A 59,677-nucleotide genomic window follows, 5' to 3' on the forward strand; every position below is an offset into this window, starting at 1 on the left:
AGAAGAATGAGGGGAGATTTGATAGAGGTATATAAAATTATGATGGGCATAGACAGAGTGAATGCAAGCAGGCTTTTTCCACTGAGGCAAGGGGAGAAAAAAACCAGAGGACATGGGTTAAGGGTGAAGGGGGAAAAGTTTAAAGGGAACATTAGGGGTGCCTTCTTCACACAGAATGTGGTGGCAGTGTGGAATGAGCTGCCAGACAAGGTGGTAAATGCTGGTTCTTTTTTAACATTTAAGAATAAATTGGACAGATACATGGATGGGAGGTGTATGGAGGGATATGGTCCGTGTGCAGGTCAGTAGGACTAGGCAGAAAATGGTTCGGCACAGCCAAGAAGGGCCAAAAGGCCTGTTTCTGTGCTGTAGTTTTTCTATGGTTTCTATATTAATGATTTAAACTTAAATGCATGCAAGATAAAGTAGTTTGCAGATTGTACAAAAATTGCTTTGTGCTCAATAGTTACGAGAAAAACTTTGGAATACAATTATGGTCCATTGGGAGAAGTGTAGAAATGGAATTTATTCCAGAGGCATATGAGGTAATTAATTTGGGGAGAATATAATAAGCAATAACTGGAGGATGTTGAGTGATGTGAAGGGATGGGGGAATTGAGTAATATGAGCAAAACTGGCAAATGGAGGGGCAAGTGTAAGGAATGTACTTTGGTAAGAGAAATCAATTAGTAGATTGTTATGTACTAATGAGATAAGAGCTGCAAATGAGTGAAGTATAGGGGAATCTAGATGTTTTAATGCATGAATCATAAAAAGGAATCAAGCAGATCCAGCAAATAACCTTCCATGCATACCAACTAAGGTGCCTACCTTAAGTCCAGTATTTGGTCTGTACCCCTTAAAATCTTTCCAACCCATGTACCTGTCCAAATTTCTTTTAAATGTTGTACCTGTGTCTACCACTTCCTGAATGAGCTGGTCCTACATACTCAAGACCTTAGGAGAGCTTGTAAGGTTAGGTGATATCACGGAACAATGCTGAAAAACTTATCCACGGCTTTATATCAAATAGACTAGATTACTGTAATTAACTTTGTACTGGTCTTCCAAAACAATATATGGACAAACTTCAACTCATTCCAAACACTGTTGTTAGACTTCTAATGAAAATCCGGATGAGGGAGCATAACACTTCCATTCTAACCACTCTGCATTGGCTTCCTGTGTCTTTTAGAATTCAGTTTAAATTCTTCTTACCTGTTTATAATGGTTGGGGACTGGTGTACGTCACAGAATTGCTTTCATTTTATAATCCTGCTTGAGTTTTCTGATCTTCTTCCGCCAGTCTTTTAAATTTAAACAATCTCCCTCAAAGGAAAATTGGCAAGTCAGCTTTTTTGAGCTACGCTCCCAAACTATGGAACTCAATACCTAAAACAATAAGGCGTGCCAGCTCAATTAATAATATTACATGCCAGTTCAAAACCTGTTAATTTAGCCTTGCTTCGAGCATTGTGTCTTTTATTTTTATGTTTGCACTCTTATCCCATTCTAAAGCACTTAAAAGTGCATTGTTTGTATGTAGTGTGCTTTATAAACAAGTTATTATTAGTAAGAGTAGTAGTAGGATTCATTCTGAGCTAGCCAATTGATGAAAAAATTGGCTTGGTAAAAGTAGTCAGAGAGTAGCAGTAGAGAATTGTCATTCACATTAAAGGCCTATGACCAGTGATGTGTTGCTGGGATGGGTTTGGGTTCTCTGTTGCTTGTCATCTACTGTATATTAATAATCTGGATGACTGGTGTTAACATGGTGGGTAAGTTTGCCAATTCCTGTTTGTGAGTGTAGAGGACAGTGAAGGATATACCCTCCTCTTACTGCTACCACCAGGGACGAGGTACAGCAGCCCGAAAATGCACACTTTAGTAAAATTTTAGGAAAAGCTTCTTCCCCTCTGCCACCAGATTTTTCTGTGGACCATGAACACCACCTCACATTTTTTGCTCTTTTTTGCACTGATTTATCTTTTATGTACAACCTATAGAAAAACTTATTATGTATTGCACTGTACTGCTGCCACAACACAAGTTTCACAACATGTTTTGCATCAGTCTTCACTATGGAAGACACGAGGAGTATGGTGAAAGTTCCCGGAGTCAGGAGTCATAAAGTGTGTGAAGCTACCATTACTAGAGAGAAGGTTCTTGGGAAACTGAAAGGTCTGAAGGTAGGTAAGTCACCTGGACCAAAGAGTTCTGAAAGAGGTGGGTGAAGAGAACGTGGAGGCATTAGTAATGATCTTTCAAGAATAGCTAGGTTCTGGAATGGTTGCGGAAGATTGGAAAATTGCAAATGTCACTCCACTGTTCAAGAAGGGAAAGAGGTAGAAGAAAGGAAACTATAGGCCTGTTAATCTGACCTCAGTAGCTGGGAAAATGTAGGAGTTGATTATTAAGGATGAGGTCTCAGGGTACTTGGAGGCACGTGATAAAATAGCCCGTAGTCAGCATGATTGCATCAAGGAAGACATTGTCTGACAAATCTCTTCGAATTCTGTGAAGAAATAACAAGCAAGATAGACATAGGATAATCGGTTGATGTTGTGATCTTGGATTTTCAGAAGGCCTTTCACAAGTGAGCACGCATGAGGCTGCTTAACAAGCTACAAGTCCATGGTATTACAGGAAAGATTCTAGCACGGATAAAGTAGTGGCTGATTGCCAGGAGGTGAAGAGTGGGAATAAAAGGATCCCTCTTCTGGTTGGCTGCCGATGACTAGTGGTGTTCCACAGGGGTCTGTGTTGGGACTGATTCTTTTTACTTTATGTCAACATGATGGAATGATGGCTTAGTTGCAAAGTTAGCAGACGATATGAAGATAGGTGGGGAGCAGGTAGTTTTGAGGAAATAGAGAGGCTACAGAAGGATTTAGACAGATTAGGAGAATGAGCAAAGAAAAGGCAGATGGAATACAGTGTCAGGAAGTATGTGGTCATGCACTTTGATGGAAAAAATGAAAGAGTTGACTATTTTCTAAATGGAAAGAAAATACAAAAAAACTGAGGTGCAAAGGGACTTAGGAGTCCTTGTGCAGGATTTCCAAAAGGTTAAATTTTCAGGTTGAATCTGTGGTGGTGAAGGCAAATGCAATGTTAGCTTTCAGTTCAAGAAGACTAGAATATAAAAGTAAGGATTTGATGTTGAGACGTTATAAAGCACTGGTGAGACCTCATTTGGAGTATTGCGAGCAGGTTTGGGCCCTTATCTTAGAAAGGATGTGCTGAAACTGGAGAGGGTGATTCCAGGATTCTAGGATTGAATGGCTTGTCAAATGAAGAGTGTTTGATGGCACTGGGCCAATATTCAGTAGAATGAAGAATGATGGGTGACCTCATTGAAACCTATCAAACGATGTAAGGCCTTGATAGAGTGGATGTGCAGAGGATGCTTCCTGTGTTGGAAGAGTATAGGACACAAGGACGCAGCCTCAGAACAGAGGGGCGTCCTTTTAGAATGGAGATGAGGGGTAATTTCTTTTGCCAGTGAGTGGCGTATCTGTGGAATTCTTTGCCACAGGCAGCTGTGGAGGCCAAGCCGTTATGTACATTTAAGACAGAGTTTGATAGATTCTTAACTGGTCAGGGCATGAAGGGATACAGAGAGAAGGTAGGAGATTGAGGCTGAAAGGAAAATTGGATTAGCAACGATGAAATGGCAGAGCAGACTCAATAGGCAAAATGGCCTGATTCTGCTCCTATATCTTATGGTCTATATCTCAGGGGCTCTGGTTTCCTCCCACATTCCAAAGATATGCACACTGATGGGTTATTTGGTCAATGTAAATTGCTACCAGATAAAGGTACATATACAATTGTTTATACCAGAACTATGGCACCATTTGCTGGTTGGCCCCAGCACATCCTCGAACTATGTTGGTCGTTGCCATAAACGATGCATTTCAATGAGTGCTTGCGACTGTATACATGTGATAACTGAAGCTGATCTTTAATCTTAGCCTTAAATCCAGAGCTTAAGCTCCTCCAGCTGGTGACTTTTTCAGCACCTGCTATCCAGGACACAGGAAGTATCCCTGGGTTCGAACACAGCACCACTCAGATAGTCAGAGATGAGTTAGGCTGGCATGCCTGTTTCTGTGTTGTATAACTCTATTAAATTACTTACTGATCAAACCTTTAAAATTTCCTGACTTATTTAAGTCAATTGTTTAAATTTCCTGAGCCTATTGGCCACATTTTTTAAAAACTCATAATGCCTTAGTTTTGTGCACTCTCTTCAAGCTGATGGAGCCTTTCTCACACCCCCCCCCCCCGCATCCTATTTTAATCTCAACAGCTCTGTTCCCTTGCTCTTTTTAAACTCTGAAGCAATGTGAATAAAGGAAAGGATCATGGAAGAGTGAAACAGTACTAGGCAGCTGAGTTTGTTGGAGGCAGATGGGAAGGGGAAAAAAAATAGTATTTGTGCAACAAACAGAATCTTGAACAAGTATTCAGCCCACACATTTCACTCTCATGTTCTAAATTGATAATATATTGAAGTAGGATTTTTTAAGTTAATCTACAAAGCATGGTGCATCACATCACATTGAAAGAAAAATTCCAAAACCTGTCAACAATTTATTAAAAATTAAAAACCAAAATTGAGGTTGAAAAAATATTTATCCCCTTTGTAATTACTACGCTAACTTTCCTCAGCTGTAATATGTATTACCTTACCAACTCACTCAATCTGTTTATGTAGAAAATTGAAGGATTACCTGATAACAATGAATTCATAATAATAGAAACATAGAAAACCTACAGCACAATACAGATCCTTCGGCCCACAAAGTTGTGCCAAACATGTCCCTACCTTAGAAATTACTCGACTTCCCTATAGCCCTCTATTTTTCTAAGTTCCATGTATCTATCCAAAAGTCTCTTGAAAGACCCTATCGTATCCACCTCCACCACAGTTGCCGGCAGCCCATTCCACGCACTCACCCCACTCTCTGAGTAAATAATTTACCCCTGACATCTCCTCTGTACCTACTCCCCAGCACCTTAAACCTGTGTCCTCTTGTAGCAACCATTTCAGCCCTGGGAAAAAGCCTCTGACTATCCACACGATCAATTCCTCTCATCATCTTATTCAGTACACCTCTATCTCATCCTCCGTTGCTCCAAGGAGAAAAGGCCGAGATCACTCAACCTATTCTCATAAGGCATGCTCCCCAATCCAGGCAACATCCTTGTAAATCTCCTCTGCACCCTTTCTATGGCTTCCACATCCTTCCTGTAGTGAGGCAACCAGAACTGAGCACAGTACTCCAAGTGGGGTCTGACCAGGATCCTATATAGCTGCAACATTACCTCTCGGCTCCTAAATTCAATTCCACGATTGATGAAGGCCAATACACTGTACGCCTTCTTAACCACAGAGTCAACCTGCACAGTATCTTTGAGCATCCTATGGACTCCGACCCCAAGATCCCTCTGATCCTCCACACTGCCAAGAGTCTTAGCATTAATACTACATTCTGCCATCATATTTGACCTACCAAAATGAACCACCTCACACTTATCTGGGTTGAACTCCATCTGCCACTTCTCAGCCCAGTTTTGCATCCAATCAATGTCCCGCTGTAACCTCTAACAGTCCTCCACACTATCCACAACACCCCCAACCTTTGTGTCATCAGCATACTTACTAACCCATCCCTCCACTTCCTCATCCAGGTCATTTATAAAAATCACGAAGAGTAGGGGACCCTGAACAGATCCCTGAGGCACACCACTGGTCACTGACCTCCATGCAGAATATGACCCGTCTACAACACTCTTTGCCTTCTGTGGGAAGCCAGTTCTGGATCCACAAAGCAATTTCCCCTTGGATCCCATGCCTCCTTACTTTCTCAATAAGCCTTGCATGGGATACCTTATCAAATGCCTTGCTGAAATCCATATACACTACATCTACTGCTCATCCTCCATCAATGTGTTTAGTTGCATCCTCAGAAAATTCAATCAGGCTTGTAAAGCACGACCTGCCCCTTGACAAAGCTATGCTGGCTATTCCTAACATTATACCTTTCCAAATGTTCATAAATCCTGCCTCTCAGGATCTTCTCCATCAACTTACCAACCACTAAGGCAAGACTCACTGGTCTATAATTTCCTGGACTATCTCTATTCCCTTTCTTGAATAAAGGAACAACATCCACAACCCTCCAATCCTCCAGAACCTCTTCCATCCCCATTGATGATGCAAAGATCATCGCCAGAGGCTCAGCAATCTCCTCCCTTGCCTCCCACAGTAGCCTGGGGTACATATCATCCGGTTGAGGCGACTTATCCAACTTGATGCTTTCCAAAAGCTCCAGCACATCCTCTTTCTTAATACCTACATGGGCAAGCTTTTCAGTCTGCTGCAAGTCATCACTACAATCACCAAGATCCTTTTCCATAGTGACTACAGAAGTATTCATTAAGTACCTCTGCTGTTTCCTCCAGTTCCATACATACTACCCCACTGTCACACTTGATAGGTCCTATTCTTTCATGTTGTATCCTCTTGCTCTTCACATACTTGTAGAATGCCTTGGGGTTTTCCTTAATCCTGCCCGCCAAGGCCTTTTCATGGCCCCTTCTGGCTCTCCTAATTTCCTTCTTAAGCTCCCTCCTGTTAGCCTGGTAATCTTCTAGACCTCTAACATTACCTAGCTCTCTGAACCTTTTGTAAGCTTCTCTTTTCTTCTTGACTAGACTTATTACAGCCTTTGTACACCACGGTTCCTGTACCCTACCATAACTTCCCCGTCTCATTGGAACGTACCTATGTAGAACTCCACACAAATATCCCCTGAACATATGCCACATTTCTTCTGTACTTTTCCCTGAGAACATCTGTATTCAATTTAAGCTTCCAATTTCCTGCCTGAGAGCCTCATAATTCCCCTTACTCCAATTAAACGCTTTTCTAACTTGCCTGTCCAACAGTACTGCAGATTTTCAACAGACCAAACCAAATGAAGACAAAAGAACATTCAAGGCAAGTCAAGAAAATTTCCTTTCTGATGGTGTCAAATATAGTCCATCATGAAAAAGTGGAAAAAAATATGAAACCACAGCCACACCGCCTAGGTCAGGCCACCCATCTAAACTTAGTCACCAGAAAAGAATGGCACTTGTAAGAGAGGCTACTGTGACACCAAAAATCACTCTGAGTGAGCTGCAGAAGTCAGTGGCTGCAACTGGAGATGAAGTTAACAGTTCCACTATCTCTAAGACATTGCACAATAACCATATTTATGGAAGAGTGACAAGGAAGAAGCCTAGGCTTAGAAAAAGAAAGCATACCCTTGCCCATAAAGAGTTTGCAAAGCAACACTTAGAAGATACCGTAAATTCGTGGAAGAAGGTTGTGTTGTCAGATGAGAATAAACTGGAACTTTCTTGCCTGAACACTAAGCAGTACGTGTGGCATAAATCTAATACTGAGCATCAGCCAAGTGACGCCATTCCTACTGTAAAGTTTGGTGAAGGTGGCATCATGCTATGGGACACACATCAAAGTTGCTGGTGAACGCAGCAGGCCAGGTAGCATCTCTAGGAAGAGGTACAGTCGACGTTTCAGGCCGAGACCCTTCGTCAGGACTAACTGAAGGAAGAGTTAGTAAGGGATTTGAAAGTGGGAGGGGGAGGGGGAGATCCAAAATGATAGGACAAGACAGGAGGGGGAGGGATGGAGCCAAGAGCTGGACAGGTGATTGGCAAAGGGGATACGAGAGGATCATGGGACAGGAGGCCCAGGGAGAAAGACAAAGGGGGGGGGGAACCCAGAGGATGGGCAAGGGGTATAGTCAGAGGGACAGAGGGAGAAAAAGGAGAGTGAGAGAAAGAATGTGTGTATAAAAATAAGTAACAGATGGGGTACGAGGGGGAGGTGGGGCATTAGCGGAAGTTAGAGAAGTCGATGTTCATTGGCGGAAGTTAGAGAAGTCGATGTTCATTAGCGGAAGTTCCCCCCCCCCCCCCCCCCGTCTTTCTTCCTGGACCTCCTGTCCCATGATCCTCTCATAACCCCTTTGACAATCACCTGTCCAGCTCTTGGCTCCATCCCTCCCCCTCCTGTCTTCTCCTATCATTTTGGATCTCCCCCTCCCCCTCTCAAATCTCTTACTCACTCTTCCTTCAGTTAGTCCTGACGAAGGGTCTCGGCCTGAAACGTCGACTGTACCTCTTCCTAGAGATGCTGCCTGGCCTGCTGCGTTCACCAGCAACTTTGATGTGTGTTGCTTGAATTTCCAGCATCTGCAGAATTCCTGTTGTTATCAAGCTATGGGGATGCTTTTGAGCAGCAGGGACTGGAAATCTGGTCAGGATTGACGAGATGATGAATGCTGCTACGTACAGAGATCTTGGATAAAAACCTGTTCGCTTAGACTCTGACAGAAAGCTTAAAATGGGGAGGAAGTTCGTCTTTTAGCAGGACAATGTCCCGAAGCACATGGCCAGAGCAACCATGGAGTGGTTTCAAATGAAAAAAAAAATGATGTCCTTGAATGGCCCAGAGTCCTGACCTCTAACCTTAACCCAACTGAAGATCTCTAACAAGACCTCAGGATTGCTGCCCACCACTGTTCCCCAAATATCTTAGCAGAGCTTGAGCAATTTTGCAAGGAAAAATGGGCAAATCTTGCACCAACAGATTGCAAAGCTAATGGAGACTTATCCAAAAAGACCACTGGCTGTAACAGCTGCAAGACATGGTTCAACTAAGTACTGAGCAAGGGGCAATGAATGCTTTTTAAGTGCTGACATTTCAGGTTTTGAATTTTTAGTTTTTCCTGCTTTACGATTTTCTCTGTTTTGGGGCTCTAAAAAGAGCTCATGATTCACAGATAAATATTCTCAGTTAAATTGATGAAAATCCACGATTATAAATACACAGGTTATAAATAATTGGGGGCTGAATACTTCTACAAGGCACTGTAGTCTCAGTGACCAAAGTCTATTTAATGATATAGGTGATAGAGGAGGGCATAGTTGCAAAACAGGAGAAAGGCTGCTTTGTGATGGACTGAATAGAGAGCTTAAGCACAATTCACAAGTTATTCAATTGAAGTTGTGAGAATGTACAGAAATGAATTCAAATGGTACGATGATTACATAAGCATAAACATTTCAAATACAAGAAGAGGAGAGAAAAAATGGAGCTGGTTCAATATTCATTGCTTTTGGGCAGGTGCTTTCTCTGAGTAGAAATTTTGACGGTGTGCTGTGAGGACTTTGTATAGGAGAATATAAGTTAATGAAAAGCCTCCAATTTTGTTCACTGTTGCTTGAATTTCCAGCATCTGCAGAATTCCTCGTGCTTGCGTTTTTAAAGAGGAATTTTGTATGGTGGAGATTATAATCCTCTTTCTGTAAGAGATAAATTGAGAAGGCTGGGGGAAAACCTGAAACTTGATAAATGAAAGTGTGTCTGAGTATGTTTTAAGACTGAAGGGATTAAAGGTAGCAAGATTGAATTTGGAGTATTGTGAGCAGATTTAAGCCTCAGATCTATGAAATGATGTGCTGGTTCATAAGAATAATCTGGGAATGAAAGGATTAACATAAGGAGTGTTTGATGGCTCTGGCCCTGTTCTCGCTGGGGTTTAGTAGAATGGGGGGGGTGGAATCTCATTGAAATCTGTAGAATATTAAAAGGCCTAGATACAGTAAACATGGAGAGGATGCTTCGTGGAGAATTTAGGACCAGATGGCACCAAGAGGGACTTCCCTTTTAAACAGTGATGCAGAGGAATTCACTGGGAAAGTGTGCAAAGCGATGGCAGATGCTGTTTAACTTGGATGAAGACAAAGTAATGGATTTTAGGAAATTAAATCTGGGCAAATCAAGCACAGTGAATGGCAGGGTCTGGGAGAGTTATTGACCAGAGACTCCTAGGGCTGCTTGGTTCCCTGAAAGCGGCAACACATTTGGACAGGGTGGTGAAGCATATGGCACACTTGTCTTTACTGCATTTTACAAGTTGAGACCTTTTTATAAATCAGCTGTACAAGACATCAAGAAGACTATGCTTCAAATATAGTGTGCAGCTCTGTATATGTCTAACAGGAGTTCTTTGCTGTAGTGTAGTAACCAGTTATGATGAACATGGGCAGGGTGAGAAGAGGAATAGAGGATCTGAGAATTTTGTTTTATCCAGAGGATGGGTGCAATCTGAAATGCACTGTCTGAGAAGGTGGTGGAGACAGTTACTCTAACAATGTTTTAAAAAGTACCTAGATGTATACTTGAACCTCTAAGGAATGAAAGGCCACGGACTAAATGTTGGCAATTGATACTTAATTGTTGCCACGGACATGGTGAGGTGAAGGGCATATTCTGTGCTGTATGACTCTAAAACAGTATTAATTGAAGGATGGTGCTGGGTATGAAAGCTATAGCGCATATAATTGTGTGGATTTGAGAAGGATTAGTTAGCGTCATAATGATTTGTACATGGCTCTAGTAACGGTAGCATAGCAGTTAGTGCAACGCTACTACAGCTCAGAATGTCAAGAATTTGGAGTTCCAGCGCCATCTGTAACCAAGTTTGTCCATTCCTTCCCATGTGAACATGGGTTGCCTCCCCATGCTGTGGTTTCCTCCTGCAGCCCAAAGACACACCACTTCATTGGTTAATTGGTCATTGTAAATTGTCCTGTGATTAGGCTAGGGTTAAATCAGTGGGTTGCTGGGCAGCATGGCACAAAGAGCCTGTTCCGCACTGTCTCTCTAAATAAATTAATAAAATTCTTTAGCCAGAATGTGGTAAATCCGTGGAATTCATTGCCACAGACAGCCATGGGGGCTAGGTAATTGGGTATACTTAAAATGAAGGTTGATAGGTTCTTGATTAGTAAGGGGGTCTAAGGTTACAGTGAAAAGGCAGGAAAATGGGCTGAGAGGGATAACGTATCAGCCATGATAGAATGGCGGAGCAGATTTGGTTCCAGTTGAGGAAACAGGCTCCAGAGGCCATCTTTTAGCAATTTACTCCATTTTATCAGCAATTTTTAAATCTTTAAAATTCTGCTCCTATGATTTATGGTGTACTGCTAAAGCCTGGTAGCTACTACCATTGAGCTTAATATGTTGAACAACGGAATGCCAGAAACAGTTCAGATCACATTCCTTTGATTTAGGAAAGTGTAGATTAGGATTTCATTCCCCAATCTATGAGATTGGGAGGTGAATGATAAAGATCACAGGGTGAGTCTTTTTCCTAGAAAGGGATCCCTAAAAACATAAGGGCAAAGGTTTAAGATCAGAGGCCAGGGATTTAAAAGTGACACCAGGGGCAGTTTCTTGATGCAAAGGGTACTGCATATTTGGAATGAGCTGCCAGAAATAGTGGTTGAAGCAGACACATTAACAACACTTTGATAAATGCACGGATATGAGAGATTTAAAAGCTGTACGGTAATTGTGAACAGATGGAACTCGCTAGCAGGGTAACACAGTTGGCATGGACGGGTTAGATCACAAATATTAGACTCTGGGCCTTCAGTGGGACTAAAATGAAAGACCACAACATATACTAGCAACACACACAAAAGTTGCTGGTGAATGCAGCAGGCCAGGCAGCATCTCTAGGAAGAGGTGCAGTCGACGTTTCAGGCCGAGACCCTTCGTCAGGACCTTCTGTCCTGCATCTCTTCCTAGAGATGCTGCCTGGCCTGCTGCGTTCACCAGCAACTTCTGTGTGTGTTGCTTGAATTTCCAAATTCCTGTTGTTAACATATACCAGGGCAACTTTGAATATGAGATTCTATGTAGGGCAGTTTAAATGATGAGTAGAGACATTGGAGAGAATTGGGAAGTTTAGGTGTGCTCTGAGAGAAAGACAAAGTCATCACTGGATTTATGGTGATGATGCCAAGTAACAATAATTCAACAAAAACAATACAAAACTCGGACAAAGCAATACATGATGCTTACAGGACCAGCGAGACAAGAGGTGGTTCCAGTTGAGAGAACAGACTTCAGAGGTCATCGTTTAGCAATTTACTCCACTTTATCAGCAATCTTTATACCTTTAAAAAAAATGGGTAGCTATAGCTTATTAGGTGAGCAATCATTGCAAGAGGACTAGAATATAAAAAAAAGCAAGAATGCTTTGCTCAGACTGCACTCAGTTTTGGGCCCCTTAATGAGAAAAGGATGTGCTGGTCTGCAAGCTCAGGTTGTGGGACTTCCAGAGGGAAACAGTCTGAAGGATCATCCACTGAAGATTTTTCTAAGAAAACGTCTTCTGTCCCAGCAGGAGGGATAATTTCAGGTGCCAAGTCTCGTGAAAGTGTGTGAATCCATAACTCTGTATCCTGGAAGCTCTCATAAGCCAACTCAAGTTCAAGTTTATTATAGAATGAATGAAAGCATAGACTGTTTTCTAAATGGAGAGAAAATTCAAAAATCTGAGGTGCAACAGGACTTCTGAGAGCTTGTGCAGGATTCCCTGGAGGTTAATTTTGGGTTGAGGAAGGTAAATCTGATTTTAGCATTCATTTTGAGAGACTAGAATAGGTTATAATGTTGAGACTTTATAAAGCACTTGTGAGTATTTGGAGTATTGTGAGCAGTTTCGGGTCCCTAATCAAAGAAAGGATGTGCTGACGTTGGAGATGATACAAAGAAGGTTTGCGATTCTGGTATTGAATGGCTTATTTGAGGAGTATTTGATGGCTCTGGGCCTGTATTCACTAGAAATGAGAAGAATGATGTGTGACCATATCGAAAGAGTAGATCTGGAGATGTTTCCTAGGAAGAGTGAGGAGGTCTTGAAAGGAGAGCTTAGGGAGTTAGGAGCCAAGTTTAAGGACAGGACCTCCAGGATAGCAATCTCAGGATTGCTACCAGTGCCACGTGCAGGCGGGTTTAGAAATAGTAAGATAGCACAGATCAACACATGGCTGAAGACAGGGTGCAGGAGGGAGGGCTTCAGATTTATAGATAATTGGGCAGTTTTCCAGGGAAGGTGGGACCTGTTCTGGCGGGATGGTCTACACCTGAACTGGAGGGGGACAAATATTCTTGCAGGTAGATTTGCTTGAGAGGCTCCGGTGGATTTAAACTAGATACCAGGGGGGAGGGGAACCAGAGTGTAGGAACAGATGTAGGGAAGAAGGAAGAAAAAGAAAATAATAAAGTTGTTTGCACCATTAGAGGTGGAAAATTTCTTAAATGCATTTATTTTAATGCTAGGAGCATTATAAGAAAGGTGGAGGAGCTTAAAGCATGGATTGATACCTGGAAGTATGATGTGGTAGCTATTAGTGAAACATGGTTACAGGAGGGGTGTGATTGGCAACTAAATATTCCTGGATTTAATTGCTTCAGGTGTGATAGAATGGGAGGGACAAGAGGGGAGAGCACTGCATTGCTTGTCAGAAAAAGTATTACGGCGGTGCTCTGGCAGGATAGATTAGAGGGCTCGTCTAGGGAAGCTATTTGGGTGGAATTGAGGCATGGGAAAGGTGCAGTAACTCTTATGGGGGTGTATTATGGACCACCAAATGGGGAGCGGGAATTGGAGGAGCAAATTTGTAAGGAGATAGCAGATATTTGTAGTAAGCACAAGGTTGTGATTGTGGGAGATTTTAACTTTCCACACATAGACTGGGAAGCCCATACTGTAAAAGGGCTGGATGGTGTGGAGTTTGTAAAATGTGTGCAGGATAGTTTTTTGCAGCAATACATAGAGGTACTAACTAGAGAAGGGGCAGTTTTCGATCTCCTGTGAGGGAACGAGATAGGTCAGGTGATGGAGGTTTGTGTTGGGGAGCACTTCCGGTCCAGTGATCACAATGCTATTAGTTTCAATATAATTATGGAGAAGGATAGGTCTGGACCCAGGGTTGAGATTTTTTGATTGGAGAAAGGCTAACTTTGAGGAGATGCGAAAGGATTTAGAAGGAGTGGATTGGGACAATTTGTTTTATGGGAAGAATGTAATAGAGAAATGGAGGTCTTTTAAAGGTGAAATTTTGAGAGTACAGAATCTTTATGTTCCTGTTAGGATGAAATGAAAGGTTAAAAGTTTGAGAGAGCCATGGTTTTCAAGGGATATTGGAAACTTGGTTCGGAAAAAGAGAGGGATCTATAATAAATATAGGCAGCTTGGAGAATATGAAGTGCTCGAGGAAGAAAAAGAATGTAAAAAGAATCTTGAGAAAGAAATTAGAAAAGCTAAAAGAAGATATGAGGTTGCTTTGGCAAGTAAGGTGAAAATAAATACCAAGGGTTCTACAGTTATATTAATAGCAAAAGGATAGTGAGGGATAAAATTGGTCCCTTAGAGAATCACAGTGGACAGCTATGTGTGGAGCCAAAAGAGATGGGGGAAAGATTCTGAACAATTTCTTTTCTTCGGTATTCACTAAGGAGAAGGATATTGAATTGGGTAAGATAAGAGAAACAGGTAGGGAAGTTATGGAAACTATGATGATTAAAGAAGAGGAAGTACTGGAGCTTTAAAGTACTTTAAAAAGGGTTCTAAGAGTAAACCTAGCAATTATCGGCCTGTGAATTTGACGTCAGTGGTGGGTAAATTGATGGAAAGTATTCTTAGGGATGGTATATATAATTATCTGGATAGACAGGGTCTGATTAGGAACAGTCAACATTGATTTGTGCGTGGAAGGTCATGTTTGACAAATCTTATTGAATTTTTTGAAGAGGTTACTAGGAAAGTTGACAAGGGTAAAGTGGTGGATGTTGTCTATATGGACTTCAGTAAGGCCTTTGACAAGGTCCCACACAGAAAGTTCGATCGTTAGGTATTAATATTGAAGTAGTAAAATGGGTTCAGCAGTGGCTGGATGGGAGATGCCAGAAAGTGGTGGTGGATAACCGTTTTGTCAGATTGGAGGTCGGTGACTAGTGGTGTGCCTGAGGGATCTGTACTGGGTCCAATGTTGTTTGTCACATACATAAATGATCTGGATGATGGGGTGGTAAATTGGATTAGTAAGTATGCAGATGATACTAAGATAGGTGGAGTTGTGGATAATGAAGTAGGTTTTCAAAGCTTGCAGAGAGATTTAGGCTGGTTAGAAGAGTGGGCTGAAAGATGGCAGATGGAGTTTAATGCTGATAAATGTGAGGTGTTACATTTTAGTGGGACTAATCAAAATAGGACATACATGGTAAACGGTAGGGCATTGAAGAATGCAGTAGAACAGCGGGATCTAGGAATAATGGTGAATAATCTAGTTCCCTGAAGATGGAATCTCATGTGGATAGGGTGGTGAAGAAAGCTTTTGGTATGCTGGCCTTTATAAATCAGAGCACTGAGCATAGGAGTTGGGATGTAATGTTGAAATTGTACAAGGCATTGGTGAGGCCAATATTGGAGTATTGTGTAAGGTTTTGGTCACCGAATTATAGGAAAGATGTCAACAAAATAGAGAGAGTACAGAGAAAATTTACTAGAATGTTACCTGGGTTTCATCACCTAAGTTACAGAGAAAGGTTGAACAAGTTGGGCCTTTATCCTTTGGAACATAGGTTGAGGGGGGACTTGATAGATGTATTTTAAATTATGAGGGGGATAGATAAGAGTTGATGTGGATAGGCCTTTTCCATTGAGAGTGGGGGAGATTCAAACAAGAGAACATGAGTTGAGAGTTAAAGGGCAAAGGTTTAGGGGTAACATGAGGGGGAACTTCTTCACTCAGAGAGTGGTAGCTGTGGGGAACGAGCTTCCAGCAGAAGTGGTTGAGGCAGGTTTGATGTTGTCGCTTAAAGTTAAATTGGACTGTATGGACAGGAAAGGAATGGGGGTTTATGGGCTGAGTGCAGGTCAGTGGGACTAAGTGAGAGTAAGAGTTCGGCACAGACTAGAAGGGCCGAGATGGCCTGTTTCCGTGCTGTAATTGTTATATGGTTATATATATGGTATTGGAATGGGCCAAAAGGAGGTTCATGAGAATGATCCCAGAAATGAAAGGGTTAATGTATTTGGAGCATTTGATGGCTCTGGGCATGTACACTATGGATTTTAGAAGAATGGGGGGGGGGGTGATTGAAACGTACTGAATATTGAAAGGCCAAGACAGAGTGGATGTGGAGAGGATGTCTCCTATAGTGGGGAGAGTCTAGGACCAGAAGGCACAGCCTCAGATTAGGAACACATCCATTTAGAACAGAGATGAGGTAGAATTTCTTTAGCCAGAGGGTGATGAACCTACAGAATTCATTGACACAGGCAGCTGTGGAGACCAAGTCACTGAACATATTTGAAGTGGAGATTGATAGGTTCCTGATTAAAGGCAACAAATATTACGGGTGAAAAGCAGAACGGGTTTGAGGGGGATAATATATTATCCACCATCAAATAGCAGAACACTCAATGGGCCGAATGGCCTACTTTGCTTCTAGGTCTTATGGTCCATACATTGCCATTCACTTTTCAGTTAGTTCCACTAATACAAATATAAACAATGCTCTCAATTAACAATCTCACTTCCAGTATGGCAAGTATGAGAAATTCTTTCTTCAAAGTACAAAAATCCTTCACAGGTAATTGAGGTAATCTTGTCCTTACCACTACATATGAAAGGAAGCAGCTTCAAGACAATAAAACGCAGGTGTTAGTCATTGAAAGCTCTGACCAAAACTGCTCCTTCAAGACTGACACTGAACAGTGTGTTTTGACCTGTCACCTCCCAGAGTTGAGACCAAGTTGCAATTCACTGGCTGCCATTGTGATGTGACAATCATGGTCACACACGTTACCCTGGATTCAATTGTTCGAATGAGTGTCTATAGGTGTCGCTCTATTGGTACTGCTCTTCAAATAGGGTGATTACCTTTTTGATGAAATGGGCCACATATATTTAAGCGCTCTGACATTACCTTATTTTGTAAATAGATAAAAAAAAACAAGCCCATATATTGGTTCTATGGCACAGGAGGCCCTGTCAATAAAGAGATCGAGGTTACTCCACATTGTTTTTATGAGTACTAATTCAATTTTCAAATAAAAGCCTTTTTTCTCTCCAAACACGCAGTGATTCTTAAGTTGACATGTTCCATCCAAACCTCCAACACTTCCTGTATGAAGTTTGTCCAACTATGAAAATGCAAGGTCATCCACTGATAAGAGGAATCAAACAGCAGATTATTATTTAAAATGAAAAATGACTTCACATGAGTTCAGAGGCTTTTGTTTGTGCAAAGCTGCTGAAAGCCTCATCCAGGACTTTTTTTTAAATTCATTCCATCATGCTTTGAATGATTTCCCATCTTCCAACCTTAAAAAATTTAAGGGCACCTATCTCTGCTTCTCAGACTGCAAGTTCTATAAAATGTTGATCATCTATCCCCTCAATGTTAATTGACTACTTATTGCTTAATCTCGTGATATACACCAATTTGAAAATACTATTTCTTCTGTTCAAACCCTGCTATTGCTTCTTCCCATCCCACTACAGTAACTTCATCTGGTCCCATAGCCCTGAAAGACCTCTCCCACTTCGATTTTTCCTACATTTACCACTTCCTAGGTTCCATTACTGCTGTTGCATGTTCAGTTGCCTGGGCCTCAGCTCTGCAATTTCTTCACTCCATATCTCTGTTGCTCTGTCCTTTAAAAAAAACGCAGGTTTCTGCTGCGAATCTAATTCTGGTCTGATGGGATGCCTGGTACTTCTTTTGCAAACCACTATCATTAATCTACTGTGAATTTTCATGTTTCAGTATTGAAAAAGTCAAGGCTCTTATATAAAATATATATATTTACTATGACTTCTGTACTGTTGCCAAAGATATCAAACTGATAAATCTGGCAATTTACATATAGCCCAATCACTTCTTTATTGATTATATTGGTAGCAAAAAACTTCAGAGTCAAATAGATATACTGAATTTATTTCTTCTTCTTCCTCGATCCTTTGTAAGTTGCTTTACTCGCAGCTTGCGCAAGGTCTCTACGACCTTGGAGATCGTGACTTGCTAACCATTCCTCTCGAAGCTGCTGCAGTAATTCAGCTGTAAGGTGTCCTTCCTGGACCAGCCTTGCACTCAAGGAGTCACCAGCTCGCACAGGTGCACCTGTTTCAGAAGTCACCGGTCTGTAGCCTAGTGCTTTGGACCCCCGTAGCCGCCGGGATATAGTGACGTTATCCATATTTATCCTACGTTTTTCCCGTACTCCTCCATGATTAGAACCATCGGGTCCCACAGCAGCAGTAATAGAATCTGAATCAGATGCACGGATCAGACGGGTGATGTTCTTTACTCCAATCTGTATGATAGTGTCCAGTTCAGCCTGAATATCCCGGACAAAATTCACATCTGGGAACATATCCATGAACCGATAACTGGAAAGCAAAATAATGACCAGAGAAATTAACAAATCAAGACCAGATTTGAAATGTATTCAAATTCCAAATCATGCTGAAAAAGTTATCAACTAAGATTATACCAACTGACTCTTCCTGTATAGTTTAGTGGAATTGCTAGAACAGTGTTTAAAAATCCCAAATCCAAAAAACCATAAGATATAGGAGCAGCAGGCCATTCGGCCCATCGAGTCTGCTCCACCATTCAATTCTTCCAGTCATCCCCAATCCCTGCCTTTTCCTCGTACCCTTTGATTGCCTGGCTAATCAAGAACCTATCTATCTCTGCCTTAAATGCACCTAATGATTTAGCCTCCACAGCAGCTCATGGCAACAAATTCCACAGATTTACCACCCTCTGACTAAAGTAATTTCTCCACATTCTGTTCTAAATGAACGTCCTTTAATCCTGAAGTTGTGCCCTCTTGTCCTGGACTCCCCTACCATGGCAAATAACTTTGCCATATCTAATCTGTTCAGGCCTTTTAACATTCGGAATGTTTCTATGAGATCCTCCCTCATTCTCCTGAACTCCAGGGAATACGGTCCAAGAGCTGCCAGACGTTCCTCATATGGTAACCTTTTCATTCCTGGAATCATTCTCGCGAATCTTCTCTGAACCCTCTCCAATGTCAGTATATCCTTTCTAAAATAAGGAGCCCAAAACTGCACACATGTGGTTTCACAAGTGCCTTATAGAGCCTCAACATTATATCCCTGCTCTTATATTCTATACCCCTAGAAATGAATGCCAACATTGCATTTGTCTTCTTCATCACTGACTCAACCTGGAGGGTAATCTTTAGGATATCCTGCACAAGGATTCCCAAGACTCTTTGCATCTCTGCATTTTGAATTGTCTCCCCATCTAAATAATAGTCTGCCTGTTTATTTCTTCCACAAAGTGCATGGCCATACACTTTCCAACATTGTATTTCATTTACCACTTCTTTGCCCATTCCCCTAAACTATCTAAGTCTCTCTGCAGGCTCTCTGTTTCCTCAACACTACCCACTCCTCCTCCTATTCTTGTATCATCGGCAAATTTAGCCACAAATCTATTAATCCCATAGTCCAAATCATTGACATACATTATAAAAAGCAGCAGTTCCAACAAAAAACCCTGTGGAACTCTGCTGGTAACCGGCAGCCGGCCAGAATAGGATCCTTTTATTCCCATTCTCTGTTTCTGCCGATCAGCCAATGCTCCACCCATGCTGGTAACTCCCCTGTAATTCCATGGGATCTTATCTCGCTAAGCAGCCTCATGTGCGGCACCTTGTCAAAAGTCTTCTGAAAATCTAAGTACACCACATCTACTACATCTCCTTTGTCTACCCTGCTTGTAATTTCCTCAAAAAATTGCAGTCAGGAAGGATTTTCCTTTCAGGTAACCATGCTGGCTTTGGCCTATCTTGTCATGCGCCTCTAGGTACTCCGTAATCTCATCCCTAACAATCGATTCCAACAACTTCCCAACCACTGATGTCAAGCTAACAGGTCTATAGTTTCCTTTCTACTGCCTCCCACCCTTCTTAAATAGCAGAGCAACATTTGCAATTTTCCAGTCATCTGGTATAGTGCCAGAATTTATCGATTTTTGAAAGATCATTGTTAATACCTCCACAATCTCTCCAGCTACTTCCTTCAGAACCCGAGGGTGCATTTCATCAGGCCCAGGAGATTTATCCACCCTCAGACCATTAAGCTTCCTGAGCACCTTCTCAGTCGTAATTTTCACTGCACATACTTCACTTCCCTGACACTCTTGAATATCCGGTATACTGCAGATGTCTTCCACTGTGAAGACCGATGAAAAATACACATTCAGTTCCTCTGCCATCTCTGCATCTCTCATTACAATATCTCCAGCGTCATTTTGTATTGGTTCTATATCCACCCTCGAATCTCTTTTACACTTTATATACTTAAAAAAGCTTTTAGTATCTGCTTTGATATTAGTCACCAGCTTCCTTTCATAATTCATCTTTTCCTTCCTAATGACCTTCTTAGTTTCCTTCTGCAAGTTTTTAAAAGCTTCCCAATCTTCCATCTTCCCACTAGCTTTGGCTTCCTTGTATGCCCTCTCTCTTGCTTTTACTTTGACTCTGACTTCACTTGATAGTCACGGTAGTATCCTTCTTTCAGTATGAATACAGTATGAACAGCCTCACAAAAACAAACTCATCTGTGCCAAATTAATTCAGCGTGTTAAACATGTCACATTGGAGAATCAGAGACTCCAAACTTATGTTGCAAAAGAGTTGTGGACCGGTAGCAGTCAATGTTTTCTTCCACAATCTGCAACCTGTTGTACCATTCACCTTGTCTGCATGCCAGGAGATTATAACTGGTTCAATGAGAGGGTGTGAAAAACATACTAGAAACAGCAACATGCACAACTAAAAATGAAGCAGTGTAGGAAAATAGGTAAGTAGACTACATGCATGCTAAATAGCAAAAGCAATAGACAAGCAATCACAGCTTCTGAATTGAATTGACTTCATTTCTTACATCCTTCACATAAATGAGTAAAAATCTTTACGTTATGTCTCCATTTAAATGTACAATGTGTAATTGTAGTAATTTATCATAATTTATAATAAATAGAACAGTCAATGTAATATAGAGTACACTCAAATCAGCGCGAGTTCATCAGTCTGATGGCCAGGTGGAAGAAGCTGTCCCGAAGCCTGTTGGTCCTGGCTTTTATGCTGCAGTACCACTTCCCAGATGGTAGCAGCTGGAATAGATTGTGGTTGGGATCGCTCGGGTCCCCAATGATCCTACGGGCACTTTTTACACACCTGTCCTTGTAAACGTCCTGAATCATGGGAAGTTTACAACCTCAGATGCGCTAGGCTGTCTGCACCACTCTCTGAAGAGTCCTGCGATTAAGGGAGGTACATTTCCCATACCAGGCAGTGATGCAGCCAGTCAGGATGCTCTCAATAAACAATGATGGTGGAAAAGCAAACATCCAGGAAGAGGCACCTCCTCTAAAATCATCTAACTCCAATGACTTTCATGTAAAGCAACAGTGCTAAAAACAAAGCAGTATTATTTACACACAGCATAGCCAACTCCTCATAGGATCTCACAAACACCGAAGGCAATCTTCACCAATTCAATTCACTCCAAATTAATGCACAAAACCTTCCAGCTACAATATTAAAGATTTATGCTTCATCTGCTCTGGCACAGCTAAAGCAGTGGCATCTACCAAGCATGACCACAAAGGCAGTTGTGTTCTGTTCACATACGGTACTGAATTACATCCCATATTCTACTCCCAAAGTGTTGGAAGATGTCACCACTGCTGTCAGGTAGCATTTATTTATTAAAGCTTATTTAGTGTTACTGAGTTATGAACTTAACAGAACCAATGAAACCCAGATCTAATTACAGAATTGATCCAGACAATTGAGCTGAATTCCAACGGCAAGGTCACTAGCATTGATAAGGCTGGCATCAAGGAGCCCTGGCAAAGATGACATCAACGGGAGTCAAGGAGCATTGTCCCTACCAGCTGGATAAGCACCTTGTATAAAAGAAGATGATTGCATTGTTCATCATTAGGGCATTACTGGGGTTATTCCTCAAGGGAGTGCCCTGGGTCCAGTTATCTTTAGCTGTTCGTTTCTTTTGTGTGATACGCTCTGATTTGGAATTTGATGATGATTACATCAATTTTCAATTCCATTTGCAATTCCTCAGAAAATGATGCATTCAGTGTTTGCATCAGCAAAATATGAATAACATTCAGGCATGAGGAAAGTAACATTGTAGTGTCAGGAAACAATCTCTCCCTAATATTCATCAGCATTACCGTTAATCAACCCATCAACATCCCAGGGAACTGGAGTGGAATCAAATGGGAATGAGAGGGCATTGCAAGCACTATGGGGAGGGGATTTGCAAAAGGGTAGATGGTCACCAGAAAATTGATGAGACCAGCCACTGATAAACTGTGACTGTAACAGCAGCTCAGAAACTTACATAATTCATAACTCCGTTAAACCTTTCCACCATCTTCAAGGCACTTGACACAACCTTCCTGATTCTCACACCCAAGAAGTTCATCTCCATTCATGATAATGCAGCCCACTCGATGAGCATACTGTAAAACTCCTCAAACATCTACTACATCTACTGCTGCCACACCATTGCTGCATTCTCTGCCAGGACGTCTTCAATGAGACCCAATTGTGTCCAGAAGGTCACATGCAATAGGTGCATAGGAACCTTATCATCTGTGAGCTTCTCCCTCATGGCACCTCGTCACCTCTGCCTCAGGCAGCTTCACTTCCATGAAAGACTAGAGATCTTTACCCAAGCAACAAGCATCTTGATAAGTATAGCAGAGGTTCAGGAATCTGCTCATGGGTAATAAGTACTGCCCTCAACAGCAGACCACATCCTGAAAACAAATACTTAAAAAAAAACCCACCTTAACCAAAGATAGAGATCCAACACATCGTGCACTGCCTCCAGATGTACGAGGTCTTTGATATTCTGTGGCGGCGTCAATGGCCAGTGAATGTGCCGGCACAACCAGTCAAATGTTAGCGGCTCATTCCTACTGAATTGTCGTGCAAACTATAAAATTCAAAAAGGCATATCGTTAAAAGTAACCAAGATCACATTAGAAAATATCAAAGCAATGGCATATTAACTATGCAATATTCTATGTTATTTGGATAACCAACTTTCTGTCACTCTCTAGAGTCACAAATCATTTGGGCGAATATAGCTGTGTCGAAGTAGGTGGCTTTATTTAATTATTACAAGTAGTTTGTCTATGGTGTGCAACATTGTCTTTTAGATAATGGATTTACTAAGAGCTAATCAATAAACTGTAATGACTCTTATATGCAGCCAGTTATGCATTCCTTGGTTGATTCAGTGCATACATACATATCATACACATAGCATTCACGATCTTATCACTTCAGAGCTCTACTACATTGACGGTATCAGCCATTCCTCAATAATTTATAATAAGCGAGTATTCTAAAAACATTAGGCATATTACTGTCGAATCTGGGTATTCACTGGCATTTTGATCGTCTCAGGACACCACTGATTCACAGAGAATTATCAAGCTCTAGAAAAGTACAAGATCTGAAGAGATAATCTATGTTTACAAACAAGAGAAAATCTGCAGATGCTGGAAACCCAAGCAACACACACAAAATGCTGGAGGAACTCAGCAGGCCAGGCAGCATCAATGGAAAAAAGCAGTTGACGTTTCGTGCCGAAACTCTTCCGCAGGACTAGGGTGGGGGGGGGGGGCTGAGGAGTAGATTTAAAAGGTGGGGTGAGTGGAGAGAGAAAACATCAGGTGATAGGTGAAACTTGGAGTGGGGGGAATGAAGCAGAGCTAGGAAGTTGATTAGTGAAAGAGGGAGAAGACCATGGAAGAAAGAAAAAAGGTGGGGGGGAGGGGCAGGAAAGAGCACCACAGGGAGGCGATGGGCGGGTAAGGAGGTATCTTTTGAAAGAAAGACTGTCTGCTATCTCAGTTAGACTGTAAGATCAATTGCTCTATTCTCAGAACAGGTTAAGAAGGGATCTTATATTCTACCAAATTGATTCCAGGTGTAAAGCAGTAATCAGTTGCAAAGGATTAAATGTATAGAGCCTATAATTTCTGCAGTTGATATATATAAAAAATTATCATATGTTAAGTTACAAGAAACTTGACTAGGTACATGCCAAGATGTTTTTCTTAGTGAAAAAATCTACAGTATATTCCAATGCTTGGCAAGATAGTCATTTAAGACAGCCTTTAATCATAGAGTTGTAGATTTATATTGTAGGGAAACAAGCTCTTTGGCCCAAGTCATACATTCTGCCCGAGATACCTTCCTGAGCTAGTCCCATTTGTCTGCATCTAGTCCATATCTCTAAATCTTTTCTATCCATGTACATATCCAGATGTTTTTCAAATGTTGTAATCGTACCTGACTCTACAATTCCTCAGGGCTCTACACTCCATATGCCTATCCATGAATCGGTGTGGAAAAACTTGCCACTCAGAATCCATTTAAATCATTCACCTTCTAACTTAAACCTATACCCTCAAACTCTAGACACCCCTATCCTGGGAAAAAGACAGTGACCATCCACCTTACCTATGCAATTCATGATTTTATAGAACACAGAACAGTAACTGGCCCTTCAGCCCAAGATGTTGTGCTGAATTACTTAAATGCCTAACTCATCCAATCCCTTCTACCTATAGAATGTACATATCCCTCCATATTTATTTGCTACCTAAACACCTCTATGTATTTACCTCCACTACTACCCCTCAAAGTGCATTCCAGGCACCTACCACCGTTTAAAAAAAACTTGCCCTGCACATCTTTCAACTTACCCCTCTAACTTAAATGCATGGCCTCTGGTATTAAACGTGTGGGAAAAATACTGGTTATCTATTTACACATCTCTATCTTATAAATCTCTATAGGGTCAGATTCCTGGGAAAAAGAGTCTCCCCTTACAGTTCAAGCCCTCCAGTTCCAGCAATATTCCTGTTCAAAAGTTCAAAGTACATATAGATACAACCTTGAGATTCATCTTCTTGCAAGCCGCCACAAAACAAAGAAACACAATAGGATCCACAAAAAACCCCACATTACAAAGATGGTCAAACACCCAATGTGCAAAAAAAAGAACAAATCATGCAAACAATAAAAAGGTAAACAAATAATACAGAACATGGACCACACAGTTTCAAAAGTGAGTCCATAAGGTATAGGAGCAGAAGTAGGCCATTCAGCCCACCAGGTCTGCTCCGCCATCCAATTCTTCCAGACATCCCCACTCCTCTGCCTTCTCCCCATACCCTGGCTAATCAAGAACCTATCTATCCCTACCTTAAATGCACCCAATGATTTGGACTCCACATCCGCTAATGGCGACAAATTTCACAGATTTACCACCCTCTAATTAATTTCTCCACATCTCTGTTCTAAATGGACGTCCTTCAATCCTGAAGTCATGCCCTCTTGTCCTAGACTTCCCTTCCATGAGATATAACTTTGCCATATCTAATCTATTCAGGTCCTTTAACATTCGGAATGTTTCTGAGATCCCCCCTCATTCTCATGAACTCCAGGGAATAGAGCCCAAGAGCTGCCAGACGCTCCTCATATGATAACCTTTTCATAACCGTAGAGGCAGTTCAGCACTAAGGCAAGTAAAACCTCACTGAGTAGTAAGCTGAACACTGGCTCATTCTTTGCCCTCAGCCCCAAAGCCTTGACCTTTTAATCTGGCTCAGCTAAACATCAGTTTGTTTTGCTTTTGGGCTCAGTTCCCACTGCCTCAATCAAGCCCAAAGCTTCAATCTGGAACCTCTTCTGCACTGTCTCTAGCTTAATCATGTTGCTTCTACTATACCGTCATTCCAACTGCACACAATCCTCCAACTGTGGTCTCACCAACAGCTTGTAGTTTCCAACATGACTTCCCTACACTTGTACTCAATATGCAACCAACGAAGAAAAGCATGCTCAACACTTCCTTCACCACCACTCTGTCTAAATATGTCACCATTTTGAGGGAACTATTGTTTCCCTAGGTCTCTGCACACCCCAGGACCTTGTGCTGCCCTGGTTATAATTCTCAAAATGCATTAATTCACACTTGTGCAAGATAAATTCCACCTGCCATTCCTTAACCCACTTTACCAGAAAATTCAGATCCTAATGTAATATTGGACAACATAGAATGTCTACTATGCAACCAGCTTTAATGTTATCCATAAAGTTACTCATCATGCCACCTACATTTAGAACCAAATCATTAACATACACAACAAAGTTATGAGCTCCCACAGATATGGAGGCACACTCATCAAGTATTCACTGTTGTGATAGTTTTAGACTTTAGGGGAATCAAGGTTGTAGGACCAGGCAGCAAACAGAGTTCAGACATTAAGTTGAGGCCAGCAGACTGATCAGCTATAATCTTACTGAGTCACTTAGCTCACTCCTGCTCCCAAATGTTCTTGTTTGTCCCAGCCAATGTTTACCCCTCAATCAGAGGGTTAAACAGGTTACCTGACCACTATCAAGCAATGCTGTGTATGGGAGCATGCAGTTAAGAAAATTTAGCTGCCAGCTTTTCTGCAGAAAATTACACACTGGCTTAAAGAATCTTCAGAGGGCCTGATGTTGTCCAAGATGTCAAATAAGGGCTGACAAGAGTGATTGCAACCTCAAGGGTGAAAGCATAAATAACATACCTTCAGGAAAGAGGTGCAGACAAAGGGCTGCCTCTTGTTGATTGGTGCAGTACAGAAAACATATCGCACACGGAGATTCAGTGGAATGTGTTGAATCATATCAGCCAGGAACTTGAAGTCATCAATATTGCACACAAAATAGAGTCCATCCACCTGGGAGAGGTTCACAAATATATCCTGTTTCCACAGAAAAATTTGTGAACAAGGAATAGCACATTAATTTTATATGTAGAAAATTAATCAGTAATTAAATAACAAATGAAAATTTCACATGGCAGAGATCTCACAGTATGTACCTCTGTAAAATACTTACAATCAGATTTGATAGGGTGGCCTCTGGGAGCTGATATGCAAACATCTCAATCTGATCTGCTGTGGGGTGCAACCCGGCTATCTGGAAGTTTATGAAAACTAATAAATACATAAGTGTACCCTCGTATCCTGTTCCCTTCTGCAGATCATCTGCCGATCACTAGATAATCTCCAGGCACTGTGAGCAGAGGGCACAAGCAGCCTGCAACTTTCTTTAAAAAATACTTTATTAGCATATATGCAATTGTTTCATTGTTCTCGATTCAGTATTTATAAACTGGAGGTTAAAGTAAAACATTATTATCCTGTCAAGGATGCAATCCAGTTCTTGTAAGCCTCCAGAAAGCCAGCGGACATCACATGCTCCCATGCATTTCCTGACAATCTGGGAACAGATGTGTCCTTGGAAGAGGAGCAGGCAATCAGCTCTGAAGGTACCTGACAGCTCACTCCCTTTTGGTTAATGGCTAATTTTATGTATTCATGCATATTTTTACCCTTATGGGTTGCTGCTAAGCTTCCCTGTGTATTGCATACTAAATGTAATATGAGAGGGCATTCTGGGCAGATGACTTACAAGTAAAATAAACAGCTGCACTTTTGTTCTTCATCTGTCCGTCTCTCATGTGTTACTTATAGCCACCCGGCTTCCCATTACTACAAACGTAACAGCTAATCTCACCTAATCCAATCCAACAGTCAAAACCATTTATATTCTCACCCAGTATGCCTTGTAATTGATCTGTGGGACTGGGCAACAGTACAATCAACATTTGAAATACAAACTCTCTTTAAAATATTGCATGTAAAAATACTTTAACTAAATAATATTCAAATGCACTCTATGTTTTAGAGTGACTTTGTTTTTGAAGAACATTGGTTCAAGTTGGTGTTCTTAGTACTGAGAACACAATCCAAACTCTTTCTTAGTAATTTTGATTTTGGGAACACTGGGTTACAAAAGGCATTCAGAAATTTGTACAGACTGTTCCTGCCTTACACCAAACCTCTATCTTATTTTCCTTGATGGTCTTAAGGTAATACACTATGGAAAAAAGGCATTTTGACTTTTTTAAAAAATATTGAGTAAAGCTGGCAAGGCAATATTCAGTATCCATCTTCAATTGCACTAAGTACGATAACAATCACAATCCTGTAGCATTACTGTTTCCCAGACTGCAATGAATTTGAATTAATGGCCTCCAACGTACTATACAGTTGCAAGAAAAAGTTTGTGAACACTTTGCAGTTACCTGGTTTTCTATATTAATTACTCATAAAATGTGGTCTGATCTTCATCTAAGTCACAATAATTGGCAAATACAATCCACCTAAAATGAATAACACACAAATAATTGTACTTTTCATGCTTTTATTGAACACATTTAATCATTCACAGTCCAGGCTGGAAAAAAGTATGTGAAGCCTTATATTTAATAACTGGTAGAACCTTCTTCAACAGCAATAACCTCCACTAAACATTTCCTATAGCCACTGATCAGACTTGCACAATGGTAAAGAGGGATATTAGACCATTCCTCTACAAAACTGTTTCAAGTTAATCAATATTTTTTGAATATCTTGCATCAACAGCCCTCTTCAGGTCATGCCACAGCATCTCAAATGGGTTAAGGTTTGAACTCTAACTTGGCCATTCCAAAACACGTTTTCTTTTTAAACCATTCTGTTGCTGATTTACTCCTGTGTTTCAGATCATTGTCAAGCAGTAGGTGAAAGACCACTATCCTGATATTCTCCTATAAAATGTCTTGATACAATTTTGAATTCATTGTTTCCTCAACGACTGCAAGCTGCCCAGGCCCTGAGGCAGCAAAGCAGCCCCAAACCACGATGCTCCTTCCACCTTGTTTCATGGTTGGGATGAAATTTTGGTGTTGGTGTGCAGTGCCATTTTCCTCCAAACATAGCATTGTGTATTTCTGCCAAGAAGTTCAACTTTTGTCTCATGTGTCCACAGACCATTGTCCCAGAAACACTGTAGAACATCCAGGTGGTCTTCTGCAAACTTGAAACATGCAGCACTGTTTTTTTTTTGGAGAGCAGTGGTTTCCTCTGTGGTGTCCTTCCATGAGCACTATTCTTGTTCAGTGTTTTTCTTATAGTGGACCATGTACAGAGACTCCGCAATTTCTAGAGATTTCCACAGGTCTTTTGCTGTAACCCTTGGGTTCTTTTACACCTCCTTCAGCATTGCACGTTGTGCTTTTAGTGTGATCTTTGCAGGACGCCCACTCCAAGGGAGAGTAGCAACAGTACTGAGTTTCCTCCATTTGTAGACAATTTCTCTTACTGTGGACTGATGAGCACCCAGGTCTTTAGAAGTGCTTTTGCAGCCTTTTCCAGTTTCATGCATCTCTACAATTCTTCTTCTAAGGTCCTCTGAAAATTGCTTTGATCAAGGCATGGTGCACATAAACAGATCTTTCTTGAGAAGACCATCCACAAACAAGAGAGAGACTCTGCAGATGCTGAAAATCCAAGCAACAGACACAAAATACTGGAGGAACTCAGCAGACCAGACAACAACTATGGAAGAAGTACAGTCAACGTTTCAGGCGGAGGCCCTTCATCAGGTCCTGCTGAGTTCCTCCATATTTTTTGTGTGTTGCTTTCTTGAGAAGAGCAGGCTCTATCTGTAACCTGACTTTGTGGGTCTTTTTTATAGAGCAGGGCACCTCTACAACCCACACCTCCAATCTCATCTCATTGGTTGGAATACCTGAATCCAAATAGCTTTTGTAGAAGGCATTACCCCAGAACCTAGACTGTGATTGTTTAAATGGTGTACTCAGTATTGACAAGTAGTACAATTGTTTGTGTGTAATTAGTTTAGGCAGATTCTGTTTGTCCATTATTGTGACTTAGATGAAGATCAGACCACATTTTATGAGTAATTAATGTAGAAAACCAGGTAATTACAAAGGATTCAAAAACTTTTCCTTGCAACTGTATGTTCTTCCGATATCAATCCTGTCTTTAACATCACCGCAACCTTTCTCTCATTCTTTCTGAGGGCCTTCAATGTAAAAGAACTCCGTGTCTACCTGTCTCCCCTTCCTCCTTCCACATTGCCCTTCCCTAGTTTTCAAGTTAAATAAAATGATCACCTCAATGGAATCAACAGGCCGATTCAGAATCTCTTTTAGCACAGGAAGGTCATCGCGATTCATTGTGGTAACTTCTCCCTCTTTAAACACTGTGGAAAACCTGCCAGCTCTTCCAGCAATCTGCAAAGCCTGGGAGGTGGTTATCCTGTCCATCTCCTTCTCTCCCTTTTCATTTATAATTGGCTTCATGAGGGAATTGAAAATAATCCGTTTTATACTCCTGCACAAGAGACAATGGTTGTTGTGTTGTAAAATTATCAAAAAGAAAAAACTTGCAGTTGGAAGCTTGGAAGAAAAGCAAAAAATGCTGGAAATACTCAGGAGTTTAGTCAGCATCTGTGAAGAAACAAGTTAACATTTTGATGATTTTTTTTCCAAATTAGAAGTTGGAAATAATAGAATTATGCAGCACAGAAACAGGCCTTTACAGCTCACCATTTCCACACCAAACATGATACCCATCTACACTAATCCCATCTGCTTGTATTAGGGCCAGCACACTTCCTATCCAAATGGCTTGAAAGTGTTTAATACATATTTGTCTCTATCATTTTATCATTTTCTCTGAAAGCAAATTCAAAATTCATCATCCTCTGTGCGGAAAAAACTTACCCCTTACTTCTTTAAAATTTTCCCCTTCCACCGGAAACCAGCACCCTCCAAGTTCTACACCACCATGCCTGTGAAAAATATTTTAACCATCTCATCTGCATCTCATTTTACAAATCTCCATAAAGACACCCCTCAGTCTCCAACATTCCATTGAGAATAAACCCAGCCTATCCAATTTCCCTTTATAACTACAGCCCTCCATTCCATTGTGCTGAATCTCTTCTGTAATCTTTTGCTACCACATCCCCCTCTAATATGGCGATCAGAACTATATACAAAACATGTATTTTTTAAGTTGCGGAAAAAAAATGAATCAGTGCAGAGATGAGGGAATGATAATGATATTGTAGACATCAAAAATTAGTGGTATCAGTTACTAGAAAACGCTGAAGACTTGTTAATCACTACTCAACCTGCCTGGAGGTGGTATTAATTTGTTTCGCACTATGAGGGCAGAGAAGAAGATTCCAGAACTGATACCAGAACTCAAGGGACTGAGACAGGGTGAGAATTTGAGCAAGTTAGGACTTTACACATTGGACTGTTGGAGAATGAAAGTGTGTATAGAATCATGAGGTGCATAGACAGGGTAGTGCAGACCTCAGCTTATCTATGCTCCTCTCAATTCTATTTACCTAAGGGTTAGGGAATCAAGAATTAGAGGCCATATGTTTAGAAAGGTTTAATAGGAATCAGAGGGGCAACATTTTCATCCAGCGGGTGGTCAGTATATGGAATGAACTGCCAGAGAAAGTGCTTGAGACAATATATTAATGACACTTAAAAGGCACTTTGACTGGTACATGGAAAGGAAATGTTTTGAGATATGGGCCAGGCGTGAGCAAATGGGGCTAACCTAGATGGGAGTCTTGGTTGGCACAGAGCAGTTCAGCTGAAGGGCCTGCTTCCACACTGTTGACTATGGCTCTAGTTCTAAGGTACAGATCACAATTTTTTTTCCTTTTTTGGTGACCCACAGTGAAGAGGCAATTCACTGCACAGGGTGCCTTCTGCACAGTTAAAAGTGTGCCCATCTACACAGATAGCTTCCCTGCCTTTTACTGTTGACAACGGTGTGGTCAGCTCCACAATGCAAGAGTCTACAGATGCTCACTGTTGACACTTGTAACATGACTCATGAGCCACTACAGTAAGCTTCTATAGAGGTGTGATGGAGAGTATATTGATTGGCTGCATCAAAGCCTGATATGGAAGCAACGATGTTCTTGAGCAGAAAATCCTACAAAAAGTAGTGGATACAGGGATACAGCTCAGTCTATCACGTATAAACCCCTCGTACCATTGACATCTAAACAGAATGTTGTCGCAGGAAAACATCATCCATCATCAAGCACCCCCATCACCCAGGGCTTTTCACTGCAGTCATCAAGGTGGTAAAGGAGCCTTAGGACTCACACCACCAGGTTCAAGAACAGTTATTACCCCTCAACTGTCAGGCTGTTGGACCAAAGGGGATAACTTCACTCAACTTCACTTACCTCATCATTGAAATGTTCCCAGAAGCTATGGACCCACTTTCAAGGACTCTTCACCTTATGTTTTTGATACTTATTGCTTATTTATTCATTATTTCTTTCTTTTGTATTTGTACAATTTGTTGTCCCTTGCACACTGGTCGAACACCCAAGTTGGTGCGGACTTTCATTGATTCCATTATGGTTATTATTCTATTACAGATTTATTAAGTATATCCGCAGGAAAATGAATTCAGGGTTGTATATGGTGACATATATATACTTTGTTAATATATTTACTTTGAACATTATAAGAGGAGAAAACAGTTTTTAAAAATCTGTGAGCTGTACACTCATGATACGAGAGTAAACGTTTACAAATCAATGGTATACTCACAAGTTCAAGCCCATTCCAATGGCATCAGTAGCAACCATGATCTTACAGGGATCATCTGGATCATTAAATTTCTTTGCTTGAGCCAACTTTGTTCCTATGGTAATGATAAAGACAAAAATCAGTAAATCAGATCACAACACAACAATGCATTATGTACTTCATAAATTGCAAGGGCTGTAGTTCTGATCCTCAGGGGATACCACAAATCACTGACATCCAATGGCAAAATTATGCCTCTACCAACACCTTCTGCATCACATTCAGCAGGCTTGAGATCGTGCAAGTCACTGCTAGTGGTGAGTGCGAGATTTAAAAAGTGGGGTTTATCATTGTTCCGTTGTACTATCTAATGTTTAAAAAGGCTCTAAGAATAAGCGAAGAAATTATAGGCTGGTGAGCCTGAAGTCAGTAGTGGATAAATTAGTGAAAGGTTTTCTAAAGGGCCGGATATTTAAGCATTAGGACAGACAGGACTTGATCAGGGATAAGTCAACATGACTTTGTGTATGGGAGATCGTGCTTAAACCATTTAAATAGTTTTTCAATTGGATTATCAGAAAAGTTAATGAAGGAAAGGCAGTGGACATTGTCTACATGGAATTTAGCAAGGTCTTTGACAAAGTTCCACATGGGAGGCTAGTCAAGAAAGTTCAGTCACTTGGCATTCAAGATGAGGTAGTAAACTGGATTTGACATTGGCTTCATGGGAGAAGCCAGACAGTGATAGCAGATGTTTGACTCTCTGGCTAGAAGCCTGTGACTAAGAATGTGCCACAGAGATCAGTGCTGGGTCCATTTTTGCTTGTTATTTATATCAACGATCTGGATGATGATGTGGCAAACTGGATCAGCAAATTTGCAGATAACAGCGAGTGGACAGCAAGGAAGGCAATCAAAGCTGCACTGCAGGATCTGGACTAGCTGGAAAATGTGCTGAAAAATAGCACAAGGAATTAAATGCACACAAGTACAACATGTTACACTTTGGGAGGGCAAACCAGGATAGGACTTACATAGTGAACGGTAGGGCACTGAAGAATGTGGTAGAGCAGAGAGATCTGGGAATACAGATCCATAATTCCTTGAAAGTGAAGGTAGATAGGGTCATAAAGAGTGCTTTTGGTACAATGGCCTTCATAAATCTAAGTACTGAGTACAGGAGTTGGGATGCTACATCAAAGTTGCATAAGACATTGGTAAGGCCAAATTTGTAGTATTGTGTGCAATTCTGGTCACCTACCTACGGGGAAAATGTAAGGTTGAAAGAATACAGAGAAAATTTACAAGAACGTTGCCAGGACTTGAGGGTGTGAGTTATAGGGAAAGGTTGAATAAGTTAGGTCTTTATTCCCTGAAGTGTTGGAAAATGAGGGGAGATGGGATGGAGTTATAGAAAATTGAGAGGAATAGATAGGGTAAATGCGTAAGCAAGCTTTTTCCACTGAAGTTGGGTGAGACTAGAACTGGAGGTTAAGGGTGAAAGGTGAAACATTTAAGGGAACTATGAAAGGGAACTCCTTCACTCATAGAATGGTGCAAGTATAGAACATGCTGCCACAGAAGTGGTGGGTGTGAATTCAATTTCAACATTTAAATTTGGATAGAAGGGATATGGAGACCTCTGGTCTAGGTGTGAGTGGATGAGAATAGTTCATAATGGAGTAGATGGTCAGAAGGGCCTGTTTCTGAGTGTAGTGCTCTATGATTACAATTACATACATGCTGTACAATCTCTTCATCCACAGTCATCAGTGGCCCAGCTGCTCAATGTGCCATGGTTTACAGTGACTTACTCACTTCCTCTCTGTTCATGCTTACACAGGAAAAAAAAAGTATAAAGAAAACAAGGTTTGGAAAAAGTAAAGTCATACAAAAAGTGAAATAATAATGTAATACTAGCATCTACCACTGGATTCTTCCCAGTATCGATAGCAAACTCAGTGACTGAGAAATCAGAGACCCCTCACTCTGCATTGCACCAGTGGAGGTTGGCTCTTAGCATGCTCTCTGAGACAGTCAACACAACAGATAAAGAACAACATTGCCAGAATGTTATACGGTCAAGCATAGGAGGAAGAGCCATTGCACGTTGCTGGCAAGCAGGAGTATGATCCTGCAATCCACATCTGTCCTTCCTTTTTGTTACTGCATTGAATCAATTCATTTATGCTGCATGGTATAAGACCTCAAGCTGGAAGACAAGGGAAATGCACTGTTACCAAAAATTGGTTTTCAGTTAAATCCCCAACATGAACGTCCTTCCCCACAGTAAATATACAAAACCAAATAATTCACAAGCTGGGGAACTTTTGCAGTAGGCAGGTTAACTGATCCTGCACAAATCAAGTCACATAGCTGTTTTAGTTGGAGAATTCATCACTTCGGTTACTGCTCTCACCACGTGCAAATAGACTGAATGATCTTTTATATATCAATGCAAGGCTCTCCTTCATTGATCTTTCCAGCATTACTTTTCCACGATGTGAATTATTCACTTGTGAAACCACAACCATGGAAGTTCAGGGCACAGCATAATGACCAAAGTCAGGACCTATGGGTACTTGGGGAAAGCACAGACCTACTGGAGATTTCAGGGAAATGTTACTCCAGCATGAGGCAGTCTCTATGGGAGCGTCATGAAACAGCACTATATCATGAAACAGAACTCCCTATTGTGATAGATGTAATAATGGAGAAGTTTCACTAATCCATGTGTTTTGGACTTGCCCGAGTCTTGAAAAATATTGGAAGGAAGTATTTCAAACTTTTTCAGTGCTTTTTAAAGTAAATTTTAAACCTAATCCTTTGACTGCCTTATTTGGTATTGTTGGAGGAAATGATATTATTTTGGAAATACATGATCTGCATATTTTGGCCTTTATTTCTCTTATAGCCAGGAGGGCATTGTTGCTTAAGTGGAAGGATGCTACTCCACCTATAGATACTCATTGGTTACATGATGTTATGTCTTGCTTACATTTAGAAAAGATTCGCTGTTCAATTTCTGAACCTAGACAAGAATTTTTTTAACATTGTGGGGACCTTTTTTTGAATTATTTTCAAAATCTTTGATTTGCTATTAAGCACAGATGTTGGCTAACAATATGTTTTACTATACGTTAAGGATTTTTTCCTTTTTTTTTTAACCTAACAGCTGGTTTTTTTCTGGTAGTGGGTTTAGATTTTTTTTTGTAAAATAAAATTATCTCTTTTCAATATTATGTTTAAATTTAATTTATATGGATATGGGGTAATTATACTTTATCTGTGATTTCAATATATTGTAATCGATGTATATTATATATCCTACTGTACTCTGTACTCTTATTTCTGTATTTCTTATGTAAGAAATTAATAAAAATATTGAAAAAGAAAAAAAGAAACAGAACCACTGGGGGTAGGGAAAATCAGTGTTCAAGCAAGCACCAATGCCTTTGAGTATGAGGACCAGCTGAGGGGGGTGGGGGGGGGGTTGCAGGAGTAGGGTTGGAAATCAGCAAAACCATTGTCCAGCCAGTGACAGAACTGTGAGAATCACCAAATCATAATGGTCAGAAGCAAACTCTACTGGCCCACTTTGTCCATGAAGACTGATGTCTATTTACACAAATCCGATTTGCCCACATTAGACTTGTACCCCTCTACTGCTGTCCGTACCTGTTCAAATATCTTTTAATTCCCATAATTATATCTGCCTCGATCAACTCCATTGGCTGCTTGCTCCAAAGAATCACCAGCCTCTTGTGTGGAAAAACTTATCACCTAGATTTTGTTTAAATTCCCCACTCCTCCCAGCTCCACATTCAATCTGTGTCTAAGCCTGGATCAGAGAAAGTACTTGTGGGTATAAAAGAGGCCAGCATCTCACTGACTGGTGATTGGTCAAATGACTTACTGACCCCCTCCCCACCCAACAAGAAATCCTTAGCAAATTTAGGCACATAATAAAATCCGAACAGAAAAACACAAGTGCGTTCAAGAACTGTTATAAATCCTTTGCCTCTCAAGCTCAGTGTGTCCTGAAAGTTGGTTTTAAACTAGCAGCCTATAAGTTCACTGTGAACATACACAAGTCTGAATAAACAGGAGACTAAAACTTTAAAAATTGAGCATAAATAATTCTCCAAATGCCTGTGCATTTAAGACAGGAGTAACTTCAAGGATTAATGTCATTACATGTGGCACTCAATCACATAGCACAGAAGCAGACCTTCCAGCCCAACGCATCCATGTCAACCATCAAGATAGCACAATCACTTCAGCTGCATTTCAGATTCCAACTGAGCCTTAGAAAAAAAAGGTTTTCATCACATTATTATCTCTTCTTTACCCCCTATTTTATACCCATGACCTCTAGTCCTCAACACCTCCACCTCCCACTATCCAGATCCTTCATTTTGTATACTTCTACAAGATCTCCACAAGATCATAAGATACAGTAGCAGAAATAGGCCATTTGGCCCATCTAGTTTTCTTCACCATTTTATCATGGCTGATCTATCTTCTCTCTTTTCCCCAGTCACATTTCTCTGCATTATAATTTATTTACCACATCTGTCATTCTTTTGGCCAGTTTCTATGCAAGCAATTCCTTGAAGAGGTGCTGATACAGGTGAGTTTCTCCTTTATAAAGCTGCCAGTTGTCAGGAATTCAAAATCACAAAGCAATTGACTGTTTGCAATGCTGGGAAGTCTGGCAGCCAAAGAATAATTGGGAAAAGGACACAGGATACTTAAGGAAATGTTTTACAGAGCTATAATCTGGAACCCAGCACCTGAAAGGACCATTGAACCAGATGCAATCATAACTTTTTAAACAGAATTGGAGAAATACACAAAGCAAACATTTTAATTATAAGGAAAGAACAAGTTGTGAGACTATTAGAAAAGATCTTTCAAAGAGTTTGTGAGAGATTCTTTTTGAATTTCCACTCTCCTGAAGACCATTATGATAGTGCTCATGATTTTCTACGTCTGAGTCACTGAAAATTATATCCTTTGTAACCAAATCCACATTGTCAGCTAAACTATACATTTACCTCCAGACCCAGAAACCTCAGTTCATCTTAGCTTTCTCTTTGATAGTTTTGTACCAGTGTAGCCATTGTCCCAAATACGAATTAACCACAGTTCTAACAACACTCTTCACTACATCAATTAGACTCACTTTACCATTAACAAGTTCTCATTGATCCTCATTTATAACACAGCATGAAGTACCTGGTGGAAGGCTCCCATAGATTACCGCACATTCCAGTCCTCGGGCCTCAATCTGACGACTCAGAGCGTAGATGTCAGTTTTACTGAAGCACACGATGCAGTCACCAGGGCGGAGGTTATCAAGAGACTCCAGAGCAGAGTCCAAAACAGTCAAGGGAGTCAGTCGTTCATAAGTTTCAACCTAATTAACACATCAATTTATTAAAAACAATTCTGAATGAAATATGTGACAAAGCAGGTCATTACAATCACATGATACAAACTCCAGCCCCAATCCTCAGACAGGTGACATGGTTGTGGAAATGCTCAGATTGAATTATACCACTTAAGCCTAACATACAGTTCTACTCTAATCAGGTGACAATTCAGGACACAAAATATTAGGTAGGAATGACAGCTGTGGTGACAGAGGATAGAACAGGCATGAGGGAAGCCAGAAGTGAGGAAGTAAAGAGAATGTAACAACAGCATCTTTTAAGGGGTGCAGCTTAAGGAAAGGCATAAGCAATCGCCAAGCTGCGAAAGCAAGACAGAAAGGTAGTCTTGGGCACTGCAGAAGGCACCTTGCTCTAAAAGCATTCCAAACATGAGGAAATCTGCAGATGCTGGAAACCCAAGGAATACATACAAAATGCTAGAGGAACTCAGCAGGCCAGGCAGCATCTACGGAAGAGTAAACAGTCGACAGGGAAAAAGGAAGAAGCCAAGATATTGGGACTGAGAGGTAAATGGATCAGCCATGATGAAATGACGGAGCAGACTAGCTCCTATATTTTATGGTCTTAACTCTGGATCTTAAAGGATGTTCAAGGCTGGATGAAGAAAACAAAGGAAGCATGTGGAAAACTAAAACATTGGAATACCATGCTGTACAGGTCCAAGAATCCCTGAAGGTGGCAGCACAGTATAGAAAGTGGTGAGAAAGACATACTTCATTATATAAAGAGTACAGTGGTTATGTCACAATTTCAGGCAAGACCCATGTATAGCTCTGATTGCCACACGACAGGAATAATAAATGGGCATTAAATAATTGAATCAGATTAAGGAGTCAGAAAACAGCACATCTGAATTGTGATAAGAATATCTGATTATACTACCACTTTTATTTCAGTTCTCCTATGTCAGATTTTGGAGCATATATTGTTCACAAGAACAAGCAGAGAATTTCACAATATCTATGTGTTACAGAATAGTTTTGCAAGGTCCTCTGGACAACTAACTCTTCAGAGGTTGGAATAGCTTATCCAGAGCAGGGGGAAGGTCCACAAAATAGACTTGAAGGTCCAATTGCCAAATTCTAAGCAACAGTGCTGTTGGCTATAACAGTGTCCAGATGCAGTGCTGCATCAGCAATTGTATTGCTTGTTGTAGATAATCCATTCTCTCCCTTAGGTTCAACCCAATCCTCACCCCAATTTTAAGATACTCACCTCTACCTCTTCTCCTGTATCATACATCAGCTCCATCACTAAGTTAATTGCAGCAGCTTCTCCACAGATATGGATTTCTTCTGCACAAAGTCCTGCAGTGAAAGTATCAAACATACTTAGAAAAGATGAAGACAGGATAAAAAACTATAAATAAAGTATACAATTCTCATTTTACAAATTCTCCTAGGATAAAGTTTGCTCTACGCTGCCCTATCAGAAGGCTGTGACAGAATATTGCTAAAATCTTGCAGCCATAAAATTGCTAATAAATTTATCAAAAATACTGATACAAGCTATCTGCATATTAGGAATATATAGCTGGCAACAAAATTGAGGATGGAATGTTGAAAAGGACTGTTAACAGAACCCAAAAGGACTAACAAGGCTGAGTGTGCATGGGTGAGGTTGCCTGAGACAAAGGACAGGTTGATAATCTAATGGCCAGCAAGTATGTTGTCCATCAACAAACAAATACATTTGCAGAACATAACAAACTACCAAAATGTAGGTGTTTCAGCAGCTATGACCTCTTGGTGAGGCAATGGGAATCTAATAACGCAATCATTGTTTATGCCTTGTACACATAACTTGTAATTCAGAAGAATCTCGCATGTTGACTCATCATCAACAGGAAGTTCATGTGGGGAATTACATCTTATTTGGATATAATAATTAGCCAGTAGATGAACAGAACAGGCAAATAAGGAAAATTAGAATAAGTTCAACAAGCTAGAGATAGTTCTTGTGGCTAAGGGATCAAAAGATACTAATTTGGACAATTTGCCATTATTACATTGAGTTACAGTGCAGGCTTGAATGGATAAACACACACTTTAAATTTTTAATGCCGTTTTGTGCATTTTTAACCCTCTCACAGTCAAAAGCTTGAAGACAACCAAGAGACATCTATCCAAGGTAAAGAATTGATTAACCTTCTTCGAGATGTAAAGATCAACACCCAGGTGGCCAATTCAAATTAAGTAATGCACCATTCTAGATTGGTGTGTTTTCACTTTATGGTGCTAGTTGTAACAGCGTGCTTTCAATAACTCTATGAAGCTCCTTCACTAATATGATTTGCTCTCCAGGCAAGTAAATCATTAGAATCTGGTAAATACTAATTCCATAAGTAGAACACCATTGTTTGATATAAAATCTGTTCAAACATTCCCAAAATAGGTTCTGAATCAGTTGGATACAGAACAAAATTGATCTGTACTCCCTTGTCAAACACTAATCCTAAGGGATTCTACAAAAAAGCTAAGAGAAAAATGATTGCACGGATAATATTGGCCCTCTGGAAGATCAGAATGGTAATCTATGCGTGGAGCCGAAAGAGATTTGGCGGGGTGGGGGTAGAGATCTTAAATGGATATTTTTTGCATCTGTATTTACTTAGGAGGTGGATACAAGAGTCTGTAGAAGAGGTCATGGACCCTATACAGATTACAGAAGAAGTGGTGTTTGCTGTCTTGAGGCAAATTAGGGTGGATAAATCCCCGGGGCCTGACGAGGTGTTCACTCGGACCCTGTGAGAGGCGAGTGCAGGAATTGCAGGGAACCTACCAGAGATACTTAAATCATCCTTAGCAATAGGTGAGATACTGGAGTATTGCTGGATAGCTAATTTTGTTCTGCTGTTTAAGAAAGTCTCTAAAAATAAGCCAGGAAATTATAGGTCAGTGAACCTGACATCAGTAGTGGGAAAATTACTGAAAGGTATTCTAAGCGACAGAATATATGAGTATTTGGATAGACATGGACTGATTAGGGATAGTCAGCATGGCTTTGTGCGTGGTAGGTAGTGTCTAACCAATCTTATAGTTTTTCGAGGAAGTTACCAGGGAAGTTGATGAAGGCAAGGCGGTGGATGTTGTCTACATGGACTTTAGCAAGGCATTTGACAAGCTTCGAATGGGAGGTTGGTCAAGAAGGGTCAGTCACTTGGCATTCAAGAGGAAGTAGTAAATTGGATTAGACAGTGGCTTTGTGGGACAAGCCAGAAGGTGGTAGTAGATGGTTGCCTCTCTGACTGGAGGAGGCCAGTGATTTTGCAGAGTGCTGCAGCATTCATGTTGGATCCGTTGTTGTCATCTATATCAACAATCTGGATGACAATGTGGTTAACTGGATCAGCAAGTTCGTGGATGACACCAAGACTGGGGGGTATAGGGGACAGCAAGGAAGACTACCATGGCTTGCAGCAGGATGTGGACCAGCTAGAAAAAATGGCAGATGGCATTTAGTGCTGCCACTAAATTTTATATACCTGTATCAAATCTCTCAAAATTTTCTACGTTTCAAAGAGTAAAGTCCTAACTTATTCAATCTTTCTTTATAACTCAGGTCATCCAGTCTCAGCAACATCTCAGATAAGTGCTGCACTTTGGCAGGACCAACTAGGGTAGGTCTTACACAGTGAACAGCGTAGGGCACCGAGGAGTGCGGTAGAACAAAGGGACCTGGGAATACAGGTCCATAATTCATTTAAAGTGGCAGCACAGATAAATAGGGCTGTAAAAAAGTTTTTGGCACATTGGCCTTCATAATTCAAAGTATTGAGTACAGGAGATGGTATGTCATATTGAAGTTGTATAAGACCTTTGTGAGGCCTAATTTGGAGTACTGTGTGCAGTTTTGGTCACCTACCTTCAGGAAAGATGCAAATAAGGTTGAAAGAGTACAGAGAAAATCTACAAGGATGTTGCTGAGACTGGATGACCTGAGTTATAAAGAAAGATTGAATAAGTTAGGACTTTACTCTTTGAAATATAGAAAATTTTGAGAGATTTGATAGAGGTATATAAAATTATGAGGGATAGAGATAGGGTAAATGTAAGTAGGCGTTTTCCACTGAAGTTGGATGGGACTACAACCAGAGGTTAGGGCCTGTTTCTGTACTGTACTTTTTTATGACTATAGCTTCCAGACACAGCAGTTTCACAGAGTAAATTCCCTCTTGTCGATTCATCAATTAATCGCATCATCCAGACATTGGTTCAAAGGATAGCATACTGTATACCCACTGCACTAGCCAAATATCACATGGCTTCAATTTTGTAGAAACATAAAGTGCAGGTAAAGTGTACTGCAGTACAAAGCACTTACCTAATAGTGCCCTAGTCCACGCCCAACCTCTGGAAGGATCTCTGATCATCTGGATTTCATCAATTACAGCAATTTCATCTGTAAAACATAGCAGAGAAAAAAATTGCACAGTACACTCAAGGATCTCCTCATACCAAATGGCATTTCCATCTGCTCCACAAACATCTAGCCCCTCCACACTCACCGGCTCGCTCCTTATCCTGTTGGGATGCACTCATCCTCCTGCCACCTCCAGTGCCACTCTTCTCCTATATTATACCAACCTGGCACTGACCATAGAGTCAATACCACCACCAGTTTAAAATCACTTTCCCCTGTAATTGAAATAATTGCTAGAGGGAATGAGAGCCACACAGCTAATTCTCAAGGCAAAAGGAGTATCCGATGTGGGACTAACATGAACAAGCAGTAAAATGAGCAGCTGAACAGTGTGTAAAATGTTTGTGCTGGCCCAACCACATAGTTCCCATTAATTAGTCACTGTTTCTCTTATGGAGCGTTCTCATAGCCCATTACCCAAGTAATGCTTTCCAGCAACTTCAAAGTTTCAGTCCCCTTGGTGTATCTGCTATCTAAGTGAATTCACACAGAACAGCTTGTGTGCTCACTGCCATCTTAAATACCACCACATCCAAGTCCAAATTAAAGGTCAGAACTACTTAATCCTTCAGAAAGAATGATGAAAGAACACCAATAATTGAATTAAATTACTCACACCATTTTAAGCTCTTTTTTAGTTCCTCCCAACCCAAATATTTAGGGTTCAATGCAATACAAAACATTTAATACTCTCAGATCTCAAAAGATTCATTATAAAACTGTCCCCAGTTCACATCTACAGTTCAGGAGGCTCAATCTTCCTTTTACCCTGGAAACAATTAATGCTTATATAGAACTATGACAACAAATTGGGGCAGCTTGTTAGCATAGGGGTTAGCATAACACTATTATGTGCTAGCTAGCAAGGTTTAATTCCGCCACTGTCTGTAAGGAGCTTGGACGTTCTCCCTGTGACCATGAGGGTTCCCCCCAGGTGCTCCAGTTTTCTCCCACATTCCATAGACTTGTGGGTTAGCAGGTCTATTGATCACAAGTGTAACTGGATGATACTGGCTCATTGGGCCGGAAGGGCCTGTTGCCATGCTGTATCTCTAACAAATGTAAAAAAATTGTTCCAAAACACCTCACAGATCAAAGATTGACAAGGCACATAACCTTTCCTTCAATGTCAGCAAAAGAGCATTGACTTCAGGAATGGAGATGACATACATGTGCCTGTCTATATCAACGGTGTTGAGCTTGAGAGGTTTGACTGCTTCGAGTTCCTAGGTGTGAACATCACCAATAGCCTGTCCTGGTCTATTATGAGACATTAATTAGACATGTGTTAGACACTGAGGCCAAGAAAGTTCACCAACACCTCTATTTCCTCAGGAGGCTAAGAAATTTGGCACATTTCCATTGATCCTTACTAATTTTTATCAATATACCATAGAAGCATCCTATCTGGATGCACAATGGCTTGGTATGGCTACTGCTCTGCTCGTGACCACAAGAAATGTTATAATCTTGCACCTTATTGTCTACCTGCACTGCACTTTCTCTGTGTCTGTTGCATTTTATTCTGCATTCTGTTATTGTTTTGCCCTTTTCTACTTATATGCCCTCTGTAATTTATTTTTTTATTTATTTATTGAGATACAGTGCAGATTAGACCCTTCCAACCCTTCGAGCTGTGCTGCCCAGTAACCCTAAATTTAACCGTAGCCTAATTATGGAACAATTTATAATGACCAATTAACCTACTATCCGGTATGTCTTTAGACTGTGGGAGGAAACCGAAGCACCAGAAGGAAACCCACACAATCACAGGGAGAATGTACAAACTCCTTAAAGACAGTGGTGGGATATACAGATACTGATCTGTATGAACAGTGTGCAAGACAAGCTTTTCACTGTATATCAGTAGATGTGACAATATTAAACCAATTCTAACAATGAGTTCGAGCAGGCAGGCAGAAGCTTAATGAAGGAGAAGCATTTCAGAAACAACATAATGCCTGTGCACCTGGCAAAGCACACGTCTGTTTTTACAAATAACTAAGTGCAATTAGCTGCCACCTTACAAAGATTAAATGTAACTGAATGAAGCAGATTTATCATGGAAAGCTGGTACAAAAATTCGGATGCAAGTAGACGTTCCTTGTATGGTTAGAAAGGTCTACGTACTGGGTATGATATATTCAATATTATATTTGTCTAAACAAAAACTAAATGGTAGAATATGATATTTAGTTTACAAAAATTAGTGATGCATCTACTTTAAGGACTTTTGCATATTAATCTATCAATGAAACTAAAGAGTAAATGAAAACAGCACTTTAACAGAATAAATTTGGTTCCAAAACTTCATCTGTTATAGAAGTACAAGCAAAAGTGATTAAGAGGTGTGTACATACATGGCATTGTTACGCTGCACATTTCAATGGTACAGGCGACATGACTCGACTGTTTCCCTTCTGGATCAGCAAAAGTACGCTCTTCCCCAGTCACCAAGTCGCATGGCACACCCTTCAAATAAAGCACAAGCAGTTCAAATACCTTTTATACTTTTGTTACAGTTCTAAGAATGAGGCATTTCTGCTTTTGATGACTTCAGGATCCCCCCGATTATCCCTGACTAGTTATTCAGCTGGTCAAGAACAAGAAGTTCACAACTAGCAAATTGTCATGTCCCATCTTCAAGTTACATTTAGCACCTACTTTCTCCTTTAACTTCCATTTCATTTTCATCCTCCAAAGAGCACATTTTTGACAACCTAGCTACATCTGTCACAGACAGTATCTCCTAGTCACTTGTCTTGTGTGAGTATCCATATTAGTTTCATCCACATTAAGGACACCTTCTCCTGTCCACAAAAAATTTTCACAATGGCGAAGTACCAGATATAAAGCAGGAACCTTCACCAGGAGCAGTGTGGATCATACTAAACTTATTCCGGTTGAAATTAATTTAGGCTAGATATCAGACATGAATACCAAGTACTAAAATATTAATTAAATTAACTACAAGTGCAAATCGCTTGGAAACACATGACACTTAAGACATTTAGACAGACACCATAGTACAATAGCTAGTATTTCATATTTTTATTGCTGAAATTTTCAGACATACTGACAGCATCATTGCTCTTTTGAAAGATTTCATGTGCAAGCAGTTTCAAAGGACCACAATAAACTCCTGATTTGGCTGCTAAGAAGCTCTGGATGGCCTTGTGTGTTTTTCCACTATTTGTCGGCCCAGCATGAAAAATAATTTTTCTCTGAATTGCTCTGGCCTCTGGATACCTGGAGGAAAAACATATTTGAATGTTAACTATGTGGAACAAGCTGGAAACAACAAGCAAAGAGCAGAAACATTTCTCAAGTGGCTGTGAGTCAGTTCGCTTCAGTCAATGAGAACTACAACAGAAAGAATTTACATTCTAATACCTCCCCTAAGCTCAGCATGTCCCTATGTGCTCTGCATCATCCAGGTACTTCGGAACTGTAAGGCAGACAACAATAATATGGGGCCTCAGACATATAATGTTAAGTTTTCCACAGAGCTGCCTCATGAGCTGAGTGCTTCCAGCATTTTCAGCTTTTGTTTTTAAATACAGATGAAACTGATGTACTGTAGGCAAGACAGTAACCAACCAATAGTATAATAATTGCCAGATTATCTGTTTGTAGTAATGTTGATTGAGGACCCTAGAAAGAATTCTTTTGTTCTTTTTCAAAATACTACCGTGGAATTTTTTTATATTCACCCGACAGCAGGTGAATTCTGATTTAAAGCTTCAACTGAAGGAACGGAATGACCAAGTTCACTTCTGATCACCTATCATATTCTGCTACAAATTCCTTGACATCAGTATTTAAAAACACACTAAGGCAAGAAAGCAACAAGTTTTTCATTGTAAGCAATCTGATTCAACCCGGGAGATAGCAGTTGTCAAGACAAGTCTCAGCAAGGAAAAGCTGCTGCAAATGTGAAATTGGGACTGGCATCCTTATCAACTGTTAATAACCTAAACTTGGATTCATTTTCATGAAACTGTGCCTTGTGAATGAAATTACACCCAAATTAATCTTCAGGTTTTTGTTGTACATTTAACTGATATCCAACCTCAACTCAGAAATCAGAATCAGAATTAGGTTTACATCACCAGCATGTGACGTGAAATTTGTTAATTTAGCAGCAGCAGTTCAATGCAATACATAATATAGAAGGGAAAAAATAATAATAAATAAATAAATCCTATTCAGTATACTTTGTACAGTATACGTATATTGAATAGCTTGAAAATTGTGCAAAAAAACAGAAATACTATATATTTTTTTAAAAAGTGAGGTAGTGTCCAAGGGTTCAATGTCCATTTAGGAATCGGATGGCAGAGAGGAAAAAGCTGTTCCTGAATCGCTGAGTGTGTGCCTTCAGGCTTCTGTATCTCCTACCTAATGGTAACAGGGAGAAAAGGGCATGCCCTGGGTGCTGGGGGTCTTTAATAATGGACGCTGCCTTTCTGAGACACTGCTCCCTAAAAATGTCCTGGGTACTTTGTAGGCTAGTGCCCAAGATGGAGCTGACTAGATTTACAATATTCCGCAGCTTCTTTTGGTCCTGTGCAGTAGCCCCTCCATACCAGACAGTGATGCAGCCTGTCAGAATGCTCTCCACAGTACAACTATAGAAGTTTTTGAGTGCATTTGTTGATATAATAGAGGTTGTATTTATTAATCCCTTCAAAAAAAACCTGGGTTGAGACAGGAATGTGGACTCTTGAAGCCCTTGATGGAAAGATCTGTCCGGATGCTGCAGGCAGTAGGACAAACTTGCCATGAAAATGGAGACCACCAGAATTCTGGATCCTCGTAACCCCATTCAATGACTCCCATTGAACACACGGAATTCTGCAATATGCACAAAATGCTGGTGAAATTTAACAAATCAGACAGACTAATAATAAATGTTTATTCCCATCCATAGATGCTGCCTCACCTATTGAGTTCCTCTAACATTTTTTTGTGCGTATTGCTCCCATTGAAGTGCACAGTCTTTGTGCGAAAGCAAAGGCTATAGCCCTACCCCAACCAGTTGCCAACCTAGTTAGCCAAGACCAGGTTCCGCACTGTGTTTTTGAGAAAGAAGAATATCAGGTGGGAAGTCTGTACAATCTTACCAATTGGCTGGTAATCGCAGATCACTAATTTTACGCAGATCCTCCATACAGTCCAACATTGGGAAAATCTGTTTGGCATGTCTCATGAAATATGGAAAGAGATCATCAACATGACCTGCAAGCAAATTTTATCATTAAACGAGCTTGCAAGATAAATATCATAGCATTCCATCCAAATCAGTCAAACCACAAGGACCTGGACTAGTATTGAAGTAGTTAATGAAGGACCTTTTAAATCACCATGTAAATAATAGCAAGGAGAACAACAAAAATGCTATACCACTTAGAAAAGAATCATATGTGTTTGCTCTGATGTTGCCATCTGGTCTTGAGATAAGGTTTTGTTCATTCTGGCATGCACCACAGGATGTATACTCCCTCACAGGTCTTATTCAACAGGAGTGTGCAGGGTGAGAGGACAAGAGAACTTGCATCGGAGCCTATCAAAGCCAATGAAAAGAGAGCTGATTGGGCTCAGTGCAATGGTGGATGGATGCCAGAGTGAACAAAAATTGTTGGAAATATTTAACACGTTAGGCAATACTTGTAGAAGGAAAAACAGAATTAACATTTCAGGTTGATCTTTCAAAAATCACAAAGACTTTACAGCATGGTCCCATTTGGGCCATTGAATCCCCGATTACTCTGTACAGTAATCCAGTCACTTAGCCCTGATTCTTTTCTGTGGTCTAGAAACTTTACTTCCCTCAAATGCCTGTACAATTTTCCTTTGGTATCAATCATTGTCTTCATTTCCCCAACTCTAGAAAACAGGAGCTCCAGGTCATTACCACCCACTGCACAATAAAGTTTTCTCACACACTTCTACATCATTGCTTAAACCTTAAATCAATATCCCCAAGTTCTAATGTACAACACAAATATAGGCCCAACAGCCCAGAATGCCGAACTATGCTAATCCAATGTGCCTGTATTAGGCCTGTACCTATCCAAATGCCTCTTAATGTTATAATTGCATCTGCCTCTACCACTTCCCCATCAACCTTCCATCTAACCACCACTCTCCTGTGGAAATACTTACCCTTCAGATCTCCTTTAAATCCCGGCCCCCCCCCATCTGAAATGTATACCCTCTAAGTTTTACGCCCCTCCACCCTAGCAAGCAGACTCCATTATCTATTCTACCTATGCTCCTCATAATCTCATCAACCCTCAGCCTCCTGTGCTCCAATGGAAACAGACCCAGCCTATCCAATTTCTCCTTGTAACCAAGACCACCAAGCAATGCAGCATCCTGTCAAACCTCTTCTGTTTTCTTTCTATTGCTACATCTGTCCTCAGAGGAAACTACACACAATACTGCTAGCGCACCTGCAACATGACTCCCCGACTCTTACACTCAGTGCCTCTACCTGTAAAGGGAAGCATGCCAAATGTCTTCTTCTCCACCCTATCTGCTATGAACTTGCACCACAAGATCTCTCTGTCCATCAACACTCCTAATGTCCCTGTCTTTTAATCCACCACATGTCCTGCCAGTATTTGAAACTCCAAGATGAATTACTTCACATTTGTCTGAATTAAAGTCCACCTGGCACAGCTCTTCCAAATTTTCAGTTATCAATGTCCCACTGTGCCCTTGGGCAACCTTCATCTCCGCCTACAACTCCACCAATTTTCCTGTCATCAGCAAACACACTAATCAGACTACCTCATACATATAAACAAGAAAAGGTCCCTGCACCAATCCCTACAGCACATCACTAGTTACACTCCACAACTGACCTCTATCACTTATTGAAAATTTTATATCGTGTTAGTAAAATCATCTCAGATCCCTAATGCTTAACCTTCTGTGCCAGTCTATCAAGCAGGACATTTCCATAAACCTGGTCCATAAACACCACATTTATTGTCCTGCCTTTGATGTAATCACCTCCTCAAAAATCCCTATCAGATTTGTGACACAGGATTCCCCTGCACAAAATTATCCCAACTCACCCCTAAACAGTCCCTGCCTTTCTAAATGAAGATAAGTACAGTACTCACTTAGAAACTTTGTCCAATATTTTCCCCACTATTAATGCAAGGTTCAGTGGCCAATTGCTCCCAAATGCTCTTTATGAACAACAGAACAATACTGTACCTATCCTTCAGTCTTCTAGTACCTCACTCAAGGCTAACAAAAATACAAACATTTTCAAAACCCCAGCAATTTCATTCCTTGTTTCCTGGACTAGATTCCATCCAGTTTGGAGACTTTTCTGACATCACTGTTTACTCTGTGAGCTTACATGAGCAAGGAAGTTCATCGCACACTGGTGTATGGAGGAACTGTGTTATGGAGAGAGGTTGAGTAGGCTAAGATTTTATACAATGAAGCATAGAAGAATGTGTGACCTTACAGAGGTGTATAATAGGGTGAATGCAGGCTTTTTCCCCAAGGCAAGAGAATCAAGAACTAGAAGACATAGGTTTAGAGAGAGAGAAGAGAAATTTAATAAAAACCAGAGGGATAACTTTTTCATCTAGAGGGTAGTCTGTATATGGAATGAGCTGCCAGAGGAAATGGCTGATGCAGACACATTAACGTTTAAAATATGGTACACGGATGGGAAAGGTATGGAGGAATATGAGCCAAACACGGGTAAAGGAGACTAGGTTAGATGGAAATCTTGGTCAGCATGCATCGGACAGGTCGATGGGCTTTGTTTCCATGCTGTATGACTCTATGATTTCCTCCTTACTGATACAAATATGACCCAAGATTATCAGTGAACCCCTCTACCACCGTTCTCCCAGTGAATGACAATGTGAAGTATAATTTACCCAAATGATAATTCTCTACCAACTTTCTTTGCCCATGGAGATTAATCTCAGCTTCTACAAGCTAAACTAGCAGTTCAAAATCCTCATTTGTGGTTCCACTGTGATATGCCAGAATGTCAGTACTACCCTGAACAACTATCTTTTGACTTCCCACACTTTCTCCGGACCAGAGATGCAGTATGGAGACTTGCAAGGGCCCTAGTTACACCTGCCATTTCATTGGTCACATGGAGTAATCCATACTCCAAACCTACAGTGACAACGTTCCACAACTCATTCTCCACCACAGTAACCACTGCACTGGAGTAGCCAAATAGAACTCTTCAGTTTTTAACTTCGCTATCAACTTCCATCCTGTTTTCAAATTCACTTGGTTCAACTTCTGGAACCTCTCTCTCCCCTTTCTTGATCTGTCTCTACACTAAGAGGCAGATTATCTATTTACATCTATTACAAACCCATCGACTCCCACAGTTACCTCAAGTACACCTCTTCCCACCCTGTCACTTGCAAAGTATACAATTCCCTTTTCTCAGTTCCTTTGTCTCCACTACATCTGTTCTCTTTTCACTCCTCACTATTCCTCTAGTTCTCTTAGTTCTCACCTACCACCCCACCAGACTGCAAACCCCCAACATACATTCTCTGCAACTTCTGCCATCTCCAATGGGATCGCACCACAAGCACACTATGCCCTCCCCTATCCACTGGAATCCCTCCCTACCTGCCCCCCCATTGCCACCCCCCTCCCATCAATCCCCCTTCTGGCACCTATCCCCGAACTGTGCTGAGTGATGCACCTGCCCCTACATCTCTTCCATCTCCACCACTTCCAGTCCTTCCAGGTGAGGCAGTCCTTCAGATGTGAATACTACGGTGTTATTTATTCTATCCAGTGCTCCTGACGCAGTCTCTTCAGAAATAAGACAGTCAGTGAGACCTGACTGACTCCATGCACTGTACAGGACAGGAACTCTGAGTGGTCATCCATTTTAATTCAACTTCCCCTTCTCATGGCCTCCTCTACTGCCAGTTTGAGGCCAGTTGTAGCTTAAAGGAAGAGCACCTTACATTCTGCCTTTGTAGTCTCTGACCTAATACCTGAACACTGACTTCTCCAACTTCCAGCAACCACTTCCTTCTGTCCCTTTCCTTTCTCCCCCTTGATCCCACTGACCCCATCACCCTGTCTCCTTACCCCCTCCACCTGCCCATCACACATATTCCTTCCACTGATAGTCGTCCCCTACCAGATTCTTCATTCTTCTATAGCATTTTGTCACTTCCACCTATCACCCCCCACCCCCCCAGCTTTGGAGATCATTCCCACCCTCAGCTGCCTGTCAACTCCCCCCTTCACCTGTTTTCACCTTTGATCTTGCTCCACTCCATCCCTCCACACATTTTTACACTAGGTATCACTCTTTCTTCTCAATCCTTTCTTTTTCAATCTTTTTATTCATATCAAAACATTGAACATAACAGAATATTAATACAGAGCTATTGGGATTACATTGTTAATAATTAACATATATAAATATAAACTCAATTAACACACAGATATTAAAACTCCCAAAATCTTACAGAATACAAATATAAGAAAAAAAAATGCAAAAGTGTCATGAAAAAAGAAAAAAAAACAAGATACCCCAATTTGAAAAAAAAACACTAATCTAAACAATACTAATCAACTAAACTAAAGAAAAAGACATGGGCTGTTGTGTTACATCAGATAGGACCATGAGTGTCATTAACTCCACTCCTCTCTCCATATATTTAAAAGAAATAGAATAGGTTTGGAGAGGGTTAAATTACATCATATGGAAGTGTTGAATAAATGGCCTCCAAATCTTTTCAAATTTAATAGAAGGATCGTAAATGGCACTTCTAATTTTTTCTAAATTTAAACACAACATAATTTGAGAGAACCATTGAAATGTAGTGGGAGGGTTAATCTCTTTCCAATTCAATAATAAGGTTCTTCTATCCTTATGAAAGGTCTCGATCCAAAATGTCAGCTCTCCATTTCTGTCCATAGATGCTACCTGAGCCACAGAATTCCTCCAGATCCTTTATGTGCTGCACCAGATTTTAGCATCTTAACTCTTGTGTTTGCATATTTCCAACGTTTTTGTTTCAGTTCAGATTTCATTTCAGAGAAATGCCATTGAGCCTACGTTCAAAGAAGTCTCTTGCACCATAGCTGCAAATACATTCTGTACTGAAGGCATAAATATTGGTAACACTTACCTGCACCACAGCAGATATCATTAAGAATAATATGCAAATCCACACTCAAGGAATCAACTTCCATCACATACTTCCGAAAACTAATGAAGGCCTGGTGGAAAAGGCGAGCTATGGAAAAAAAGGATTATATAAAATAGTGAAAAACCTATTTCTTGCATAAAGACAAAATATCCTCTCAGTCTCAAACAATCTATATCTAAGATTACCACCCCTGCTGAAGTATAGCTCTTTAGAATTGGGTTCAACTCTAAGATAATCTGTACTCCAGCTTCAAGAATATTAACTTTAGTTACTATCAACCAATTTTCTGCTGCCAATTTCTGTCACACTTTCTCTAAACAAATATACTTTCACCTTTCTTTCCTCCAACAAGATTGCCCTCAAGTGCAACTTTTGTTCACATAGCAGAATACGGTTTGACATTTCAATTTCATTCCACCACCCAATGATGAGCACGCTGGCAGGTTATTTGGTCACTGTAACTTACATCTTGGTGTAGGTGTTCAATAGCATAATGAAAGAGGAAATGTGAGAGAGAATGGATTACAAGGATATAAGTGAGGAAAGTAATGATGGGATAGCTGAGAGCCAGCAGAGACTCTATTGGGCCAAAGCACCTCTTCTACGTCAAAAGGAAAAGTGACATAGAAGGAGGCTGAAATGTGACACTAACGCTGGAAAATGACATGACACTGAAAAAACAATCTGGAAGAAATTAAGTCCACAGGAAAAGCAACAACACTCAGAAAACTTATTTACAAGGGAACAGTAAAAGAACAATTTGACCTCTGTGCTACGTGTGATAAGACAGGGACAAATAATCTCCATACTGAGAGCCATTAGGATCATTGCAGACAGCAATGAAAATACGACCTCTACTGACCCCAGTGCTGTGAGTTATAAGATTAAGTTCAAAATTGTGAGCAACGCAGCAGAGGGAGTCAACCTGTGCCACAGGTGCTCCAAAGCTACTGCTAGGCAATGAGACTCCCCAAGCAATGATGTTAACAGAAATCGTTTTCATACTGAGAGCAATGAGTTAGAACAGAGCTTAACACCAGGGTGCAGAAAACAGACATCCACACCAACAGCAATGAAATTTGTACAACTTCTCTACCATAAGCAATGAGACAAATGTAAGTGCTATGAGAAATTAGTAAAAGAGATCTGATTTTGGTATTGAATGCAGTAATACTGAGATAACTGACCTCCACAAGGTGAGCAATGAGAGAAACTGTCTCAAGCCCATCATACCTATGCTCATGCTGGAGACAGGACTGACTCCTATTCAACGCATAATTTCCCCTGACTGCCTCAGGCCATAGTTCTGCAATGTTACCGGCTGCATTGACTGAACCAGCTTGTTAAATCGAAAATGTTTTATCTACCCATTCAGCAAGTCTTCCTTTTCAGTACTCACAATTTCAACACTGTTTCTCCATCCTAAAACATTAAATATTGTGAAGTTAAGAGCCTGTAATTGGAGACCTCGGGTTTCTCAAGAAAGCTACATCCTTCCAGAGCAACTTAAAGTCCCCATCACAGCCTCGAACGACAACGACCATATTCTGTGGTCCTAGTTTAAATAGTTTGGGATAAGCAATTTTCATCTGAAACCACGAAAGAACAATGGATTAGGAGCATAAATAAGAAAAAGAACACAGGACATTCTTCACGTAAAGAATGAGCAGCTGGTGCATATCACAAGGCCTGATTATGTGATCACTGGCACCAGGCAGACAATCGCTATAGACTATTGAAAATGGCTGGGGTCAGCCATCTTGTAAAGACACTGCCCAGAGGCAATGGCAAACCACTTCTGTAGAAAAAATTGCCAAGAACAATTACAGTCATCAGTGATCATCCATGTCATATGACACGGCACATAACAAATAAACTCTCCAAATATCCAACTGCTTGTCTAACTCCATTTATTGTAAAATCCTGTAAAGCAGGGGTCCCCAACCTTTTTTGCACCGCGGACCGATTTAATATTGACAATATTCTTGTGGACCGGGGGTGGCGGGGGGTATTCAAGTGGGGTTAAACTCACCTCAACATGTCTTTTACAGTTAGGGTTGCCAACTTTCTCACTCCTAAATAAGGGACAAAGGTAGCAGTCAAATCCCAGGACACTTGTGTTCACCCCAGGAAAAACTACCATGACCATGAAGCCTTGCGCGGGCACCTGTGTGCGCATGCGTGATGTGCACATATGTGACGTGCGCATGCGCATATGTGCCTTTTTTTTCCCCCACAAATCGGTTTTGCCTCAATCTTCTCAACTGTACTGCACATACATTATTTCTACTTTATATAGGCTGTGTATTTATCATAACGTTCCTGCTTTTTTACTATATGTTGGTGTTATTTTCAGTTTTATGTGTTATTTGGTATGATTTGGTAGGTTATTTTTTGGGTCTGGGAACGCTCAAAAAATTTTCCCATATAAATTAATGGTAATTGCTTCTTTGCTTCACACCACTTTGGCACGAAAGGTTTCATAGGAACGATCTACCTTAGTGGGGGAAGTACAGGACAAGGGCGGTCCCGTATGGGACAAACCAATTTAGCCCAATACATGGGATGTCCCGGCAAATACGGGACAGTTGGCAACCCTATGTTCAAGTTCAACAGTGCGTGACAGGGAATGAGCAAAGGTGCAGCTGACTCGTATCATTTCCTCACGGCCCGGAAGCACATGATTTGCGGCCCAGTGGTTGGGGACCACTGCTGTAAAGGATGGGTCCTTTGCTTATAGCAATAGTCTCCTTAAATAAAACCAGATTCAAAGCTACAAACGTTCAGTTTTAAAACTGTATAAAAAATTCAACTGAATCAGACAGAAAGTCCGACAGTCCAAAGCAGCACTCCCAACAGAGCAGAAGCTGCTTTTGCGTTTATACTTTCTAGATATTTGGAGAAAGTACAAATCAACTTACAATATTCAATATATCACAAGCAGATAGCATACTACAAGGTCTCTGTCACCTACCATCCAGGCCATTCTCATTTCCCAATCGCTGCATCTCCTTTCTTTTGTAAAATTTATTCAAGACCTTGAGAGCCTCATCTAAAGAAAAACAAAATTGTCAGAAATTATCATATCACTTAGCACCAAGAAAGAAAGACAGCCACACTATCCATGCGGCTGTAACTGAACGACCTTCTATTTCTAAATCAAAGGAAGAGGTTGATATGTCAAAATAAACATAGTGGCTGACAATTAATTAAGTTAAAAACATGAGCCCTTTTTTGCAGGATCACACCCAGGACTCTGGGTGCAATTATACAGAAACCATAGAAACTACAGCACAGAAACAGGCCTTTTGGCCCTCCTTGGCTGTGCCGAACCATTTTCTGCCTAGTCCCACTGACCTGCACACGGACCACATCCCTCCATACACCTCCCATCCATGTATCTGTCCAATTTATTCTTAGATGTTAAAAATGAACCCGCATTTACTACCTCGTCTGGCAGCTCATTCCATACTCCCACCACTCTCTGTGTGAAGAAGCCCCCCTTAATGTTCCCTTTAAACTTTTCCCCCCTCACCCTTAACCCATGTCCTCTGGTTTTTTTTCTCCCCTAGCCTCAGTGGAAAAAGCCTGCTTGCATTCACTCTATCTATACCCATCATAATTTTATATACCTCTATCAAATCTCCCCTCATTCTTCTATGCTCCAGGGAATAAAGTCCTAACCTATTCAACCTTTCTCTGTAACTGAGTTTCTCAAGTCCCGGCAACATTCTTGTAAACCTTCTCTGCACTCTTTCAACCTTATTAATATCCTTCCTGTAATTTGGTGACCAAAACTGAACACAATACTCCAGATTCGGCCTCACCAATGCCTTATACAATCTCATCATAACATTCCAGCTCTTATAATCAAACTTTGATTACTAAAGGCCAATGTACCAAAAGCTCTCGTTACAACCCTATCTACCTGTGATGCTACTTTTAGGGAATTTTGTATCTGTATTCCCAGATCCCTCTGTTCCACTGCACTCCTCCGTGCCTTACCATTAACCCTGTATGTTCTACCTTGGTTTGTCCTTCCAACGTGCAATACCTCACACATGTCTGTATTAAACTCCATCTACCATTTTTCAGCCCATTTTTCCAGCTGGTCCAAGTCCTTCTGCAGGCTCTGAAAATCTTCCTCACTGTCTACTACACCTCCAATCTTTGTATCATCAGCAAATTTGCTGATCCAATTTACCACATTATCATCCAGATCATTGATCTCGATGACAAATAACAATGGACCCAGCACTGATCCCTGTGGCACACCACTAGTCACAACCATTTGTTTATTTGTGGGTGAAGGTGTTGCCAATAGGAAGACAGGTCACGAAGCCTTAGCCTTTACTCAATGAAGTTGCTTCTGAAAGAGACTGCCAGGGTGGATGCTGTAAGCACATTCTCCTTGGTGGGGCTATCTAAACTATAGGTTAATGAAAAGGATAACCCACTTAAATCCTCAAAGAGGATTTGTTTTCTCTCAGGTTGTGATTCTTTGGAATTCTTTACCCCAAAGAACCGTTGGGAGGGGGGAAGTGGGGGCAGGAGGCAGAGACATAGACACCTGAACTACAAGGGAGTCAAATTGTATGGGGTGATGGTGGAAAAACTGCTTTTCAGACCAAAATTTGATCAGCCTTGAGCTTGCCAAATGGCAGAAGTTTTTTTCATGTTTCTCAAGTAAATATTTATGAAGCGGTGTAGCCCACACATGCTACACAGTGAGATGGGATTACCTCCCTCCCAGTTTCTACAACCCTCCAGTCTTCACTTTCATCTTACCATCACTTACCACGTGTTTATCCATTTATGCAATCTCTTCTCCCCCTTCCTTACACCGCACTGAACATCACACCAACTCCCCACTCCTTCACCCTGGCCCGGCCACATCCCTGCGAAACTCCCCTCCTTATCTTCATCGCCCCACTCCAGCTCCAACATATCTCCACCGTCACTCTCCCAGTTCCCGCTAGCCCCACCAACTCCTCTCCATTTCAGGCCTTCACCCCTCCTCTCTCCCCGGACTCACTCACTCCTATTCAGGCTCTGGCTCAGCTCCGCTCCCACGTTGCCCTCGGGCCCTGCTCTGAACCTGGCCGGCAGAGGTACGAACAGCGACGTGTCCGGCGGCTTGGCGCCGCTGTCGCTCGCAAAGCGGAGCGGGTTGGCGGGGGAGCAGAGCGCGGTGCCGGGAACATGGCCTGCGGCAAGGCCGAGGCCACAGCGCCGCGTCCGCCCCAGGAACCTCAAGCTGCGGCCGGCGAACATCGATGCTCAGGCCTCCATCGCAACCGAGGACCCGGAGGAGGTGGCCTCAGTACGCCTCAATCCCAATGAATCATTGGCTAACAGTAGGGAACGAAATCCAGATCAAACTATAGCAGTGGGAAATAAATAATACAAAATATCCCTGATATCATGCGACAAACAATACAAAAGCGACAGGCAGCAGACGGGCAGCCAGACAACCATCACCCTGGTGACGGCTCCGGCTCCTCCTCCTCCTCCTCCTTCTTCGGAGGGGAGGCAATGCCAAACGCCCCCTGGCGGCAGCAGTAGGAACAACGTCCTCATCTGGAATGGCTGCTGCAGCGCACTTGTACCGGGCACCGTCGCTTTTCTTCTTCTTGTGAAGTTTAATGGCGTTTGGCAGACCAATATAAGGTGCATTACCGCCACCTTATGTTGGTCTACCAGTTGGAGCGTGGAGCAAAGAAACAGGAAGTTTACCCATTAAATTGCCCTCCAAATAAAAATTCATAACATCATAAGTTATTTTTTCTCTCTCTGTCCCTCCCACAATCACTCCTCGCCTGCTCTCCATCTTCCTCTTTGCTCCCCACCCGCTTTCTTTCTCCCTAGGCCTCCCGTCCCATGATCCTCCCCCTTCTCCAGCTCTGTATCCCTTTTGCCAATCAACTTTCCAACTCTCAGCTCCATCCCTCCCCTCCTGTCTTCTCCTATCATTTCGAATCTCCCCCTCCCCTTCCCACTTTCAAATCTCTTACGAGCTCTTCTTTCAGTTAGTCCTGACGAAGGGTCTCGGCCGGAAATGTCGACTGCACCTCTTCCTGGAGATGCTGCCTGGCCTGCTGCGTTCCGCCAACATTTTGTGTGTGTTGCTTGAATTTCCAGCACCTGCAGATTTTCTCGTGTTTGCGGCATCAAAAAGTTAAATGATTTTCAGAAAGTCAAATACGCATCCGAACAAACTTTCCATTGTAAACTGTGTCTGTCCCAAAGGTTTCAATTTAACAATTAGATGTTTCCTTTGAGCCTCATGGGAACTACAAACAATACATGCGGCACCATTTCCTGACAACCGCACTCCCTACAAATGTCAGTAACATGCATACTAATTCTGAACAAAGTATTGTTCAACCTGTTATGTAAACATGTAAATATAACTTCTTCCCCCTTTAATACCCATCTCCCAGATGATTTCCCACCATCCTCTGAATTTTATATGAATGCCAAACTTTCTTTTTCTTATCCTAACTTTGGTGCCACAGTGACTAAATAGACTTTTAATTACAGCTTTCACCTCCCCCTTTATGCCAAGGCTCCACTGCATGTATATCAGTAATTTTAAGTGATCGCTTAGGTAGAACATCTGCCATCTCGTTTCCTTCAACTGCAACATGGACAGTAACCCATAGGAAATGAATACGCCAGCCTAGACCCTGCAGCCTCAGCAGATGTTGTCCAATCTCAAGAAGAATGTCTGGTCTACAATTTGAAATGTAATAGAAGTCAAGACTGAGAATGAATCAGAGTACGTAATCAGGGTGTACTTCTTCAACCCATTTCAGGGCTAAAATGATAGCAACTACCTCAGGCATGAATACTGATACTTTGTCTGATAAAGGTAATTCACCCATTTCTACCAGTAATGCTGAAATTGGAGATGATTTAATAGCACCGCAGCATAATCTCAATGCTTGAGCTTGGACTTGAAGACCGCTGGTGAGGCTGACCCGGAAACAAAACACCCATAATCAAAGTTCAAAGTGAATTTATTACCAAAATACAGTACATAATAGAATCAATGAAAGACTGCACCAACAAAGCAGAAGACCAGTG

At 41.1% G+C, this 59,677-nt stretch overlaps 1 protein-coding gene across 2 annotated transcripts; it reads right to left on the bottom strand.

The window, feature by feature from the left end:
• Positions 1 to 17,270: 17,270 nt before the first annotated feature.
• supv3l1 (SUV3-like helicase) lies at positions 17,271 to 58,070 on the bottom strand. Of its 2 annotated transcripts, none has more exons than XM_072239134.1 (15): positions 57,628 to 58,070; positions 55,563 to 55,640; positions 52,568 to 52,675; positions 47,528 to 47,642; positions 45,482 to 45,650; positions 44,762 to 44,873; positions 42,303 to 42,380; positions 39,195 to 39,286; positions 37,762 to 37,942; positions 32,542 to 32,635; positions 30,058 to 30,277; positions 26,931 to 27,011; positions 26,618 to 26,794; positions 22,811 to 22,959; positions 17,271 to 18,339 (listed from the first exon to the last, which is right to left on the bottom strand). In XM_072239134.1, the coding sequence occupies exons 1-15, from the start codon at positions 57,860 to 57,862 to the stop codon at positions 17,886 to 17,888; spliced, it is 2,343 nt and encodes a 780-aa protein (XP_072095235.1). In that variant the 5' UTR covers positions 57,863 to 58,070; the 3' UTR covers positions 17,271 to 17,885. The 2 variants fall into 2 exon arrangements, with proteins under 2 accessions (XP_072095235.1, XP_072095236.1); XM_072239135.1 differs by having other exon boundaries at positions 57,624 to 57,714.
• Positions 58,071 to 59,677: the final 1,607 nt, after the last annotated feature.

This window comes from Mobula birostris, chromosome 21, assembly GCF_030028105.1.
Source record: "Mobula birostris isolate sMobBir1 chromosome 21, sMobBir1.hap1, whole genome shotgun sequence".
Taxonomy (NCBI): domain Eukaryota; kingdom Metazoa; phylum Chordata; class Chondrichthyes; order Myliobatiformes; family Myliobatidae; genus Mobula; species Mobula birostris.

Coding starts and splice junctions, on each gene's coding strand:
- supv3l1 (XM_072239134.1), bottom strand. CDS start 57,862: ATGTTCGCCGGCCGCAGCTTGAGGTTCCTGGGGCGGACGCGGCGCTGT. Junction 55,641..57,627: donor GAGCCAGAGCCTGAATAGGA/GTGAGTGAGTCC, acceptor GTTTTTCTTTAG/ATGAGGCTCTCAAGGTCTTG. Junction 18,340..22,810: donor GATCTCTATCTTTGGTTAAG/GTGGGTTTTTTT, acceptor TTTGCTTTCCAG/TTATCGGTTCATGGATATGT.